The sequence below is a fragment of the Gallinula chloropus genome (genome assembly GCF_964237585.1).
Source record: "Gallinula chloropus genome assembly, chromosome: 35".
In the NCBI taxonomy this organism is placed as follows: Eukaryota; Metazoa; Chordata; class Aves; order Gruiformes; family Rallidae; genus Gallinula; species Gallinula chloropus.
In genome coordinates, this window is record NC_140120.1 from 230,996 (window position 1) to 291,943 (window position 60,948).

The 60,948-nt window shown below is 51.0% G+C and overlaps 4 protein-coding genes across 4 annotated transcripts; 2 read left to right on the forward strand and 2 right to left on the reverse strand.

Moving 5' to 3' along the window:
• Positions 1-19,975: 19,975 nt before the first annotated feature.
• On the reverse strand, positions 19,976-20,902 carry LOC311203073 (olfactory receptor 14A16-like; the record flags this gene model as incomplete). The annotated part of the gene is made up of 1 exon (XM_084277708.1): positions 19,976-20,902. One exon carries the CDS (start codon positions 20,900-20,902, stop codon positions 19,976-19,978), a length of 927 nt encoding a protein of 308 aa, XP_084133834.1.
• A 15,062-nt stretch (positions 20,903-35,964) lies between these two features.
• Positions 35,965-36,888, forward strand: LOC311203028 (olfactory receptor 14A16-like; the record flags this gene model as incomplete). Its single annotated transcript, XM_084277666.1, has 1 exon — positions 35,965-36,888. The coding sequence occupies one exon, from the start codon at positions 35,965-35,967 to the stop codon at positions 36,886-36,888; it is 924 nt and encodes a 307-aa protein (XP_084133792.1).
• A 7,245-nt stretch (positions 36,889-44,133) lies between these two features.
• Positions 44,134-45,051, reverse strand: LOC311203039 (olfactory receptor 14A16-like; the record flags this gene model as incomplete). The annotated part of the gene is made up of 1 exon (XM_084277676.1): positions 44,134-45,051. The coding sequence occupies one exon, from the start codon at positions 45,049-45,051 to the stop codon at positions 44,134-44,136; it is 918 nt and encodes a 305-aa protein (XP_084133802.1).
• A 14,732-nt stretch (positions 45,052-59,783) lies between these two features.
• LOC311203041 (olfactory receptor 14C36-like) lies at positions 59,784-60,683 on the forward strand (the record flags this gene model as incomplete). Its single annotated transcript, XM_084277678.1, has 1 exon — positions 59,784-60,683. One exon carries the CDS (start codon positions 59,784-59,786, stop codon positions 60,681-60,683), a length of 900 nt encoding a protein of 299 aa, XP_084133804.1.
• Positions 60,684-60,948: the final 265 nt, after the last annotated feature.

The window sequence follows — 60,948 nt, forward strand, 5'->3', positions numbered from 1 at the left end:
CTAAATTCCTTCCTATGTCTGTCTCATCTCCACTGTCTCCAATGGGAGGGTTGCTTCCTTTTTTCTTAACTTGGAGGCCTGGGGGCATTTTACCCCCATGTGCACAGTTGCTTATGTAAGACTGTGTTTGTATAGACACAAACACACTTTAACTTTTTTTTTCCCCTTTTTTTTTCTTTGCTGTTTCCTTTAATTAGCACCAGTAATTCAGTGGTGCTCCAGCTTCCATTCACAGCAGGTCATAACCATCCTGAGGCAATACAAACCCTGAGGAGAGGCATGTGTTCTTAGAGAAAACATGAATATTTTAATTGCATTTTATACATATCAGCAGGTCACAGATTTCATCAGAGTCTCAGTGTTACTCAGCACTTTGTAAAATGCTTTGTGGGCAGGTGCTGTTAGGCTGTGGTGGCACAGTTCAGTCTCAGAACAAATATTTTTGGAATGTGATTAAAAAAGGCAGCTTTGAAGATAAGGTACCAGAAAGTGACAGTAGAAGGACACAGTTTATCACCAACCCATAGATTTGTTATTTTACCAGAAGAAACTGACACTGGGAATCGAGGTGCCCTGAAGTGCCTCAGTGGGTGCAAGAAGCACTGACACAAGGTAAGAGGTGATCATGCATAATGTGTGAGGACATCTCAGACGTGCACCCTTGTGTGCCCAGCAAATTGAAGCAGTTAGGAGCCCCCCAAATTTCTCCTTTGCACCTCCAAGTTGAGTTGATCTCACGCTCAGCAGCGCCCAGAATTTTGTCCAAGCAGAACAAGTTTTTTGACCCTGTGGATGTGGTAGAAGGAAACAACAGCTGCTGGCTCCCTTCTGGGCTAAGCTGCTTTGCTCAGGATGGAGTTCCTGGACTCTGATTCCTCCATCTGCTGGTGCTTTCTGAAATTAGAGTGGGACAGCTAATGGTGACTCCATGGAAGAGGCCTCATGGGAGTGCAGGCAGCAGCTGTCAAGGCCAGAGCTGGAGCTTTGGTGCTAAGTGCAGCAATCTCTTAGGGCATTTCCCCTCATCCTCTCCCACTGCTGCTCCATGGGGCAGACAAGGCCTCACCTGTGTTTCCATGCCCAAAGCGCTATGACAGCAGCCACGGCCACAGCTGCCAGTAGCCCAGCCCCAACCCCTGTGATCAGCACCACCTCTGAGTTCCCTGAAAAATATGAGCAGAGGCTCCCATGAGTTTTCCCATCTTTGCTCCATCTCACAAGGCAGGGCTGCTTATAAGCACTGAGGTTTTGGGGAGGGCCCTGAGGTTCCTGCTTCGCATGGGCTGGTCTGGGGCACCCTGAGTATGGCTGTGAGTGCTGGGGGAATTAGGGTGGGAGATGCCATGGGCTGCATCCACTGTCCATTGGTGGGAATATACCTTGCTGCCATTTGTGCTGGGCATCACTTGGCCCTGTGTAGCACAGACATTTCCATCTCCTCCGTGCTGCCTACTTAAACCAGGTGGGTTCACCCTGACACTGCTGTCTTTTTCATAGGGAAGATAAACCCCATTCCCACAGCCTGGCCACATGCCTGGGCTCCCCATGCGCCCAGGCTGTGTATTGGCCCCATGCCTCTTTGTCACCTTCCAATGGTCCCTTAGCCAGTCCATGCTGATGGGTCACAGGTAGAAGCTGGTGATGTGACAAACCATTGGAAGCAGAGCTGGGCCAGGCATGCAGGGGAAGACTGTGGCCATGGATGACTCTGAGGGGTAGGAGTGAGGAGAGCTGGTGATATCTTCTGATCCTTTGGCACCACCAGCCTGATCCTGGGTAAGAGGTTCCCCAGGGAGGATGGGACAAGCAGTTCCTACGTGGCCCATCACTGCATGGCTGGGGATGGGTGCAGGCAGGGCTGGAGGAAGTGAATCTCTCAGGAGCTTCTCTCAGAGCAAGGGAAGTAGATGGGCTGGAGCAGCTGTACTGTGATGGTCATCAAAGGGACAGATGGGCTGCACGGCCTGAAGGAATTCTTTCTGAGTGAGAGTCATCAGAGCCTTGGAGAAAAGGCTCTTGGCCAGGCAGGATCACCAAGTTGGCATGGGGTATGGTGGTATGACCCTGGCTGGAGGCCAGATGCCCATCAAAGCCTCTCCATCACTCCCCTTTTCAGCTGGACAAGGAAGAAAATATACATTGAAAGGCTTAGGAGTTGAGATAAGGACAGGGATAGATCATTCTGCAAGTAGTGTCATGGGCAGAACAGACTCAACACAGAATAAAGGAAAGAAAACTCTCTAATTTATTACACTGCACAGCCAGTGACACCAGAGTCGGGTAATGAGAAGCACAACCAGATCTTAAAGCGTCTCCCCCCACCCCTCCTTTCTTAGCAGACTGCACTTTAGTCAGGATTTTTCTCCCCTCTTCCTCCACATTGTGGCACAGGGAGGGGCAGGGACTGGGGGAATGGGGATTTCAGTCAGTTCCCCACGAGATGTTCTCCTTCTTATCCAGGGGGGCATTCCTCACACCCTTGCCCTGCTGCACCATGGGGTCTCACCCACGGGAGACAGTCCTTTCAAACCTTCTCCAACATGACTCTTTTCCCACGGGGTTTCAGCTCTTCCCCAGGTGCCCTGGCGTGCGTCACTGCTATGGGTGCAGTCACAAATCACAATGTCTCTCAGTCTCTCAAGCTCAGACTGCTCCAGCCTGGTCCCCGACAGAGTCACAAGCCCCCCCTCCCCCCACCCCGCCCCAGCAAACCTGCTCTGGCATGGAGATCTCTCTCTTTCTCATCTCTGTGTCTCTGTCTCTCTCCATGGGCTGCAAGTGCTGGCAGGGGCTTGTTCCAACGCAGGTCACAGTAGCTCCTGTCTGTCGCCCCCACTGGCTGGGACCAGGCTCTCCTGGACCTGCACTCATACTGTCTCCTGCCCAGGGCTACAGGAACATGGCTCAGCTCAGCCTGGGGCCTTCTGTCCCTGCCTGAGCCCTGGTGCAGCTGTGCCCATCTCTGCCACTGTCTCCTGGCTGGGTGTGGGACCTGCACTGCAGAGAGCTGCTCTCCTGCATGGAGCCCTCAGACCCAGGTCAGAGCTCATCAGGAGCATATTCTCCTCTTCCATCCCATCCCATCCAGTCCCGTCGCATCCCATCCCATCCCATCCCATCCCATCCCATCCCATCCCATCCCATCCCATCCCATCCCATCCCATCCCATCCCATCCCATGCACTCACCATGCCTAACAATCTTACCAGCCTGGAGTGCCAGTGGGATTTCAGCTGCAAAACCACTTCCAAGGACACAGAACACAAAGGACACACATGGAAACTGGATTTGCTTTTAATTTTTTAGATCACTTGAGAGCCACTGCTCACCGTCATGAAGACAGGAGCAGGCTGATGTAACACAACTGATTTCAGTTGTGTAAAAACACCCCTTGCAGCCTGGCAAAGGCAAGTCCCAGCGCTGCAGAGAGCAGCAGCCGGAACAGAGGCTGAGACATCCCGGTTTCCTCAAGAGCAAGAACATGAGGGATGAAGATCTGGACAGACCACACACAAAAGAGGTGGTGGGTGGTACTATGGGCTATTTGCCAAAGTATGGCACCCAGTGATGACAAAAGCTTCCTTTTGCCATCCCCAAACTTGCTCCACTGTGCTTTTTGTCCAGGGACACATGAAAAACGCTCCCTTGAAAGTGCTGCCCTGGGCCTGTATTGCCCACAGGCAGAGGGGAAAAGCAGCAGCTCCTTCCTCATGGTGCAGCAAGTCCAGAGCCCTTCCAAGCACTTCCAGGCTGTTTCACACAAGCAAGAACTCCTGGGGAAGTGGAGCCAAGGGGAGAGCAGAGCTCGTTCCCACTATGAACCTGCCATGGGCAAGAGAGCCTGAGAGAGGCAGGGCCTGAGTGGCACCTGGGAGGTGCCAGAACAGCAGGCAAGAACCAAGCCAACAGGGCCCAGAGGAGCCCTGACTGAGGGCTGTGCTCAGTGCTACAAAGGACAAGAAGACAGCCTCCCTTGGAGCTGGATCTGGCAGTCCAGAGAGCTTCCTCACCCCAGATGCAGGGCACAAGGGCCACCTTCGTGGAGCATGAGCAGCAGGCCCTGAGCCACAAGGGCCCGAAGGTGCCCTGGCAAGGGGCTGTGCTCAAAGCTGCAGAGGAGGCAAAAAACCCTCCAGGGACATGTGCTAGCCCCCCTAGGGGGGAAAAAGCCTTCCTCCCCCCAGCTGCAGGGCACAAGGTGCCACCTTCGTGGTGCACGAGTAGCAGCAGGCAGTGAGCCAGCCCAGGCAGCCCAGAAGAGCCCTGACAAGGGGTCCTGCTCAGTGCTGCAGAGGAAGGCAAAAAACCCCCGGGGACCAGTGCCAATCTGCCCCGGGGGAAAATCCCTTCCTGAGCCCAGCAGCAGAGCTGGCGATCGGCTGTTCCCTGAGCACGGGAGCAAGACCAGCTCCCTCCTCCCACCGGCTGCTCACGCCTCCCAGGAGATGCCCCAGCCCTGTTCTCCCTCAGCCTGGAGCCATCTCTGGGGCTGCCCAAGGTGCCTCCGGCCTGATGGACCCTGGGGGCCAGTGTCCTTCCCTTGCGCCTGCTGGGGACACCAGTGGGTGCTGCAGAGCAGTGGGACCCTGTCCACTTCTCTCCATCCCATTGCTTACAGCTGCACTGCTGCCCATGGCTCCATGGCAGGGGAGGATGCTGAGCTCTGCAGGGCTTCTCCAGAGGAATTCCCTTGCCCTGGCCATGGCTCTCCAGAGGAAAAGGCCTGAGAGCCTCTGGCACCTGCAGGGATGGGTGGTGGCTGTAATCTCCCGAAGCAGGTTTTCCATCCAGCAGATGGGCTCTAAAGGTGGCTTTGCCAGCAGCAAAGTAGATCCATTAGCCTCTTCCTGCCTTTGTTCTGCCTCCCTCAAGCTGTGGCAGGGAATTCCAGCTGCTCCTGAAGGGCTCCCTCTGAGGAGGTCATCTAGCTGTCCCTGTGGCAGCTCTGTCTGTGGGACCGGGCAGGCTGCTGCCTTTTATACTGCCTGGGGACACGGTGACTACTGTGTTGCCAGGTGACAGCACTGTGAGGTAGCAATGATGTCGGATGTGAAGCTCCACCCTCCGCAGCTCCACCCAGAGAAGCCCCTCCCACTTTAGCACTGCCCACCAATGCTCCACCCCACATCCATCCAAGCCTCACTGACCAAGGCACTGCCCACTGCAGCCCCAGGTGCCACCCCTTAGCCCAGCACCCTTTGGAGGAAGGCCTTTGGGGTGCTGGTCCCCAGGCATCCCTGTGCCCAGCAGGCCTCAGGCCCTCTCCCTGCCTGTGGTGGCCATGCACAGGGCACAGCTGCCTGGCATCCTTGACATCTCCTTGGCCACCCAGCTCCGAAGGACAAACCTGGTGCTGGACACCTGGTGCTTTTCCTGGGGTGTAAGTGTGTGTAAGTGGTGTAAGCATCCATCTTCAAAACTGCTAAAAGTCCTGCAATAACTCCCTTAAGAAATGTGCAAGAGCTGAAAGATGACTCTGGTCAGAAACATCCCCAGGTAGCCCTCTAGCAGCCCTAGTAACCTTGGAATCAGGACACTCCTTGCCATAGGAATGGTCCTAACAGTGCCTGGTATCATTTTCACGTTATACCAGCATCCAGCTTTGAAAATGATAAATGTCCAGCAATAGTTCCAAACAAACTATAAAGGGCTGAAAGATGTTACTGGGCTGAAACCTCCCAGGGTAGCCTACTAGCAGACCAGGTTACCTTGGGTTTCTGGTCATTCCTAGCTGTGGGAATCGTCCTAAAATTGAGTGACATCTAACTCCAGCTCTACTAGTGTCTACCTTCTAAACTGCTAAATGTCCAGCAATAATTCCCAAACAAAAGGGACAAGGGCCTAGAGAGGTTCCTGGCCTGACACCTCCCTAGGTAACCCACTAGCAGCATGACTAACCTTAAGGATCAGCACATTCCTAGTGAATGGAACAACCCTAAAGGTGCCGGACATCTATGAAGGGCCCTACAGTCCTCCACCTTAAAAACTGCTAAAAAGCACTAATAGCTCCAAAACAAATACAGCGAGGGATGACAGAAAATACTGGCCTGAAACCTCCCCATGTAGACTACAAACCGGAAAACTAATTTTGGAGCTCAGGGATTTCCTTGCCAATGGATCAGTCCTACCAGTGCCTGACTTCATTTTCAGGTTCTACCAGCATCTGCCTTCAAATATGCTATACGTCCTCCAGCAGCACAACAGAAAATGAGTGTGGGCTGAAAGATGCTCTTGGCATGAAACCTCCTCAGGAACTTGACGAGAAGCACCAGTAACCATGGGGCTCAATGTGTTCCTTGTTCAGGGAACTGTCCTAAGACTCCCTGATATCATTATTAGGCACGACGAGTGTCCATCTGGGAAACTACTAAATGTCCAGCAAAAGCTCCCAACAAAAGGTGGGAGGGCCAAAAGATGTTCCTGGCCTTAATCTCCCCAGGTAGCACACAAAACACCCCAAAACACAACAGGTACTAAATACAAGAAGTCAAATCTCCCTGCAGTAGGCATCAGAGCATGTGAGGCTGAGGATCTGGGGGATTTCAGAGAAGAACTGGGCAACAGCAGCTCCCGTATGTCTGCAAAGGCCAGGAGGAGGAAGTGGGGAATGAAGCTGCCCTTGGACATTTTCTGTCTCTTTGCAAGAAGACCTCTGCAAGGAGAACAAGGCAGTGAGAACTTAGGGCACTCCTCACTGAGCTAAACATTCTCATTGGAGACCCAAGGACTGCCTCTCCCTGTTCTACTAGAGATTATAAATGTCCTTTTTGGGAAGTCTATTTCCTGCATGTTGAGGGTGCCACTGTCTGTATGGGACTCTTATGTGAGCTCTCCAGGTGTCAGTTTGTCCACGGAACAGAGGGTCTATCTTTTTTGATACATATATTTTATACATTGTGGTTTCCACTTCCCCCAACTGCAGAGCAGAGCTTTTCCTAGTTTTGGTCTTGTGAAACATCGAAAAATGCCCAACTGCTCACCTAAATCCCTTCCTTTCACAGTGGGCAAGAGTACTCTCCCTGTCCCTGCCTGGGAGTTCTGCTTCATGGGGAGACAAGGAAAGGTGATTGTCCTGCCCAGCTCTGGTTTGATCAGGAGAAAGGACTCTGCTGGACACAGGGATTTCTCCCCAGACAAGGGAGGGAACGTCAGAGATGAGATCATAGAGTGATCCCCATGAGGCCTGAGACACCAGGAGGGAGCCTAGAAATACTGGTCTTGTGCTGAGCTGGGCTTCACTCCTGCAATGGAGGGAGCTCATGGCAACCCAGCAGCACTGATGTGAGACAGCTCTGGCCAGGAGCAGCTCCTCTGCCAAGCACACAGGGCTGGGGACACTGCCTGTAGGCACCAAGGGGAGACCTGTGAGGCTGAGAGAGCTGATGGATGCTGAGAGCTCACTGGAGGAGAAATCTCCACAGCACTCTCCCTGGTATGTCTGTGGGTGAGAGGTAAAGAGACTTTGCTTTGAATTTTCTGCTCTTCTGGACTGGGTGGGGTGTGGGAATTGAGTTTTTCTTGATAACTTAGAAGGCAGCAGTGCAAACACATTTGGTCACAGGAACTTGTCAGACACTCTGTTGAGCTCTGCACACACAGAGGTTGCCCAGGGCAGTGCCCTGCTGCCATAAGTGGTCTGCAGAGCAGAGTTGAGCACAGGGCAGGTTGGATGAGGTCTGTGAGCACAGAGCAGGAGGTGACATGGGCAGAGAGAAGCAGCTCCAGGGACAGCTCCAGGCAGCAGAGACATGGCAAGGAAGGAGAAGGAGCTGCTCCCAGCAATGCCCGGGCAGTGAGGATTTGGTACCTCTCTGACATCCCCCACAGTGCAGAAACTTTCCCTCACTGACCCCCAATTTTCTGCCACTCAGCACAAACGCTGCACCCAGAGTACCAGGGTTTGAGGATGAGTCCCCTCCTTGGCAGCCCAGCCCCCAGTGAGGAGAAACCCCTGCGTGCCTGTCTGTCTGTCTGTCTGTCCCTGTCCTTCCTGCCTTGGCTGGAGCCTTTCTCGCTGTTTCCCCTCCTGTCCTTGCTGCCTTTGTCCCAACATTACTTGGGGGTCTTGGCATGTCCATTGGTGGACCTGGGACTGAGCTGACCCTCACTTCAGGATCCCCAGCTCTAAGACTGAGGACTTCCTGAGGGTTGCTCTGGGCTGCAGGCTGCCTGCAAAAATCGCATCACTCTCCTAGGGACTCTTGTGCCCCAGAGAGGAGCCCCATGCAGAAGACATCTCAGCACTGAGACCCTGGCAATGCCGCTCATCGCCTGTGTCTGTGGGCGGCTGCAATGAGCCCTGTGTGTCCCTGGCTGGGAGAAGGGAGCTGAGATACTCTTTGGGTAGGATGAAACATTAGGAGGGCTTTGGAGCTCTGCCCTGGGAGACTGGATTCTTCAGCTCTCTGTGGGGTCCAGTTCATTCTACAGGGAAAACCAGGGTGTGATCACAGAGCACCCAGCAGAAGGTAGCTGAGACCAGGGCTGATGGACAGAGCAGCTCTCCCCACTCTGCACTCAGGGGAAGGTTTCACTTGCACTGCAGCAGCAATGTCAGGGAGTTCTGACAGAAGCAGCACTCCTCAGTTGCAGTGAGGAGAAAAACCAAAGCTCCAAAGCTCTGCTCTGCCCTCAGCTGAAACTGGAGTGACAGTGCTGAAAAGCTCATTCCTATCCACAGGGGATTTAGTCTGAGATCACACCATCCTTCTATTTACTGACTGCTGCCAGGCAGGACTGAGCTCTCGAGAGCCACAGCTGACCCTCCTCCCAGCAGTGGCACGCTCAAGCCAGCACAAAGCAGACCTGCCAAAAGGGACCTGCCAATACTCCTCCTGAATACAGAGTCAAAATGAGGGTATTCAATAAGAATTTGAAGAGGTTTTCTTTAAAGAAGAGTTCCCTGATTTCTCACCATGCCTTTTCCTCCTTGGACAGGTCTCCACACTTGACAGCAGCAGATGTCCAACAGCAGCAGCTCCATCAGCCAGTTCCTCCTCCTGCCCTTTGCAGGCACACGGGAGCTGCAGCTCCTGCACTTCTGCCTATTCCTGGGCATCTACCTGGCTGCTCTCCTGGGCAATGGCCTCATCATCATCACCATAGCCTGTGACCACCACCTCCACACCCCCATGTACTTCTTCCTCCTCAACCTCTCTGTTACTGACCTTGGCTGCATCTCCACCACTGTTCCCAAAGCCATGGCCAATTCCCTGTGGGACACCAGGGCCATTTCCTACACAGGATGTGTGGCTCAACTCTTTTTCTTTTCATTTTTGCTCTCAACAGAGTACTTTCTTCTCACTGTCATGGCCTATGACCGCTACGTTGCCATCTGCCACCCCCTGCGCTACGGGACCCTGCTGGGCAGCAGAGCTTGTGTCCACATGGCAGCAGCTGCCTGGGGTGGTGGGTTTCTCTTTGCTGTGCTGCACACAGCCAATACATTTTCACTGCCCCTGTGCCATGGCAATGCCCTTGACCAGTTCTTCTGTGAAATCCCCCAGATCCTCAAGCTCTCCTGCTCAGATGCCTACCTCAGGGAAATTGGAGTTCTTGTGTTCAATGTCTGTTTATCTTTTGGGTGTTTTGTGTTCATCGTGGTGTCCTATGTGCAGATCTTCAGGGCTGTGCTGAGGATCCCTTCAGAACAGGGACGGCACAAAGCCTTTTCCACCTGCATCCCTCACCTGGCTGTAATTTCCCTATTTCTTATTACTGCTGTCTTTGCCAACCTTAAGCCCTCCTCCTTCTCCTCCCTAGTTCTGGAGCTGGTAGTGTCATTCCTTTACTCAGTGTTTCCACCAGCAGTGAACCCTCTCATCTACAGCATGAGGAACCAGGAGCTCAAGGATGCCATGTGGAAACTGATGACTGGGTGGTTTTTTTCCTTCTAGTTTTTCTATAGCTATAAAAACATGGTCCGTGTTCATCCCGTTCCTAGTGCAGGATCTCCTGGTCTTGTGGACCCAGACATTGTGTAATGATGATCTGTGCTCTCTTTGCATCATGTCTGCCTGCAAAAGGACAGAATTTGTTCTTTTTTTTTTTTTCTTACATTTATAAATAATTTACAAGCACAGTTTCCTCAGCAGAATCACTGAACTACTTGTCTGGAATGGCAATGCTTTCCTACCATTGCAGAAAAGGTATTTCCTGGACTGTTACTCATGTCAGCAGAAGAAATACTCACCTTCCTTTCTATGTGAATTACCGCCAGTCTGTCTCTGTCATCTCCCTCATCATTCAGGAGTTTTCCACCTCTCCTGATGATACAGCCATGACTAAGGACATCTTTTCCACAGATGGGCTGGACGTATGCATTTCAGTTTGCTCACAGGTTTCCACCTCCTCTTGTTCTTTTCTCCTTCAGATGCCGTTCAGCTCTCTGGTGTCTGTTTTGAGCTTCAGAGAGATGGAAAACATCCCATCCTTCAGAAGTCTAATGAACTGTTCTATCAGAAGGTCAGTGTGTTGATAAGTGACCTTTCTATGTATCTGATCAAAACTGTTCTGGGAGAGAATCTCCTCTGAAAGCTGACCCCCTGCACACGCTGCTTGGCCGTAGCAGCAGCTGAGGAGAGAGATTTCATGGGTATTAAACTGTGTCATGTGTAACTGCTGTTTGTTGCCAGAGAAATCTATCCGTGCCTGTGAGGAAAATGTTGGGAGTCTCAGGAGGCCAGAAAAGGAACTGCTGGGGTAGGGGAAGAGCAAGGGTCTCCATACAGGTTTGGATCTCAAGAGACTGCTTTTCACACCTGTATAGATCTGGACCTCTGGACCAGCCCCCATTGCAGCATGCTGCTGAACTTTCTTCCATGATCTGAGATGTGACAGAAACATCTTTTCCTATGAAAAAACCCTCCATTGTGAAACTCCTTTGAAATTTTCATCACTCAAATAAAACCTCTCCAATTAGTTACACAAGTCTTATTTTTTTTAAAGGAAATGACTTGAAGAGCCATGCTTGTAAGGGTTTTACTGTCTTATTAATAAGCCCCATGGTGTGTTTTCTTCTGAGTCCACAGACTTCAGATACCAAAAGGAGAGTGAAGAAACCTCTCCAGAAGTTTAGTCAGGAGTAATGCCCAAAGCACCTTGAAGCATTAACAGGTCCCACTAGGAGCCATTCCTGACAAAGCCTCCCCATGGGCTCGTTAGAGCAGACAACTGGAGGCCATGAGGACAAACACAGGCACAGCGCAGGCAGCTCTGATGCTGAGGACACCCTGGCTTGGTCTGATGAAGCAGCAATGCCAAGTGCTGACCCCCAGCCCCTGGGCAGGGAGATCCTGACCCTCACCTGTGTCTCAGGGCACTTCCTTGGGATGTGGGGAGTGTGAGGCCAAGGGAAGGACAGGGGTTGTACACATGTTTCTTTTCTGAGGCCTTTGGGGCAGGGACATCAGCTATACACAAGGGGGGCATATACCTCATTTCTATCAGGCCCTTTTTAGCCTGGTCCACACCCTTGGCCATCTGCACCACAGCCCATCCCACACTGGACATCAGCTCTGTCTGTTTCCCTGTAGGCTGCAGGCACCCAACAACCTTCTCCATCTTGATCTCACCCCATGATGTCCCTGCCTGTACTGCTGTCTCTCCCTCCCAACCAGCTCTTCCCACAAACACAAACCCACCAGCTCATCCACACTTCCTCAGAGTGTCTTTTCACACCACAGCACTATCTATCCTCAGTGACATTTCTTTATCCTCACATCCACTCTGACTTCCTTTCCTATGTTCTTTCCATGCAGTACAAACAGGGCTTCCCTCAGCCTCACCTTCCCCAAGCTAAAGAAGTCTGGGTCTCTCCCCCTCTCTGCACAACCCATCTACTATCACAGAACTTCTAACCCCATCTTGAAAGAGTTTCTCTGACCACATGAGAGTTCCTTTCCATTCCACCAGACCAGGGAGCCCCTCCCTGGGACTGACTGCTCCAGAGGTGGCCTCGGTAGTGCAGATAGACCGTAAGTATTATTGTCTGTGTAGCCACACTCCTCCCAGTGCAGCCCAATGTGCTCACGGCCACATTGCTGTTCAGCACCTCTGACTGCTACAGTATCCCCTGGAATGCCCAAATTCTTCTCCACTTGCCATGCCTGAGCTGCCTTGATGTGCAGGTGTTGTGGTGGAATGTTGTGTTATGGTTTCACCCGAGCCAAGAGCCGAGCACCACACAGCCGCTCTCTCTCTCTCTAAGAGGGTGTTTGTGGTGAGGGCAGGTTGGGCTAATCTAACCACAAAATATAGGGGAATTACTTCCACCCCAGCCAAAATATGATCAGGAGGAGAAATCTTGATGTTCCAGTTCATCGAATCCCAGAGTTTCTCAGGGTGTGTTTGAAGTGAAGCTGCATTTTCCTATCGGTTCACATGTGCCTTCAGATGGCTCTTCAAACTCGTGGTGCCTTTAACAAAATTACAGCAAGAGGTGTAGGTTAGGGTAGAGCCTGAAAATTACTTCAGGCATTGTTAGGACCGTTCTTGTGGCTGAGAATACCCAGAGCTCCAAGCTCAATGGTCCTCTTAGTGAGGTAGCTGTGGAGGTTTCTGGCCAGGAACATCTTAGATCCCTCACACCTTCTGGGTGTGGGCCATTACTCTACGTTTTTCATGCTCAAAGGTGGACACTGGTAGAATCTGAAAATGACGTCAGGTGCTTTTAGGACCGACCCTTGGCAAGGAAAGCCCTGGGGCCCAAAGTTACTGGGGTGCCAGTGTGCTACCTGGGGAGGTTTCAGGCCAGGAACATCTTTCATCCCTCACACCTTTTGCTTGGGACGTACTGCTGGGTGTTTAACAGGTTGAGAGGTGGGCGCCAGTGTAGCTGGAAAGTACAGCACCATGCTACTGCCCTAAACCTCCCCTTTTCCCTCACACAGATTCCCCCATATCCACCCCTAGCACCCTCCACCACCAATTAAACACTACCCCAGCCCACCCTTAACCCCTCCCAGCACACCTTGTGGCCCCTCAGCACTCCCATTGCCTCCCGACCGGCCCTTTTCACCACCAAATTTCCCAAATTCCCTCAGCACCCACCTAAGAACACCACCCTCACACTCCATTCCAGCACCCATGAGTGCCTCCCCCTCCTCACCCCCCCCCCTTAACCCTCCCATCCTACCTTTTATACCTCCCCAGCACCATATTACCCCCATTAAAATCCCCCTTTTCCCCCCCATATACCTCCAAGAACTACCCCTACAACATCCCCACACCTCCTCCAGCATCCATGGAAGCCCTGGTATGCACTTTAAAACCCCTCCAGCCTCCTCTTAACTCCACCTAGCACATCTGGCGGACCTCCAACACCCCTGTACTCTCCAACCCCACATTTTATCTTTGGAAATACCCACATATCTTTCCCCAGCACCACCATATGCCCCCCTCAACCCCCCCTAGCCACCTATGGGTTCCTTCCCATACCATTAAACCGGTCAGCCAGCCCACTCTGACCCCCCCAAGTACTCCTGGCTTCCCCCCAGCCCACACCCCCCACCGCATAATGCCCAGAATTCCACCCCCCCAAAACTCCTCCCATATACCCCCCCAGCACCAATAGATTCCCTCACCACCACATAAACCCTCCCAAGCAAACCTTAATCCCCCAGAAACCTCTATACAACCAGCCTGCTACTACTCCCCCAAACCCCTGCCTTTTAGCCTCCAAATCCCAACATAGCTGCCCCCAGCACCCCACTAAACCCCCTATGCCCACCCTAGCAACCAAAAGAGCTCCCCTCTCTCCCCAGCACCTTCTTACCCCCCCCCCCCCCAAAATGTTTTATACTCCAGCACTGTATTAGCTACACAACCCTCTATCCCACTCTACCCAGCACTTGTCAGGCCATGCCTGGAATACTGGGTGCAGTTATGGCCAGTTCAGAGAAGGTCCAGAGAAGGGCCACAAAGATGACAAGGGGCCTGGGCAGCCTGCCATCTGAGGAAAGGCTGAGGGAGCTGGGTTTGTTCAGCCTTCAGAACAAAAAGGCTGAGGGGAGACCTCATCAATGGGCCCCAGTAACAACAGGTTGTCTACAAAGAAGGGGGAGACTCCTGTGTTTGAAGGAGTCATATGAAATAGCTGGGGAATAATGGGTGCAAGTTCCTCCTGGAGAGATTCCCACAGGACACACTGCTGTCCCAATAAACTGTCCTTATCCCAACACACATGGTTTGGGGTGTTTTGGTTTCCTTTATTCTCCCTTCCATTCACCCATAAACTCCTCCCCCCTCCCCCCCGACTAAATACCCAAGACAGGGAGCAGCAGCCCATTGCTCACTCTCAGCTGGGGTGAAACCAGGAGAAAAGGTTCCAGCAAACCCTGCACATCAGTGCAGACTCAGACATGATGGGTGGAGAAACCGCCACAGGGAGAAGAATTTGGTCATTTCAGGGGATGAAGTAGAAGTCAGAGGTGCTGAACAGGAATCTGGCCATGAGCACATTGGGCTGCACTGAGAGGAGTCTGGCTGCACAGACAAGGGACCCTTACAGGCCACCTGAATGCAGCACTGGTGGGGCCACTTCTGGAGCAGTCAGTCCCAGTGTGGGGCTGCCCAGTCTGGAGAAATGGGGAGGAACACTCGTGTGGGCAGTAAAAGTCTGCCTAGTTACAATTAGGGGTCTTGTGTGCAGGGGCTGAGTAACCATTGCTTCTTTAGGTTGGGGAAGGGGAGGCTAAGGGAAGCCCTGTCTGTGGTATGTGGAAAGAACATAGGGTGTCAAATCCACTGAAACTGCAGCTTTGAAGGTCAGAGTGGACGTGAGGATAAAGAAATGTCATTCTGAGGGCAGTGCTGTGGTGTAAAATGTCACTCAGAGAAACTGTGGATGAGCTGGTGGCTTTGTGCTTAGGGAAACGGCTGGTGAAGGAGAAACAGCAGCACAGGCAGGGACATCATAGGGTGAGAATGAGGATGGGAAGGACAATGCTTGCCTGCAGCATGCAAGGAAACAGGTATAGCCTAAGGGCAGTGTGGGATGAGCCGTGCTGCAGATTGCCAAGGGCGCTGGCCAGGCTAAAAAGGGCCTGATAGAAATGAGGTCTCTGCCCCCTTCTCTATGGCTGATGACCCTGCCACAGAGGCCTCAGAGGAGACACATTGTCCTCATGGCCACGGAGCATCGTTACATCCTTGAACCCACCACACGAGAAGACACCATGTGTCATACCCCTGTCCTTTCCTTGGCATCGCACTCCCCACATCAAATGGATGAGCTCTGAGACACAGGTGAGGGTCAGGATCTCCCTGCCCAGGGGCTGGGGGTCAGCACTTGGCATTTCTGCTTCATCAGAACAAGCCAGGGTCTCCTCAGCATCAGAGCTGCCTGTGCTTTGCCTGGGTTTGTCCTCACGGCCTCCAGTTGTCTGCTCTAACGAGCCCATGGGGAGGCTTTGTCAGGAATGGCTCCCAGTGGGGCCTGTTAATGCTTCAAGGTACTTTGGGCATTACTCCTGACTTGGACTTCTTCTGAGGTTTCATCATTCTCCACTTGGTATCTGAGTTCTCTGGACTCAGAAGAAAAGACACCATTGGGCTCATTAACATTCAGAAAGCCCTTACAAACATGGCTCTTCAATTCACTTTCATTTAAAAAACTCAAAACTTCTATAACTGATTGGATTTCAGTTAGGTCCTGAATGATGAAGATATCAAAGTTATTTCCCATGGAGGACCTTTTTCCAGTCTCAGGTATTTTCTGTCAGTTGATAGAAGAAGTGACAGCAGCATTATGGGATGGACATGGGTCTGCTAAGGAGATCTGGACAGGCAGGAAAAGCCATCTCCTTTGACCCAACCCTGCATTGCTCTTCTCCAAGCCCAGCAGTTCCCTCACTGGCCTCCTGGGACTCCCAACACTTTTCCTGGCATCATCTGTGCTCACAGGCACAGACAGATTTCTCTGACAACAAACAGCAGTTCAACATGACACAGTTTAATACCCATGAAATCTCTCTCCTCAGCTGCTGCTACGGCCAAGCAGCGTGTGCAGGGGGTCAGCTTTACTGGTGCTCCCAGTGCACAACCTGGGGAGGTTTCAGGCCAGGGAGATCCTTCATCTCTTGCAACTTGTGCTTGGGTGCTCTTGCTGGATATTTAGCATGTTTGAAACTTTTTCTGGTAGAGCTGGAAAACTACCTCAGGCACAGTTAGTGGGAGAGCTGGGGATGTTTCAGGCCAGGAATATCTTCAAGCCCCCACTCCTTTTCTTTGGCACCTCTTGCTGGAGGTTTAGCAGTTTCCAAGGTTGTTGCTGGTAGGTTGAAAAATGACGTCAGGCACTCTTAGGACCATTGCCTTGGCTAGGAATGCCCTGGCCCTCAAGGTTTCTTGTACTGCTAGTTTACCAGCTGGGGAGGTTTCAGGCCATAAACATTTGCCAGACCTCACATCAATTTGTTTGGGAGCTGTTACTGGACATTTATCAGTTATACAGGTGGATGCTTGTAGAGCCTGACAATGAAGTCAGGCAATCTTAGGACTGTCCCTTCACCTATGAAGGGGGGCCTGAGCCCCAAAATTACTGGTGCTGTCTGCTGGCTCCCTGGGGAGATTTCCTGCCAGAAAATTCTTTCCTCCCTCACACCTTTTGTTTGGGGCTCTTACTGGACATTTGGCTTTTTTCAAAGTTGGAAAAGTTGGTAGAGCCCAGGAAGGACATCACACACTCTTAGGACCGTTCTCTCAGCTATGAAGGCTCTGAATTCCAAATTTACTGTGGCTGCTTTTGCTCTACCTACCAGGGGAGGTTTCAAGCTCACAAGATATTTCAGCTCTCAAACCTTTTGTTTGGAAGTTATTGCTGGATGTTTTGCACTTCTTGAATGTGGACACTGGTAGAGCCAGAACATGATGTCTGGTGTTATAGGACCATTCCCTTGGCTAGGAATTCTCTTCCCCCCAAGGTTACCAGGGCTGCTTGTGGGCTACCTGGAGTGGTTTCAGCCCAGGAACATCGTTCAGCCTTCATAGATTTACTTGGGAGCTATTGCTGTATGTTTAGAAATATCAAAGGGGGAACCTAGTAGAACCCAAAAATGATGTGAGGCACTCTTAGGACCATTATCTTGACTAGGAAAGCCCTGACCCCCAAGGTTACTGGGGCTGCTAGTGGGCTACCGGGGGGGATTTCAGTTCAGGATGCTTTCACAGCCCTTGTAACTTCTGTTTGTTACCTACAGTAAAGGTGGGAGATTCTCTCTGTCCCTCCTTTTGTTATTGTACTTAAGGAATTAAAAAATATAATCTATTTAAAAACTATAAAGTATTAACAATAGAATCTCCCACACATTGGATCTCGGGGGAACCACTGTGATGGAGGATAAAGAAAGAGCTGATGTACTTAATGCCTTTTTTGCCTCACTTGTCTCCTGATACCCAGATCCCTGAGTGGAAAGATGGGGACGGGAGGTAGATGGAAGCCCCCATAATCCTAGGGGAATTGCTTACTGACCTGCTCAGCTGCTTAGATGTGCAGAAGTTGATGGGCTTGGATGGGATACACCCAAAAGCACTGCGGGGGGTGGTGGATTTGCTCATCAAGCTACTTTGCCTTATTTACCAGCAGTCCTGGCTGACCAGGGTGGTTCCACCTGACTGGAAACTGGCACATGTGACACCCATCTACAAGAAGGGACAGAAGGAGGTCCTGTAGAACTACAGGCCTGTCAGCCTGACCTCAGTGCTGGGGAAGGGAATGGAACTAATCATCTTGAGTACCATCATGCAGCACATGCAGCACACTCTGGCCATCAGGCCCTGTCAGCATGGGTTTAGGAAAGTCAGACTGTGCTTGACCAAACTTATCTCCTTCTATGACAAGGTGACCTGCTGCGTATTGGATGAGGGGAAAGCTCTGAATGTGTTCTACCTGGACTTCAGTGAAGCCTTCAACACTGTCTCCCACAGGATCCTGCTGGAGAAACTCACTGCTCATTGGTTAGATGGGTACAATCTTTGCTGGGTTAGAAACTGGCTGGACACATGGGCCCAAACAGTTGTGGTTAAATCCAGCTAGTGGCAGGTCACAAGTGCTGCTTCCCATGGCTCTGTGCTGGGGCCCATCCTCTTTAACATCTTTATTAATGATCTGGACGAGGACATCGAGTGCACCCTCAGTAAATTTGCATGGGACATCAAATTGTGTGGGAGTGTTGATCTGCTGGAAGGCAGGAAAGCTCTGCAGAGTGACGTGGACAGGCTGGATTGATGGGCAAAAGCCAACTCTATGGGGTTCAACAAGGCCAAGAGCCAGGTCTTACACGTTGGTCACAATAACCCCAGGCATGCTACAGGCCTGGGGCAGAGTGGCCGGAGAGCTTCCTGGAAGTATAGGATCTGGGTGTGTCAGTCGTCAGGCAGCTGAACAGGAGCCAGCACTGTTCCCAGGTGGACAAGAAGGCCAATGGCCTCCTGGCCTGGGTCAGGAACAGAGTGACTGGCAGGAGTTAGGGCAGTGATAGTTCTGTTGTACTCAGCTGTGGTGAAGCCCACCTCGAGTACCGTGTCCAGTTATGGGCCCCTCACTACAAGAAGGATGTCGAGATGCTGGAGCGTGTCCAGAGAAGAGCAACAAACCTGGAGAAGTGTCGGGGAAGACAGCAGGCCTGCTAGCGGCCTAGAGTTCTTCTCCCAAGACAGCAGGCCTGCTAGCGGCCTGGAGTTCTTCTCCCAAGACAGCAGGCCTGCTAGCGGCCTAGAGTTCTTCTCCAAAGACTTAGGCTCTGATAATACCCTCCTGTTCCCATGAGACAGGAAAAGTTGCTCATGCTGAGAGGAACTTAATAATCACAGTCTCAACACACAGCGGCCTTGATGACAGGGGTACAGGCTGCCCTAAACCAAGAGGTTGTTATGGGAAGAACTTGGGAGTAACGGAACATGTTCAGAACCAGCCGTAACAAGATGGTCAAAACAGCCGCTGTGTAGATGTTTTTAGGCACCAAAGGTAAACTAATGATATTCAGCTATGAGATATGTTCATCAGAACTCGTTATAATCACTAACCAATCAGTGGGGTGTAAACAGGGTATGTAACCAATCAGCAGTTTTTTAGGTTGCCACGTTTGCAGCAGCAAAAGTCTCCTATCTGTGGGATTTCACCCAATAAACGGCTTCACCAAAAATTCATCTCGAATTGCATGTTGCTCACTGCCGGTCTCCACAGAGAAGAGTTTGGAGCACAAGTCCTTTAAGGATCAGCTGATGGAACTGGGGCTTTTTAGTCTTGAGAAAGGGAGGTTGAGTGGAGACCTTACTGCTCTCTACAACTACCTGCAAGGAGGGTGTATGTTGGTGGGGGTTGGTGTTTTCTCTCAGGTATCAAGTGATGAGAGGAAATGTTTCCAAACTGAACCAGGGGAGAGTTATTTTTGATATCAGGAAGAACTTCTTTACTGAAAGGGTAGCGAAGCGTTGGAACAGGCTGCCCAGGGAAGTGGTGGACTCACCATCCCTGGAGGTATTGAAATGTGTGTAGATGTTGTGGTTGAGGACATGGTCTAGAAGTGGACTAGGCAGGGTTAGGCTGTGGTTGGGCTCAATGACCCTAAAGGTCTTTTCCAACCCAGGTGATTGGATGATTCTGTGGTACAGAGGACACAGGAAATTCCTGTTCTGTCATGGTGGGAAAGCATTGCCATTTCAGACAATTAATGGAGTGAGTCAGCTGATGACAATGTGCTTGTAAAATTTTATAAATGGCAGGAGAAACATAGATAAAGAAAAAAATGTGCACCTTTCAAGTGAAACATGATGAAAAGGAAGCACAGCTTGTCATTACACAGTGTCTGGGTTACAAGACACACCTAGATACTGGATTAGGAATGGGATGAGCATGCACCGTGTTATTACAGTTTAAACAACATAGAAGGAAAAAACCCACTACTAAATACAGACTGATCCTAACGTCAGTTACATGGCCAGTGATATGCAGAAGAAAATGAGCAGTTCTTTGCTGCTCAGATACATCCAGTGCTCAGTTTCAACACAGAATCCTTGAGCTCCTGGTTCCTCATGCTGTAGATGAGGGGGTTCACTGCTGGTGGAACCACTGAGTAAAGAAATGCCAATACCAGGTCCAGAAATAAGGAGGAGATGGAGGGGGGCTTCAGGTTGGCAAACACGGCAGTGCTGACAAACAGGGAGACCACGGCCAGGTGAGGGAGGCAGGTGGAAAAGGCTTTGTGCCGTCCCTGTTGCGAGGGGATCCTCAGCACAGCCCTGAAGATCTGCACATAGGACACCACAATGAACACAAAACACCCGAAAGCTAAACAGACACTGACCACAATGACTGTAATCTCCCTGAGGTAGGTGTCTGAGCAGGAGAGCTTGAGGATCTGGGGGATTTCACAGAAGAACTGGTCAACAGCATTGCCATGGCAGAGGGGGAGTGAAAATGTATTGGCTGTGTGCAGCACAGCATGGAGAAACCCACTGGCCCAGGCAGCTGCTGCCATGTGGACACAAGCTCTGCTGCCCAGGAGGGTCCCGTAGTGCAGGGGGTGGCAGATGGCAACGTAGCGGTCATAGGCCATGACAGTCAGAAGACAGTATTCTGTTGTGATCAAAAATAAAAAGAAAAAGAGTTGAGCCACACATCCTATGTAGGAAATGGCCCTGGAGTCCCACAAGGAATTGGCCATGGTTTTTGGAACAGTGCTGGAGATGCAGCCAATGTCAGTAATGGAGAGGTTGAGGAGGAAGAAGTACATGGGGGTGTGGAGGTGGTGGTCACAGGCTATGGTGATGATGATGAGGCCATTGCCCAGGAGAGCAGCCAGGTAGATGCCCAGGAAGAGGCAGAAGTGCAGGAGCTGCAGCTCCCGTGTGTCTGCAAAGGGCAGGAGGAGGAACTGGCTGATAGAGCTGCTGCTGTTGGACATCTGTTGCTGTCAGGTATGGAGACCTGTGAAAGGAGGAAAAGACACAGTGAGAAGTGATGGAAATCTTCTTTTAGGAAAACATCTTCTAATTCTTAGGGAATGCCCTCAGATTAACTCTCTGTATTCAGGAGACTTTTGGCAGGTCCCTTTTGGGAAGTCTGCTTTGTGCTGGCTTGAGCGTGCCACTGCTGGGAGGAGGGTTGGCTGTGGCTCTCAAGAACTCAGTCCTGCCTGGCAGCAGTCAGTAAATAGAAGGATGTTGTGATCTCAGACTAAATGCCCTGCGGATAGGAATGAGCATTTCAGCACTGTCACTCCAGTTTCACCTGAGGGCAGAGCAGAGCTTTGGTAATGGTGGGACAAAGGCAGCAAGGACAGGAAGGGAAACCGTGAGAAACAGTCCAGCCAGGGCTGCAAGGACAGGGACAGACAGACAGGTACTCGCAGGTTTCTCAGACTGAAAACGTGGAAGTCTGGGTGCAGAGTCTGTGCTGGGTGGCAGAGACCAGGGGGTTGCTGTGGGAAAGTATCAGCATGGTGGGTGATGTCAGGGAGGTACCAAAACCCCACTGCCAGGGCATTGCTGGGAACAGCTCACTCTTCCTCCTTGCCAATGTCTCTGCTAACTGCAGCTGTCCCTGCAGCTGCTTCTCTTTGCCCATGTCACCTCCCGCTCTGTGTTCACAGAGCTCATCCAACCTGCCCTGCACTCAGCTCTGCTCTGCAGACCCCTCCTGGCATCAGGGCACTGCCCAGGGAACCTCTGTGTGTGCAGGGCTCAGGCAAAGCTCCAGAGTCTTAAGAAGATTTGAGTTTTCATTGCATATTCTTTGGGGAGAAATAAGTTCTCATCTACCACAGCACAGCCCACAGGAGAGGAACAGTCAAAGCAGACACTGCCTTGCAGGAAAATGCTTCCTTGATTTTTTTTTTCAAAGTCCCTTTACAATGTCTCAAGAATCAGCTGGAGCTGGAAGTAAAGCTGACCCAGGCAGCATTTTCTTACAGAAGAGGGAACCTGTGCTGCCCTTCCCTGGGTCACTCCTTCAACCCACAGCTGCTGTCTCTATTGCTGTGGAAAGCCCAGCAGGCAGGCTGAGTGCTGACCCTGGCAGCAGCAGAGTCCCTGCCCCAGCACACAACCCCCGGGGTGAAGGGACCCTGCTCACAAGGACAGCCCTGGGCACCCCTTAACCATGCCCAGGAGAAGACAGCTGTCCTGCCCTGTCCCTCTGATGGGGCACAAGGGCATCCCTTCCAGGCAGCACTTTCTGGTCCTAGAGAGAACCTGTCCTCCTGACAGACCCCACACACTGCCCCATGTCCCAGCTTTAGGAGATCCCTCCAGGAACAGAACCTGCATTGCCCTGCACCCACAGACATACCAGGCAGAGTGCTGAGGATATTTCTCCTCCAGTGAGCTCTCAGCATCCACCAGCTCTCTCAGCCTGACAGGTCTCCCCTCGGTGCCTCCAGGCAGTGTCCCCAGCCCTGTGTGCTTGGCAGAGGAGCTGCTCCTGGCCAGAGCTGTCTCTCTGCAGCACTGCAATATTTCTGAGCTCCCACTGTCCATCCCAGGAGCCCAGCCCAGCTCACAGCAGAGGAGCAGGTGAAGACATCATATTCTCCATCCCCTCTGGACTCCTCCCTAGAGCTCTAGGGAACCTTCTTGGAAAGAAACTGAAGTTCTCACTGACTTTCCCTCCCTTGTCTGGGGAGAAATCCTTGTGTCCAGCAGAGTCGTTTCTACTGATCAAACAAAAGCTGGGCAGGACAATCACCTTTCCTTGTCTCCCCATGAGAGAGGAGCCCCAGGCAGGGACAGGCAGGAGTCTCTGACCCCCTGCAAAGGTTAAGGAGCATGGCTGCCTGGGAGCTGCTGGTCCCAGTGCCCATGGGAATTACTGAGGGTGGAGGCCAGGAGACAGTTGCTCAGACACCAACCCCTGTTGTCACCTGAAGGGCCAGAGGTTGTCCAAGAGACATGAGTGGGATCAAGGTCCAATAGAGCAATGCTGCCTGGGATGAGGAGCATTTTTGAGCCAGGTGGGGAATTCCTTTGGCCAAATGAAAAGACACCAGATGGTCACAGTTAGGACCATCCATACCCAGAGGCACCACATGTCCAGCAGCAGCTCCATCAGCCAGTTCCTCCTCCTTCCCTTTACAGAACCCATGGGAGCTGCAGCTCCTGCACTTCTGCCTCTTCCTGGGCATCTTCCTGGCTGCTCCTCTGGGCAACAGTTTAATGATCATTGTTATAGACTCGCCAACCATTTCCCCCTCCCTCAGCAGCCAGTCCCTGGCTGGCAGAGTTTGTGGAAGGATTTGGGCAGGTCATAGGGCAGTTATCACCTCCTACAGCCTGTGACTTTACAGCTGCACAGGCAAACAACCCTGGCAAACTGACATGCCAACTGATTGATGGGTGCCTTGACTACATCATCCCAATCCCATTCCCATCCCAATCCCATCCCATCAGTCCTGGATATTGCCAGGGCAGAGCTAATCTCCCCAGGCAGGCAGCACAGGAGAACTGAGTTAGCCCAGGCTGTTTTCCACACCACTTGACATCACTCCCCCAGAAAAGGTGCTTGTTTGGGAGGGGCACTCCTGGTGCCTCCAGGGCAGTCAAAGTGCAGCCGAGTCATCGTGTTGGTCATCATGTTGTGCAGTGACTGGGTCGTAACTGGGTATAAGTGAAATTCACTGTGGGCTGTTCTCCTTTCATGGCGATTTGGTCAGTAAAATGTCCTTAGGCCAGCCCATGGAGGCTCTGTCTGTTTCTCCTGTGGGAGTAAGTGAGTGGCATGTGCTGCTCAGCCACTGGTTGGAGCTGAACCACCACAGCGCTTTTTGGAGCCCAAGGTGGAGCCTGAAGTTTTGTGATAACGGTGGAGGATGAGGTGAGGGGTGCTTTCTCCTGCCCTTTTCCCTTTAGGATTTTTACAGCATCTGTTGAGAATGTTGACTGTCCCTGGGATGTTCAGACCAGCATATGTGTCTTGCTCTCTCTCCTGAATGTCTGTCTGGACCTATGTGTTACCAACAACTGTGCCAAGAATATTGCCAAGAGGTCTTCCCTGGGCTGAAGGGTCAGGGGTGGCATGGGGAGTGGGAGGGCTTTGAAAAATACCAAGACAAGAAAACCAGATCCAGAGGCACTGTGGCTGCCCAGGCCTCAGAAACCAACACCGCAGCTGAGCCAGAAAGAACCCTTACAACAGGCACTGGAGCTACCCGTGCCTCAGAGAGTGCAGCTCCTCCAGTCTCCCCAACAAGCACCATGGGTGCTCAAACCTCAGAGGCCAACCCCAGAGCTGATCCAGACAGCCAACCAGTACGCCTGTCAGTCACCTCTATCCAGAAGAAGAAATACATGGAGAAATCAGTCCTCATCGGGAGAGATGCTGATGAACTGGGAACATTTCCAGGCCCTGAAGAGGCAACACCAGAGGTTATAACCCGATCCTTGTCCTTGAGCTGAGAGACATGAGAAAAGACTTCAGCCGCCTTCCAGGGGAGCACATCATCACCTGGCTACTGCCATGCTGGGACAATGGGACAGGCAGCAGGGAGAAGGCCGGGAGGCCAAGCAGCTGGGATCCCTGTCCAGAGAAGGAGGCAGTAACAAGGCAATTGGAAGGAAGTCTCAAGCCCTCAGCCTCTGGAGGTGACTTCTATCAAGTGTAAGGGCAGGGTACCAGTTCATTGAAGATGTTGTGTATTGGCCAGACCAGTGGATGACCATGGAGAGAGATATCCATTATCTGAGGGGATTAGCCATGTGAGAGATGATTTAGTGTGATCCTGATGATCTGCAGCTCTGTGCATCCTGGGCATAGACTTCCTGCAGAGAGGGCACCTCAAAGACCCAAAAGGGTACCAGTGGGCTTTTGGAATAGCTGCCTCAGAGACAGAAGACATTGAACAAGTGTCTCTTCTGCCTGGACTGTCAGAAGACCCTGCTGTTGTGGGGCTGCTAAAGGCTGAAGAACAGCAGGTACCAGTTGCTACCATGATGGTGCACAGGCAACAATACCACACCCAACAGAGACTCCCTGATTCCCATTCAGAAACTGATCATCAACTGGAGAGTCAGGGAGTGATTGGTAGAACCCGCTCACCCTTCAACAGTGCAATCTGGCCAGTGCAGAAGCCCAGTGCAGAGTGGAGGCTGAGGCTGGACTATCGTGCCCTGAATGAGGTCACGCTGCCTCTGAGTGCTGCAGTGCCAGACCTGCTGGAACTCCAGTATGAACTGGAGTCAAAAGCAGCCAAGTGCTACACTACAACTGACATTGCAAATGTGGTTTTCTCAACCCTTTGGCAGCAGAACACAGGCCACACTTTGCTTTCAGTTGGAAGAGAATCCAGGACACCCGGGATTGACTGCCCCAGGGCTGGAAACACAGCCCCACCATCTGCCATGGACTGATCCAGTCTGCATTAGAGCAGGGTGAAGCCCCAGAGCACCTCCAGTATATTGATGATGTCATGGCATGGGACAGCACAGCAGAGGAATTTTTTGAGAAAGGGAAGAAAATGATCTGAATTCTGCTAAAGCTGGTTTTGTCATCAAACAGAGTAAGGGCAAGGGACCTGCTCCAGAAATCCACTTTTAAGGACTAAAATAGCAGGATGGGTGTCATCAGATCACAGGTGATGTTATCAATAAAACAGCAGTTATATCTCCACCAACACAAAGGAGACACAAGCTTTCCTAGGCACTGTGGGGTTCTGGAGAATGCATATCCCAAACCACAGCCAAATTGTCAGCCCTTTCTGCTGTGTATCCTGGTAAGAAACCGATTTCCAATGGGGCCCTGAGCAGTGAGAAGCCTTTGAAGAGATCAAACAGGAGATGGTCCATGCAGTAGCCCTTGGGCCTCTCCAGACTGGGCTATATGTAAAAAATGTGTTCTACAGGTCAGCCTGGGAGAATGGCCCTACCTGGAGACTCTGGCAGAAAGCACCAGGGGAGGCTCAAGGTCAGTCTCTGGGGTTTTGGAGTCGGGGCTACAGAGGATCCAGACACTCTAACAGAAAAGGAAATACTGGCTACCTGTGAAGGGGTTTGAGCCACTTAAGAAGTGATTGGGACTGAAGCCCAGCTCCTGCTGGCACCCCGACTGCCGGTGCTGGGCTGGATGTTCAACGGGAAGGCCCCTTCTACACACCATGCCACTGATAATACGTGGAGCAAGTGGGTCACACTTATCACACAGCAGGCTGGAATAGGAAACCCCAATCACCCAGGAACCCTGGAAGTGATCACAGACTGGCCAGAAGGCAAAGACTGTGGAATATCACCACAGGAACAGGTGACACGTGCTGAAGAGGCCTCACTGTACAGTGAACTGCCAGAAAATGAGAAAAAATATGCCCTGTGCACTGATGGGTCCTGTGGCATTACTGGTAAACATCAGAGGTGGAAGGCTGCTGTGTGGAGTCCCACACGCCAAGTTGCAGAAACGGCCTATGGAGAAGGCAAATCCAGCCAGTTTGCAGAGGTGAAAGCCATCCAGCTGGCTTTAGACATTGCCAAAGGAGAAAAAAGGCCAAATATTACATATTTCTCTATACTATTTCCTGGATGGTGGTCCATGGCAGATGGTCTAAATAACAAATGATGTTATGAACCTTCCCAGTACTCTGAAAATGTAAGATCTGGGCAAGATGTAAATGGTGTGGAAACAGGGGTGGATAATGCCCTGGTTCTATCTAGGCCAGAGCTCACCTCCCCAAGAAGCCAGCACAGCTGAGCTGAGTTCACCTGGGCTGTTTTCCACACCCCCTGACATCACTTCCCCATCCAAGGGGCTGGCTGGGGAGGGGTGGTCATGGCATGGAGCAGCACTCTGTTATTGTTGGGATTGTAAGGTACTCTCTGTGCTATCACTGGGTGTGAGTGCAATTGGGGCTGTTATTGTTCCTCTTTTATGGTGCTTTTGTCAGTAAACTGTCCTTACCCCAACCCACAGAGGCTCTGTCTGTTTCTCCTCCGGGAGTGAGCGAGCAGCATGTGGTGCTCAGCCATTGTTCAGGGATGAACCACCACAGTTTCCAAGCCACAAGCAGTGAGCTTCACTAGGAGAAAGTTCTGGAAAACTGTGTCCAAGGCCTTGCTGAAGTCAAGGTAGACAACATGCAGAGCCCTTCCCTTGTCCAAGAAGCAGGTCACCCTGTCATAGAGGGAGATCCAGTGGGTCAAACAGGACCTGCCCTTATGAACCCAAGCTGACTGGGCCTGATCACTTGGGGGTTCTTCATGAAATGGATAATGCTGCTCAGGATGATCTGCTCCATCAGCTTCTCTGGGACTGAAGTCCAACTATCAGGCCTGTAATTTCCCTGATCATCCTTCTGTCCCTTCTTATATAGGGGTTACATTGACTGATCCAGTCAGCCAGGACTGATGGAAAGTGGCTTGGTGAACCCCCCTTGCCAGCTCTTTCAGCACCCTTGGCTGCATCCCATTCAGCCCCACAGATCTCTGCACATCTCTGTGGTGCAGCAGGACCATCTCCTCCTGGATTGAGGTGGGCTCATTCTGCTCCCTGTCCCTGTCTCCCAGCTCAGGGAATTGGATTCTCTCTGTACAACTGCTCCTATTGCTAAAGACAGTGGCAAAGATTTCATTAAGCACCTCAGCCTTGGCCTCATCTTTCCACAGATTCCTCCTGAATCTGATAGGGGATGGAGGGTCTCCCTGGTCTTTCTCTTTTTCTAAATGGAGGACAGATGGATTTCTAGCTGGGCTTTGGACCAACAATGAGGAGAAACTCTCATCCTGTTGTTCTTCCCTCAGCATTACACACCCCACACTGCCCCAGGAAGAGCCTGAGTAATGCCTGAGGGGCAGGACCTGTCTTTCCTGGGGCTGGGGGTCAGGGCTTGGCCATTCTGCTTCATCAAACCAACCCAGGGCTTGCTCAGCATCTCAGTTGCTTGTACATTGCCTTTGCCTACCAGCCAACATGGCCTCCAATTACCTGTGCTAACGAGTCCCTGGGGAGGCTCAGCCAGCAATGGCTCTCAGTGGGACTCATTAATACTTCAGGTACTTTGGCTTCTGCTTTTGACATGGAGTTTTTTGTGTCATCTCCTCTCAGTACCTGAGCTTCAAGGACTCAGCACCAAATGCACCCCAGGGCTCATTAAAAAGAAAAAGCAAGCCCTAACTAGCTATGTCTCTTCATGTAATTATCTTCAAGTCTTCAAGAGATGTACAGACCATTGAAGCTGTTTCAAAGGGAGCTCAGAGTAAAATTGATTTCTTTTTAAGGGTGTAGGTTATTATTTTCACTGTAGAGGAGAGGTGACAACCTCTGACTGAGATTGATCCAGGGTGCCTCCTAAGGAGGTCTGGACTGCTCTGAAAAAGGGTCCCTTGAGGCAGTGGGGACAACCTTGCTGCACATCTCCACAAGCCCACCATGACTCTCACCAGCCAACTGGGACTTGCATCCCTTGTCCTTACATCAGGTCTCTCTCTGCACTCCACAGTGGGGCATTACAGCCCCTCTGTACCAGCTCCCCTGCTGTCCTTAGAGAACTGGCTGCACACAGGCAGCACACAGGGAGTTATTTTCCCAACAGGAGAAGAAACCTGACAAGATTCACCATTAAATCAAACACTCCTCACTCTGTGCCAAGTGCAATCTGCCACCAGTGAGGTTCACCTGCCACAAAGCTTAACCCTGTGAGAGATGTTCTAGTGAGGAAGGAGACTGTGAAATCACCACAACTCAAGAGCTGGCTAAAGACAGAATGAGTCAGACAACTGCCAGAAAGGCAAGGGTTTAACTCCCTGAAACTCAGAGCAGCAGCTGGATGGTTGGGAGGTGTCTGAATGGTCCAAGAGGAAGGGAAGGGAAATCTAGAGAGCAACGTGAAGCACTGGTGTGCAGATCCACTGTTGGAACGATGATTTCAGACACTGTGAATTGACTTTGGACAGGTAGAAATATGTGATAGACAGGGGAGATTAAATGCACAGCTGTCCTGTTTCTGGCCAAGCAGCCAGCAGAGGTGAGCTAAGTTAGCAGAGGTGACCTGAGTTAGCACAGCTGAGCTGAGTGTGTCCAGGCTGTTTTCCACACCACCTGACATCACTCCCCCATAAAAGGGGCTGGTTGGAGAGGGACACTCATGGTTTCCTTAAGGTTAGTCTGAGTGTTGCTGGGGTGTTTGGTTGGTCCTTGCATTGTGTAGCACCTTGTGATCCTTTGGTCAGTAAAGTACTCTCTGTTATCACTGGATGTCAGTGTAGTTTGTGATGTGCTGTTATCATTTTTTCACAGTGATTTTGTCAGTAAACTGTCCTCCTCTCAGCCCACAGATGGTCTGTCTGTTTCTCCTCCAGGAGTGAGCATTATAACCTGACCCTTGTACATGAGTGAGCTGGGAGAAATGGGCAAAGATTTCAGCTGCCTTCCAGGGGAGCACATCATCACCTGGCTACTCTGATGCTGGGACAATGAGGCACACAGCCTGGAATTAGAAGGCAGGGAGGCCAAACAGCTGGGATCCCTGTCCAGAGAAGGAGTCATTGACAAGGTGATTGGAAAGAAGTCTCAAGCCCTCAGCCTCTGGAGGCCACTTCTGTCAAATGTGGGGGAAAGGTACCCGTTCAGTGAAGATGTCATGTGTTGGCCAGGCAAGTGCATGACCACAGAGCAGAGTGTGCCGTGTTTGAGGGGATCAGCCACGTGAGAGATGAATTACTATGATCCTGATGATCTGCAGCTACCCACCAATCCTGATGAAGTCCAATGTTCTTCACCCATGTGGTGTAAGTCTGTGTGGAGTGCACCAGCATCATATGCCAACTGCCTGGCAGTAATAGACTGGGGAAAGGAAGAAGCACCTACAGTGGCTGAGGTGTCTGGCCAACTCCTGTGGGGGTGCCCTGTGGGGGTGGTTGCAGCAATGGAAACAAAGCAACTGGGAGTGCAGAAGCAAACCCATCTGGCCATGATGTAGATAGTGGGCAAAAAGGGGTGGATATTGTCCTGGTTCTGGTCAGGCCACAGTTATCTCACCTGTGCTGCCTGCTTGGGGAGGTTGAGTTAGCCCTGGCTGTTTTCCACACCACCTGACAGCACTTCTCCATAAAGGAGCTGGTTTGGGCACCACTCCTGGGTGCCTCCAGGGCAGTCTGAGTGCAGCTGGGGTGTTGGGTTGGTCCTCCTGTCCTGCAGCACTCTGTAATCCTCAGGTGGGTAAGGTACTCTGTGTTCTCACTGGGTATGAGTGTCATGGGCTGTTTATTGTTCTAGTTTCATGGTGCTTTTTTCAGTGAACTCTCCTTATCCCAACCAACAGAGGCTCTGTCTCTTTCTCCTCTGGGAGTGAGCCAGTGGTGTGTGGTGCTGAGACACTGTTTGGGGCTGAACCACCACAAGCATTTACAGCACTCTCTCCTCTTTTTATTGTTTTTCTATCATGTCCTTTAATGCCTCTTGCTGAGGCACCACAAGTCAGCTGAGGCTTCTACACTCACACATTAACCACTGACACATCGGAGCTTCACTTCCAGCAGATCCTGGCAAAACCCTCCGTGGTTTTACAAAGAGAAACCTCAAGAACTTTTCCAACCAGAGCTGATCTGCCCCTTCTGATCTTGTGATCTTCTGCATCAGGGGATAACCACAACAGGGGTAGAACCAACACATCGTCCTGTTGTGTGACCAATCCAGCACTGGTGACACATGATAATTTATCCATTGCTGCCCAGTGCTTGCCCAGCATCAAGGCCCTTCCTGATTCACATGCTGCTCCACCAGAAAGTAAGCTCAGGGAGCACTAGTTGTTGTGAGGGAGGACTGCCAGGGCAGCTGATGCCAACTGCCCAAAAGAATCTCCCATGCATGATGACATCATCAGTGAGCAGGGTTAAACCTCAACACCCGCACATCAAGGGAATTCAGACATGACTGGTGGAGCAGCAGTGTCAAGGAGGAGGCTTTGGGCGTTCTGAGGGATGCCACAGCAGCCAGGGCTGCTACACAGGAACCTGGCCATGAGCACATTGGGCAGCACTGGGAGCAGTACGGCCACCCAGGCAAAGGCACTCACTGTCAGTTTGACTCAGCACTGGTGTGGACACCAGCAGAGAGTCCAGCAGTGGGAGGTCCCCAGCTCAGGACGAGTGTGGAGGAACAGTCACAAGGTTGAAAGAAATTCTGCTAAGATAGGGTTAGGGGTCTTGTGTGGAGAGGCTGAGAGATCTGGGCTTCTTTAGCCTGGGGAAGGGGAGTCTGAGGAGAGTATAGGGGTAGCTCCAGAGAGATTGAAATTTCCTTTTCAAATGAATGGCAATTAAAACTAGAGGTGCAGATGGGTTATGAGCATGGAGAAATGCCATTCTGAGGGTAGTGCTGTGGTGTTTGGAGTTACTTGGAGGAAGTGTGGATGAGCTGGTTGCTTGGTTTATCTGGGAACAGCTGGTGAGGAGGGGGAGACAGCAGTACAGGCAGGGACATGGTGGGCTGAGAACAAGGTGGGGAAAGGGGTTGGGTGTCTGCAGCCTGCAGGGAAACAGGCACAGGTGTCGGGCAGTGTGAGATGGGCTGTGGTGCAGATGGCCAAGAGTGCTGGCCATGCTGAAAGGGCCTGATAGAAATGAGATCACAGCCCTTGGGTGTGGCTGATGTCCCTGCAGAGGCCTCAGAGGAGACACATTGTCCTCGTGGCCATGGAACATCATTGCCTCCTTGAACTCAACCTAGGGAGGCATCCATGTGTCACACCCCTGTCCTAGCCTTGGCATCACACTCCCCACATCCCATGGAAGAGCCCTGAGACACAGGTGAGGGTCAGGATCTCCCTGCTCAGGGGCTGGGGATAAGCACTTGGCATTTCTGCTTCATCAGACCAAGCCAGGGTGTCCTCAGCATCAGAGCTGCCTGCGCTTTGCCTGGGTTTGTCCTCATGGCCTCCAGTTGAGAGGTGTAAGATGTTCATGGGGAGGTTTTGTCAGTAATGGCTCCCAGTAGGGCCCATGAATGCTTCAAGGTTCTTTGGGCATTAAGTCTGACTGACATTTTGAGAGGTTTCTTCACTCTCCTCTTAGTATCTGGGGTCTGTGGACTCAGAAGCAAATATACCATGGGGCTCATGGAAATACAGAAAGCCTTAAAATCATATCTGTTCAAGACCTTTTCATTAAAAAAATCCAGACTTCTACAAATAATTGGATTTCAGTTAGGTATTTAATGATGAACAGTTCAAAGGAATATTACAATGGAGGATATTTTCTCTTCACGGGTATATCCTGTCATGGCTCAGTTGATAGAAGAAGTGACAGCAGCATTCTGGGATGGACATGGGTCTCCTAAGGAGATCTGGACAGGCACGAAAAGCAGTCTATTGAGACCCAAACCTGTCTGGAGAACCTTGCTCTTCCAAAGCCCAGCAGTTCCCTCACTGGCCTCCTGGGACTCCCAGCACTTTTCCTCCCATCATCTGTGCTCACAGGCACAGATTTCTCTGACAACAAACAGCAGTTCAACATGACACAGTTTAATACCCATGAAATCTCTCTCCTCAGCTGCTGCTACGGCCAAGCAGCGTGTGCAGGGGGTCAGCTCTCAGAGGAGATTCTCTCCCAGAACAGTTTCAATCAGATTCATAGAAAGGTCACTTTTCAACACACTGAACTCCTGACAGAACAGGTCATTAGACTGCTGAGAGATGGGACGTTTCCAACTCTCTGAAACTCAAAGGAAGTACCAGAGAGCTGAGCAGCATCTGAATGTCCAAAAGCAAGCAGAGCTGGAATCCTGTGATCAAAGTGAAGTGCACACATTCAGCCAGTCTGCTGAAAAGTTGCCCCTAGGCATGGCTGTGTCATCAGGAGAGGTGGAAACACATGACTGACCAGGGAGATGAAAGAGGCAGACTGCTGGTGAGGCAGGTACAGGGGAAGGGGAGTGTTTCTTCTGCTGCCATGTCTGAGTCAAACAAGACCAGAGACACTGCATGAGGAATGGGATGAAGGTGTTATTACATCAGAGACAAAACAGATGGAAAAAGCCCACAGAAACGAAAAGTCCCTACTAAATACAGACTGGTCCTAATGTGAGTTCCATGACCAGCGATATGCAGAAGAAGATGAGCAGTTTATTGCTGCTTAGAAACATCCAGTCATCATTTTCCACATGGCATCCTTGAGCTCCTGGTTCCTCATGCTGTAAGTGAGGGGTTGAGTGCTGCAGGAACCAATGAGGAAAGAAATGCCAACACCAGGTCCCAAAAATAGGGAGCAGATGGACGGAGGCATCAGGTAAGCAAACATGGCAGTGATGACCCCAACACACATTCCTTGTCCCCTGTGTGACTCAGTCAGAGGAAGGACAGCATTAGATGAGTTTTGTTGTTGTGTCGAGCCTGCTCTGCCCATGAGAGTGACCACTGCAGGATCTCTCCCTCTCCTTATCTTGAGCATTTGTTATATCTTCTCTTCACTATGCAGCTGAGGAGGAGGAATGGTTGAGCAGCTTTGGTGAACACCACACATTGAAAAAGATGTGGAAAGGGAAAAAATACATGGGCATGTGAAGTCAGTGGTCGTAGGCTGCAGTAATGATCATTAAAGTTTTGCCCAGGAGAGCAGCCAGGTAGATGCCCAGGAAGAGGCAGAAGTGCAGGAGCTGCAGCTCCCGTGTGTCTGCAAAGGGCAGAAGGAGGAACTGGCTGATGGAGCTGCTGTTGGACATCTGCTGCCTCTGGGTATGGAAAAGTGCTGCAGAAGTAAAAGAAGTTTGGAGAGATTTATAACAAGGTAAATGAAAATGCTGGATTTGTCTCTCAAATACCCAGGGAGAGCAGAAGCCTCTCCCATAGGCTCCAAAAGAGTAATTCCTGGTCTTCACTTTTGGGTATGAGCAAATGTGGGTGACACTCACTTTCCATCTGATGAGGCTCACTCTCATGGAGAAGAGTAAATTACAACTTGCCTCCATTCCTAAGGGAGCTGTGACCAGCAGCTCCCATACAGAAGGTGCCTATTTGTGCCACCAGAACTGGGGCAAGAGGAATTGAAACTCCAATGGGTTTGTGGCAGCCATAGGTCAGAGCAGCAAGTCCTTCCAGCCCCAGGGCTGCAAAGCAAGGATGAAGGGTCTGGAGTTACTCAACTGACTCCCTTCCATTCACAGGGGGAAAGAGACCCTTCCTTGCCCCTTCCTGTGGGTCGTGTCTCATAGGGAGACAAGGCAAGGTGATTCTGCTGCCCAACTCTAGTTTGATCAGGAGAAACGACTCTGATGGACACAAGGATTGCTCCCCAGACAAGGGAGGGAACATTACAAACTACTTCAGTATCTTTCCAAGTTAGTTCCTTTGAGCTCCAGAGACACCACGAAGGAGTCCAGAGGGGATGGAGTACGTGACAGCTTCACCTGCTCCTCTGGTGGGAGCTGGGCCGGGCTCCTGGGATGGAGGGAGCTCATGGCAATCCAGCAGCTCCTGAAAAGAGACAGCTCTGGCCAGGAGCAGCTCCTCTGCCAAGCACACAGGGCTGGGGACACTGCCTGGAGGCACCGAGGGGAGACCTGTGAGGCTGAGAGAGCTGATGGATGCTGAGAGCTCACTGGAGGAGAAATCTCCACAGCCTCTCCCTGGTATGTCTGTGGGTGCAGGGCAAGGCAGGTTCTGTTCCTGGAGGGATCTCCTAAAGCTGGGACATGGGGCAGTGTGTGGGCTCTGTCAGGAGGACAGGTTCTCTCTAGGACCAGAAAGTGCTGCCTGGAAGGGATGCTCTTCTGCCCCATCAGAGGGACAGGGCAGGACAGCTGTCTTCTCCTGGGCATGGCTGAGGGGTGTGAAACAGTGTGTGCACCCAGGGGTGCCCAGAGCTGTCCTTGTGAGCAGGGTCCCTGCGCCCCGGGGGCTGTGTGCTGGGGCAGGGACTCTGCTGCTGCCAGGGTCAGCAGTAGGGCTGTCTGGTGAGATTTGCACAGGGAAATGGAGAGTGGGAGGAGTGACCCAGGGAAGAGGAGCATAAGATTGTTCTGCAGTAATAATGTGCTGCATGGATCATGTCTTCTCCCAGCTCCATCTGATCCCTGAGAAATTCCAATGGGACATTGAAGAACAACATCAAGGAAACATTTTCCTGTAGGTTGAGTCTTTGCTTTGGCTTTTCCTCTCCTGTGGGCTGTGCTGACTGTTGTAGATGAGAACTTACTTCTCACCTCAGTCATAGCCAATGAAATCTCGATTCTCATTAAGTCTTGAGAGAACTTATTTCTCCCCAAAGAATATGCAATGAAAACTCAATTCTTATTAAGACTTTGGAGCTTCTCCTGAGCCCTGCACACACAGAGGTTCCCAGGGCAGAGCCCTGATGCCAGGAGGGGTCTGCAGAGCAGAGCTGAGCACAGGGCAGGTTGGATGAGGTCTGTGAGCACAGAGCAGGAGGTGACTTGGGCAAAGAAAAGCAGCTGCAGGGACAGATCCAGGCAGCAGAGACATTATCAGGGATGGGGATGGAGCTGCTCACAGAAATGTCCTGGCAGTGCGGATGTGGGACCTCCCTGACATCCCCTACATTGCTGACACTTTCCTACAGCAACCCCTTTGTTTCTACCACCCAGCACAGACTCTACACCCAGAGTTCCAGAGTTTCAGAGTCTTCTTCTTGGCAGCCCAAACCCAGTGAGGAGCAACCCCTGAGTGCCTGTCAGTCTGTCCCTGTCCTTATAGCCTTGGCTGCAGCATTTCTTGCTGTTTCCTCTCCTGTCCTTGCTGCCTTTGTCCCATCGTTACTTGGGGCACTGGGCACGTCCATAGGTGGGGCTGGCACTGAGCTGACCCTCATCTCAGGACCCCCAGTTCCTAACCCAGATGACCCTCCTCCCATCAGTGGCACACTCAAGCCAGCAAAAAACAGCACATCTCCCAAAAGCGACCTGACAAAAGTCTTCCTGAATCCAGAGAGTCAATTTGAGGGCATTCCATAGTAGTGAAAGGGATTTTCCTCAAAAAAGATTCCCTAATTTCTCACTGTGCCTTTTTCTCCTTGGACAGGTCTCCACACTTGACAGCAGCAAATGACCAACAGCAGCTCCATCAGCCAGTTCCTCCTCCTGCCCTTTGCACACACACGGGAGCTGCAGCTCCTGCACTTCTGGCTCTTCCTGGGCATCTACCTGGCTGCCCTCCTGGGCAATGGCCTCATCATCATCACCATAGCCTGTGACCACCACCTCCACACCCCCATGTACTTCTTCCTCCTCAACCTCTCTGCTACTGACCTTGGCTGCATCTCCACCACTGTTCCCAAAGCCATGGCCAATTCCTTGTGGGACACCAGGGCCATTTCCTACACAGGATGTGTGGCTCAACTCTTTTCCTTTGTATTTTTTATCTCCACAGAGTTCTGTCTTCTCACTGTCATGGCCTATGACCGCTACGTTGCCATCTGCCACCCCCTGCACTACGGGACCCTCCTGGGCAGCAGAGCTTGTGTCCACATGGCAGCAGCTGCCTGGGCCAGTGGGATTCTCTATTCTGTGCTGCACACAGCCAATACATTTTCCCTCCCCCTGTGCAAGGGCAATGCTGTTGACCAGTTCTTCTGTGAAATCCCCCAGATCCTCAAGCTCTCCTGCTCAGATGCCTACCTCAGGGAAACTGGAGTCCTTGCATTCAGTCTCTGTTTATCATTTGGGTGTTTTGTGTTCATTGTGGTGTCCTATGTGCAGATCTTCAGGGCTGTGCTGAGGATCCCCTCACAGCAGGGACGGCACAAAGCCTTTTCCACCTGCCTCCCTCACCTGGCTGTGGTCTCCTTGTTTATCAGCACTGGCATTTTTGCCTACCTGAAACCCCCCTCCATCTCCTCCCTATTTCTGGACCTGTTATTGGCGTTTCTTTACTCAGTGGTTCCACCAACAGTGAACCCCCTCATCTACAGCATGAGGAACCAGGAGCTCAAGGATGCTGTGTGGAAACTCATGACTCTATGTTTCTAAGCAGCAAAAGTCATCTCATCTTCTTCTGCTTATCACTGTCCACTTAACTCACATTAGGACTAGTCTTGTAGCTATTTTAGTTGTTTAATTTTTTCTTCTAGTATGTCTGAGCTATAATATCATGGTGCATGTTCATCCCATTCCTGCTGTATTTCCTGCTCTTGTGGTTCTCAGACAGCGTGTAATGACGAGCTGTGCTCTCTTTGCATCATGTCTGCCTGGACAACGCCACTTTCTTTCCTTTTTTCTTTTTTTTTTTTTTTTCTATTACATTTATAAAAAATTACAAGCACATATTCCTCAGCTGAATCACTTGACTACTTGAATGAAATGGCAGTTCTTTCCCACCATGACGGAGCAGGAATTTCCAGGATTGGTGCCCATGGCAGCAGAAGAAACACTCACCTTCCCCTGTACCTGCATTACTACTCATCTCTCTGTTTCATCTCCCTCATCATTCAGGTGTTTCCACCTCTCCTGATGATGTGGCCATGCCTAAGGACATCCTTTTCTACAGACTGACTGGATGTATGCTTACAGATTTCCACCTCAGCTTTCTCTTTAGTCATTCTGATGCTGCTCTGCTACCTGGTTTCTGCTTTGATATTCAGAGAGTTAGAAAACGTTCCATCTTTCAGAAGTCTAGTGAACTGTTCTGTCACAAGTTCATTGTGTTGATCAGTGACCATCCTATGTATCTGATTCAAACTGTTCTGGGAGAGAATCTCCTCTGAGAGCTGACCCCCTGCACACGCTGCTTGGCCGTAGCAGCAGCTGAGGAGAGAGATTTCATGGGTATTAAACTGTGTCATGTGTAACTGCTGTTTGTTGTCAGAGAAATCTGTCTGTGCCTGTGAGCACAGATGATGTGAGGAAAAGTGTTGGGAGTCCCAGGAGACCAGTGAGGGAACTGCTGGGCTTGGGGAAGAGCAAGGTTCTCCATGCAGTGTTGGATCTCCAGAGACTGCTTTTCCTGCCTGTCCAGATCTCCTTAGGAGAACTCTGCCCCAGCCCCCATTGCAGCATGCTGCTGAACTGTCTTCCATGATCTGAGATATGACAGAAACTTTTTTTCCTATGAAAAAACCCTTCATTGTGAAACTCCTTTGAAATTTTCATCACTCAAATAAAACCTCTCCAATTAGTCATACAAGACTTAATGTTTTTAATTAAAATGTGTTGAAGAGCCATGGTTGTAAGGGATTTCTGGATGTTAATGAGCCCCATGGTGTCTTTTCTTCTGAGTCCACAGACCTCAAGATACCAAAAGGAGACTCAAGAAACCTCCCAAGAAGTTCAAGTCAGGAGTAATGCCCAAAGTACCTTGAAGCACTGACAGACCACACTGGCAGCCATTCCTGACAAAGCCTCCCCAGGGGCTCGTTAGAGCAGACAACTGGAGGCCATGAGGACAAACCCAGGCAAAGCACAGGCAGCTCTGATGCTGAGGACACCCTGGCTTGGTCTGATGAAGCAGAAATGCCAAGTGCTGACCCCCAGCCCCTGGGCAGGGAGATCCTGACCCTCACCTGTGTCTCAGGGCTCTTCCTTGGGATGTGGGCAGTGTGAGGCCAAGGGAAGGACATTTCTTAGAGTTGGCACAAAGTGGCAACGATGCTTCTTGGTTTGAGGACAATGTGTCTCCTCTGAGACCTCTGTGGCAGCAACATCAGCCATAGCCAAGGAGGCAAAGACCTCGATTCTATCAGGGCCTGTCAGCCTAGCCAGCACCTTTGGCCATCTGCACCACAGCCCCTCCCACACTGTCCCACGCCTGGGCCTGTTTCCCTACAGGCTTCAGGCAAACATTGCCATTCCACACCTTGTTCCCACCCCATGATATCCCTGCCTGTGCTGCTGTCTCTCCCTCCTCGACAGCTGTTCCCAGAATGACAAAGGTACCAGCTCATCCACACTTCCTCTGAGTGACATTTTGTACCACAGCTCTACCCTCAGAACGACATTGGGGATATTTTAACATTATCTCTGACCTTCAAACTGGCAGTTTTGGTGGATTTAATTTCTTACGTTCTTTCCACATAGCACAAAGAGGGTTTCCCTCAGCCTCCCCTTTCCAAGGCTAAAGAACCCAAGTCTCTCAGCCTCCTCAAACAAGACCCCTAATTATATCTTGGCAGAACTTCTCTACCCAAAGGACAGTTCCTGTGCATTCCACCAGAGCAGGGAACCCCACACTGGGACTGACTGCTCCAGAAGTGTCCCCACCAGTGCTTTGTCAATATGGACAAGAAGGGCCCTTGTCTGCATGGCCACACTCCTCCCAGTACAGCCCAATGTGCCAGATTCCAGTTCAGAGTCTCTGACTGCTATGGCATCCCCTGGAATGCCCAAATTCCTCTCCTCACAGATGGTTCTCCTCCAGTCATGCCTGAGTTGCCTTGATGTGCATGTGCTGTGGTAGAACTTTTTGTCATTGTTTTGGCCCAGCCAAGAGAAGAGATCCACACAGCCACTCTGTCTCTAAGAGGGTGTTTGTGGTGAGGGCAGGTTGGGCTAACCTAACCACAAAATACAGGAGACGCCAAAATATGGTCAGGAGCAGAAGATCACTTCTGGTTGGAGATCTTCTTCATGTTCCTGTTCATCAAATCCCGGAGTTTCTCAAGGTTTGTTTGAAGTGAAGCTGCATTTTCTTAACAGTTCACATCTCCTTGCAGGTGGCTCTTCAAAGTTGTGGTGCATTTAACAATAGGTGTTGATTATGGTAGAGCTCAAACATGACATCAGACATTGTTAGGACCATTCTTGTTGCTGTGAATGCCCTGAGATCCAAGCTTGATGGTGCTCTTAGTGCATTACCTGGGGAGGTTCCAGGCCAGGAACATCTTTCAGCCCTCACACCTTCTCTTTTGATGCTCTTGCTGTACATTTGGAAGTTTCAAATGTGGATGCTGGTAGAGCCAGAAAATGACATTGGGCACTGTTAGAACCGTTCTTTTGGCTGGCAATGTCCTGAGCCTCAAGGTTTCTGGTGCTGCCAGTGGGCTACCTGGGGAGGTTTCAGGCCAGGAACATCTGCCATCCCTCGCAGCTTTTGCTTGGGACATATTGCTGTATGTTTAACAGCAGTAAACCCCCTCCCAAATTTCCCCCACCACCTCCTACAGTCCCTGCATTTTCTCATCCAAATCCCAACATACCTCCCCCCAAGCACCTCCTAAACCCCCCACATGCCCCCTAGAAACCATAACTGCACCCCCTCCTTCCACAGCTCCTTTTTAACCCCCCCCAAAACTTCTCTACCCCCCAAATAGTCTAATACCCCCATAAGCCTGCTCCAGTGCCAACCCCTGATAAGGAAATGTGAATAGTGCTTCTGAAGGTAATGGACACTTTGCAACAGATGAAGGAATTACTGTCACAGAATCACAGAATCACTGCCCCCTAGGATTGTGAGGGGACCTCAAAAGATCATCTAGTTCAACCCCACTGCTAGAGCAGGATCAGCTAGACTAAATCAGGAGACTCCCCAAATTCTCTGGGCAGTCTATCCCAGTGTTCTGTCACCCTCACAGAGGAAAATATTTCTCCTTACATTCACATGGAAATTCCTCTGCTCCAGCTGGCACTCATTGCTCTTGTCCTATCACTGGCCACCACTGATAAGAGCCTGGCTCAGTCCTCCCACCTCTCACCTTTGTCATATTTATAAACATGTATAAGGTCACTCTTCAGTCTCCTCCAAGATAAAATGGCCCAGCTCCCTCGGCCTCTCTGCATGAGGAAGGTGTTCCACTCCCTTAACCATCTTTGTGACCCTGCCCTGGACTCTCTCAAGGAATCTGATGTGCTTCTTAATCTGAGGGGCCCAGAACTGGACCAGATATTTCAGACGTGGTTTCATCGGGGCAGAGGAGAGCGGAAAGAGGACCTCTCTTGACCTACACACCACACCCCTTCTAATACACCCCAGGATGCCCTGAACCCTCTTAGCCATGAGGACACATTGGTGGCTCGTGGTCACCCTGCTGTCCACCTGGACCCCCAGGTCCCTCTCACCTACGTTACTCTCCAACAGGCCAGTCCCCAACCTATACTGGTATGTGGGGATGCTTTTCCCCAGATGTAACACTTGCCCTTTTTAAATCTCATTAAACTTCTCTCTGCAAGTAGTACAGCCAAGAACAACTCCAAATATACAAGAGAGTTGTGAGGCAATCACAATCCTGCCCTGCTCTCGTGCACTGGGGAGCAGGAAGAAGCTTCATGAAGTTTGACCCTGATGAAGTTTGTGGGTTACACCAAACTCAGTGGGGAAAGTAGACACTTGGGAAGGGATTGCCACCGAACGGGAAGACATGGACAGGCTGGAAGAGTGGGCAAGGTCAAGTGTAGGGTCTAGGAGGTGGGAAAGTATACTCCAGGAGTGCAGCAACAACTGGGATGCACCTTTCTGTAGCACAGCTCTGTGGAAAGGGACCTGGGGGTTCTTGTGAACAAGCAGCTCACTAGGAATAAACAGAGTGCTGCTGCAGCAAACAGCTCTGAGGTGCCTCAGCATGGGGATCACCAGCAGACGTAAAGAAGTCACTGTCCCACTTTACTCAGCTCTTGTCAGCCCACACCTGGAATACTGGGTGCAGTTTTGGTCACTGCTCAGTTAGGGCCAGGCTAGAGAAGGTCCAGAGAAGGGCCACAAAGATGACCCAAGGCTTGGGAAACCTGCCATATGAGGACAGTCTGAGACAGCTGGTGTTGTTCAGCCTTCAGAAAAAAAGGCTTAGGGGAGACCTCATCAACAGGTCCCAGTTCTTGAAGGCTGTTTACAAAGAAGGTTTTTTAAACTCCTGTTTTTAGAAGGATTCACATGAAAGAGCTGAGGAGTAATAGGTGCAAGTTCCTCCTGGAGAGATTCCCACAGGACACAGGGAAAATCTTTGACCCTGAGAACAAGCAGCCATTGGCATCATCTCCTGTGGGAAGTGATGGGTTCCCCAACATCAGAAGGTTATAAGATTCAGCAGGACAGGGTGTGGGGCCAGCTGGTCTGTGTGGTGCTTTTCTTTAGATTGAGCACTAGCCAGAAAAGGTTTGTCCAAATGATCCTTGAGTTCCCTTTCAGCTGGAAGTCTGTGATTGTATGATTCTATTAATATCATCAATATCCTCCAGAAGCCATCTGGATGGGTTGAACCCTCCTATATTGACCTTCAGGATACTACAACAGTTTTTTTGTTCTAAGGTGAGAGGAGCAGGCTGTGAGGACATGAGGCTTCTTCCAGTGGCTGACTGCAATGCCATTTAGAAAGGATCTCTTGGTTTTGTTTCTTATTTCTCACATCCTTTAATGCCTGTAGCTGTCATTTGGTTAGAGGCACCACAAGTTGGAGAGCCATCTGCACACATGAACTGTTAACACAATGGAGCTGCCCTTCAAACAGACCTTGAGAAACTCTGGGATTTGATGAACAGAAACATCAAGAAGACATCCAACCAGAAGAGATATTCTTCTCCTGATCTTGTTTTTGCTGGGGTGGAATTAATTCTGATGTTGGTGTCCTCTATAGTTCTGTCGTTTAGATTTATAAGCAAAAATGTCTAAATAAACCTGTTTGTTCCTTGCTGAGCAGGGCTTGCACAGCATCAAGGCCTTTTTTCTAATTCTAGCCCAGAAATGAGTCAACTGGGAGTGCACAAGTGCCTGGAAGGGGACAGAACAGGCCCAGCTGGCCATAACTGAACAACAGGGTTATCCACACTGTGTGACCACAGGAGTGAGCCCACCGTTGTGTTGCACTTGTTGTCTACAAAGGTGGGCTGGTTTCTTCCAGGATAGAGTGAATTTTATTTCTAGAAGTGGGTGGAATGCCGTGTTTGGGAGTTAGGATGAGAGTAGTGGTGATAACACAGGGATGGTTTAGTTGTGTCCAAGCAGTCAAGGAATTTTCAGTTGTTCGTACTCCCCTGCTAACGAGAACATGGGGGGCACCCAGGGAGCTGTGAGGGGACACAGCCACAAGAGGTGACCCAAAGTGGCCAAACAGTGTATTCCATTCCAATTGCTCCATGATCAGCATAAAGGGTGTCTGGTGGAGGCAGGAGAACTCAGCTCCAGGAATCATATGGGTTTGGGACAGTTCTGAGCTGTAAGAGCCTGAGCTGGGCAGTTTGGTGAGAGACTGCTTTGTGCATCACCAGTGTTGTGTATTTTGCTCCAAAGTCCTGTTGTTGTTTCTCTCTCTCTGCTGTCCCTGTAAACTGTCCTTATCCCAACCCACGGGAATTTGGGGTTTTTTGTTTCCTTTTCCCTCTTTTCCCCCCACCTCCATTCCACCCCCCACTTACACATCCTCTTAGAGAGAGAGAGTGGCTGTGGGGTGCTCAGCTCTGGGCTGGGCCGTTACCATGACAAAAGTTTCCAGCACAAAGCCCGGCACTTCCAGGCAGGCTCAGACATGTCAGGTAGACAACCTGTCAAGGAGAAGAATTTGGGCAAGCAGAAGAGATTGGGCATTCCAGGGGATGCCATAGCAGTCAGAGGAGATTCTCTCCCAGAACAGTTTTATTCAGAGACATGGAAATGTCACTTCTCAACACACTGACCTTCTGACAGAACAGTTCATTTCACTTCTCAAAAAACGTGACATTTTCAAACTCTCTGAAGCTCAAAGAAGAAACCAGACAGTTGAGCAGCATCTGAATGACCAAAGAGCAAGCAGAAGTGGAAACCTGTGAGCAAGTGAAGTGCCTACGTCCAGCCAGTCTGTGCAAAAGGTGTCCTTAGGGCGTGGCCATATCATTAGGAGAGCTGGAAACGCCTGAATGACGAGGGAGGTAAAAGAGGCAGACTGGCAGTAATGCAGATACAGGGGAAGGGGAGTATTTCCTCTGCTGCCATGAGAACACTTCACAGACACTCCCATTCTGTCATAGTGGGAAAGCACTGCGATTTCAGAGAACGAGTCAAATGATTCATTAATGAAAATCTGCTTGCAATTCCTTATAATTGCAAGGGGACCACAAAAAAGAAGGAAAAACTGTGTCCCTTTCCAGGCAGACATGATGCAAAGAGAGCACATCATTTCACAGTGTCTGGGTCACAAAAGACCTGGAGATTGTGCATTACAAATGGGATGAACATGGACGATGCTATTATATCTTAGACAAACTAGAAGGAAATAAACCTCAAAAGCAAAAAAGGTACTAAATACACATTGGTCTTAATGGGAGTTACAGTGTCAGTACACATGCAGAAGAAGATGAGCAGCTTATTGCTGCTTAGAATCATCCTGTCATCAGTTTCCACATGGCATCCTTAAGTGCCTGGTTCCTCAAGCTGTAGATGAGGGGGTTCACTGCTGGTGGAAACACCGAGTAAAGAAATGACAATATCATGTCCAAAGACCTGAAAGAGATGGAGGGGGGCTTCAGGTTGGAAAATATGGCAGTGCTGACAAAGAGGGAGACCACGGCCAGGTGAGGCAGGCAGGTGGAAAAGGCTTTGTGCCGTCCCTGCTGCGAGGGGATCCTCAGCACAGCCCTGAAGATCTGCACATAGGACACCACGATGAACACAAAACACCCAAAAACTAAACAGGCACTGACCACAATGAGTCCAATTTCCCTGAGGTAGGCATCTGAGCAGGAGAGCTTGAGGATCTGGGGGATTTCACAGAAGAACTGGTCAAGGGCATTGCCATGGCAGAGGGGCAGGGAAAATGTATTGGCTGTGTGCAGCACAGAAAAGACAAACCCACTGCCCCAGGCAGCTGCTGCCATGTGGACACAAGCTCTGCTGCCCAGGAAGGTCTCATAGTGCAGGGGGTGGCAGATGGCAACGTAGCGGTCATAGGCCATGACAGTCAGAAGACAGAACTCTGTTGTGATCAAAAATAAAAAGAAAAGTTCTTGAGCCACACATCCTGTGTAGGAAATGGCCCTGGTGTCCCACAAGGAATTGGCCATGGATTTGGGAACAGTGGAGGAGATGCAGCCAAGGTCAGTAAGAGAGAGGTTGAGGAGGAAGAAGTACATGGGGGTGTGGAGGTGGTGGTCACAGGCTATGGTGATGATGATGAGCCCATTGCCCAGGAGAGCAGCCAGGTAGATGCCCAGGAAGAGCCAGAAGTGCAGGAGCTGCAGCTCCCGTGTGTCTGCAAAGGGCAGGAGGAGGAACTGGCTGATGGAGCTGCTGTTGGACATCTGCTGCCATCAAGTGTGGAGACCTGTCCAAGGAGGAAAAGGCAGTGAGAAGTTAGGGAACTCTTTTTTCAGGAAAAGCTCTTTCAATTCACTTTGTCTTTCTATACACAAGAGTCCTTAGGAGAGGGGTCCTAGGGGCCATTTTGGATGGCAGCCTGCGGCCCAGCAGGAGAACCCGGGAAGTCCTCAGTCCTAAAGATGAGAGTCCTGAGATGAGGGTCAGCTGAGTGCCAGACCCACCAATGGACGTGCATAGAGCCCCAGGTAATGGTGGGACAAATGCAGCAAGGACAGAAGGGGAAACCACAAGAAATGCTCCAGCAAAGGCTGAAAGTACAGGGACAAACAGACAGGAACTCTGGGATTTTTCCTCACTGTGGGTTTGGCTGCCAAAGAGAAGACTCAGCCTGAAACCCTGGAACTCTGGGTGCAGAGCCTGTGCCTTGTGGCAGAAACCAGGGGGTCACTGAGGGAAAGGGTCAGCACTAAGGATGTCAGGGAGGTACCAAATCCCCACTTCCAGGGCATGTCTGATAGCAGTTCCTTCTCCCTCCCTGATAATGTCCCTGCTGCCTGGAGTTGTCCTTGGAGCTATTTCTCTCTGCCCATGTCACCTCCTGCTCTGTGCTCACAGACCTCATCCAACCTGCCCTGTGCTCAGCTCTGCTCTGCAGACCCCTCCTGGTATCAGGGCACTGCCCTGGGAACCTCTGTGTGTGCAGGGCTCAGCCCAGGCTACAACATCTTCATGAGAATCAAGTTTTCTCTGCATATTCTCAAGGGGAGTAATAAGTTCTCATCTCCCACACTCAGCACAGCCCACAGGAGAGGAAAAGCCAAAGCAAAGACTCTGCCTTTAGAGAAATATTCTCTTTGGCATTTCTCAAGAATCAGCCCTGGCTGGTTGCCAAGCTGACCCATGCAACACATTCTTACAGTACAAGTTCCTTATGTTGCCCTTCCCTGAGTCACTACTTTAACCCCGAGGTACTGTCTATATCCCTCCTTAAAGCCCACAAGCCAGACTGAGTCCTGACCCTGGCAGCAGCAGTCCCTGCCCCAGTACACAGACACCCAGGGCACAGGGACCCTGCTCGCAAGGACAGCCCTGGGTGCACACGCTGCTTCACACCTCTGCAGCCATGCCCAGGAGAAGACAGCTGTCCTGCCCTGTCCCTCTGATGGGGCACAAGGGCATCCCTTCCAGGCAGCACTTTCTGTTCCTAGAGAGAACCTGTCCTCCTGACAGACCCCACACACTGCCCCATGTCCCAGCTTTAGGAGATCCCTCCAGGAACAGAACCTGCATTGCCCTGCACCCACAGACATACCAGGCAGAGTGCTGTGGAGATTTCTCCTCCAGTGAGCTCTCAGCATCCATCAGCTCTCTCAGCCTCACAGGTCTCCCCTCGGTGCCTCCAGGCAGTGTCCCCAGCCCTGTGTGCTTGGCAGAGGAGCTGCTCCTGGCCAGAGCTGTCTCTCTGCAGTGCTGCAATATTTCTGAGCTCCCACTGCCCATCCCAGGAGCCCAGCCCAGCTCACAGCAGAGGAGCAGGTGAAGACATCATACTCTCCATCCCCTCTGGACTCCTCCCTAGAGCTCCAGGGAAGCTTCTTGGAAAGAATCTGAAGTTCTCACTGCCTTTCCCTCCCTTGTCTGGGGAGAAATCCTTGTGTCCAGCAGAGTCCTTTCTCCTGATCAAACCAGAGCTGGGCAGGACAATCACCTTTCCTTCTCTCCCTAGGAGATAGGACACCCAGGAAGGGACAGGTAGGGGTCTCTGTCCCCCTGCAAAGGTTAAGGACCATGGCTGCCTGGGAGCTGCTGGGAATTACTGAGGGTGGAGGCCAGGAGAGAGTTGCTAAGACACCAACCCTTGTTGTCACCTGAAGGGCCAGAGGTGGTCCAAGAGACATGAGTGGGTTCAAGGTCCAATAGAGCAATGCTGCCTGGGATGAGGAGCATTTTTGAGCCTGGTGGGGAATTCCTTTGGCCAAATGAAAAGACACCAGATGGTCACAGTTAGGACCATCATTACCCAAAGGCACCACATGTCCAGCAGCAGCTCCATCAGCCAGTTCCTCCTCCTGCCCTTTGCAGACACAGGGGAGCTGCAGCTCCTGCACTTCTGACTGGGCAACAGTTTAATGATCATTGTTAGTGTCTCTCCAACATTTCCTCCTCCCTCAGCAGCCAGTCCCTGGCTGGTAGGGATTGTGGAAGGATTTGGGCAGGTCGTAGGGCAGTTATCACCTCCTACAGCCTGTGACTTTACAGCTGCACAGGCAAACAACCCTGGTACACTGACACGCCACCTGATCGATGGGTGCCTTGACTACATCATCCCAATCCCAATCCCCATCCCAATCCTATCCCATCTGTCCTGGATCTTGCCAGGGCAGAGTTAACCTCCCCAGGCAGGCAGCACAGGAGAGCTGAGTTAGCCCAGGCTGTTTTCCACACCACTTGACATCACTCCCCCATAAAAGGGGCTTGTTGGGGAGGGGCACTCCTGGTGCCTCCAGGGAAGTGCTAGTGCAGCCGAGTCATTGGGTTGGTCATCATGTTGTGCAGGGACTGGGTCATAACTGGGTATAAGTGAAATTCACTCTGGGTTATTCGCCTTTCATGGTGATTTGGTCAGTAAACTGTCCTTAGGCCAGCCCACGGAGGCTCTGTCTGTTCCCCCTGTGGGAGGGAGTGAGCAGCATGTGCTGCTCAGCCACTGGTTGGAGCTGAACCACCACAGCCCTTTTCGGTGCCCAAGGTAGGGCCTGAAGGTTTGTGATAACGGTAGAGGATGAAGTGAGGGGTGCTTTCTCCTCCCCTTTTCCCTTTAGGCTTTTTACAGCATCTGTTGAGAACGTTGACTATCCCTGGGATGTTCAGACCAGCATGTGTGTCTTGCTCTCTGTCCTGAATGTCTGTCTGGACCTCTGTGTTACCAACAACTGCTCCAAGAATATTGCCAAGAGGTCTTCCCTGGGCTGAAGGGTCAGGGGTGGCATGGGGTGTGGGAGGGCATGAAAAAATACCTAGACAAGAAAAACAGATCCAGAGGCACTGTGGCTGCCCAGGCCTCAGAAACCAACACCACAGCTGAGCCAGAAAGAACCCTTCCAACAGGCACTGGAGCTACCCGTGCCTCAGAGAGTGCAGCTCCTCCAGTCTCCCCAACAAGCACCAGGGGTACTCAAACCTCAGAGGCCAACCCCAGAGCTGATCCAGACAGCCAGCCAGCACGCCTGTCAGTCACCTCTATCCAGAAGAAGAAATACATGGAGAAATCAGTCCTCATCGGGAGAGATGCTGATGAACTGAGACCATTGCAAGGCCCTGAAGAGGCAATACCAGAGGTTATAACCCGATCCTTGTCCTTGAGCTGAGAGACATGAGAAAGGACTTCAGCCGCCTTCCAGGGGAGCACATCATCACCTGGCTACTGCCATGCTGGGACAATGGGGCAGGCAGCAGGGAGAAGGCAGGGAGGCCAAGCTGCTGGGATCCCTGTCCAGGGAAGGAGGCAGTAACAAGGCAATTGGAAGGAAGACTCAAGCCCTCAGCCTCTGGAGGTGACTTCTACCAAGTGTAAGGGCAGGGTACCAGTTCATTGAAGATGTTGTGTATTGGCCAGACCAGTGGATGCCCATGGAGAGAGATATCCATTATCTGAGGGGATTAGCCATGTGAGAGATGATTTAGTGTGATCCTGATGATCTGCAGCTCTGTGCATCCTGGGCATAGACGTCCTGCAGAGAGGGCACCTCAAAGACCCAAAAGGGTACCAGTGGGCTTTTGGAATAGCTGCCTCAGAGCCAGAAGACATTGAACAAGTGTCTCTTCTGCCTGGACTGTCAGAAGACCCTGCTGTTGTGGGGCTGCTAAAGGTTGAAGAACAGCGAGTACCAGTTGCTACCATGATGGTGCACAGGCAACAATACCACACCCAACAGAGACTCCCTGATTCCCATTCAGAAACTGATCATCAACTGGAGAGTCAGGGAGTGATTGGTAGAACCCGCTCACCCTTCAACAGTGCAATCTGGCCAGTGCAGAAGCCCAGTGCAGAGTGGAGGCTGGTGCTGGACTATCGTGCCCTGAATGAGGTCACGCTGCCTCTGAGTGCTGCAGTGCCAGACCTGCTGGAACTCCAGTATGAACTGGAGTCAAAAGCAGCCAAGTGCTACACTACAAATGACATTGCAAATGTGGTTTTCTCGACTCCTTTGGCAGCAGAATGCAGGCCACAGTTTGCTTTCAGTTGGAAGAGAATCCAGGACACCTGGGATTGACTGCCCCAGGGCTGGAAACACAGCCCCACCATCTGCCATGGACTGATCCAGTCTGCATTAGAGCTGGATGAAGCCCCAGAGCACCTACAGTATATTGATGATGTCATGGCATGGGACAGCACAGCAGAGGAATTCTTTGAGAAAGAGAAGAAAATGATCTGAATTCTGCTAAAGCTGGTTTTGCCATCAGACAGAGTAAGGGCAAGGGACCTGCTTAAGGAATCCACTTTTTAGGAATAAATTATCAGGATGGGTGTCATCAGATCCCAATGGATCTTATCAATATAATAGCAGCCATGTCTCCATCCACCCACAAAAAGGAGACAGAAGCTTTCCTAGGCACTGTAGGGTTCTGGAGAATGCATATCCCAAACCACAGTCTCATTGTCAGCCCTCTCTAATGTGTAACCTGGTAAGAGACCGATTTCCAATTGGGCCCTGAGCTGCAAAAGGCTTTTGAACATATGAAACAGGAGACTGTGCAGTATCACTTGGACACGTCCAAACAGGGCCAGTTGTAAAGAATATGCTGTACACCGCAGCCTGGGAGAATGACCCTACCTGGAGACTCTGGCAGAAAGCACCAGGGGAGGCTCAGGGTCAGTCTCTCTGGTTTTGGAGTCGGGGCTACAGAGGATCCAGACACTCTAACAGAAAAGGAAATACTGGCAGCACAGGAAGGGGTTTGAGCCACTTAAGAAGTGATTGGGACTGAAGCCCAGCTCCTCCTGGCACCCCGACTGCCAGTGCTGGGCTGGATGTTCAAAGGGAAGGCCCCTTCTACACACCATGCCACTCATGCTACGTGGAGCAAGTGGGTCACATTTAACACACAGTGGGCTGGAATAGGAAACCCGAATCACCCAGGAACCCTGGGAGTGATCACAGACTGGCCAGAAGGCAAAGATTGTGGAATATCACCACAGGAACAGGTGCCACGTGCTGAAGAGGCCTCACTGTACAGTGAACTGCGAGAAAATGAGAATAAATATGCCCTTTTCACCGATGTGTCCTGTGGCATTGCTGGTAAACATCAGAGGTGGAAGGCTGCTGTATAGAGTCCTACACAACAAGTTGCAGAAGCTGCCTATGGAGAAGGCAAATCCAGCCAGTTTGCAGAGGTGAAAGCCACCCAGCTGCTTTAGCCATTGCCAAAGGAGAAAACAGGCCAAATATTACATATTTCTCTATACTATTTCCTGGATGGTGGTCCATGGCAGATGGTCTAAATAATAAATCATGTTATGAACCCTCCCAGTACTCTGAAAACATAAGACCTGGGCTTGATGTAGATGATGTAGAAACAGGGGTGGATAATGTCCTGGTTCTAGCTAGGCCAGAACTCACCTCCCTAAGCAGCCAGCACAGCTGAGCTGAGTTCACCTGGGCTGTTTTCCACACCCCCTGGCATCACTTCCCCATCCAAGGGGCTGGTTGGGGAGGGGTGGTCATGGCATGGTGCAGCACTCTGTTATTGTTGGGTTTGTAAGGTACTCTCTGTGCTATCACTGGGTGTGAGTGTAATTGGGGCTGTTAATCCTGTTTTATGGTGCTTTTGTCAGTAAACTGTCCTTATCCCAACCCACAGAGGCTCTGTCTGTTTCTCCTCCGGGAGTGAGCGAGCAGCATGTGGTGCTCAGCCATTGTTTGGGGCTGAAACACCACAGTTTCCAAACCACAAGCAGTGAGCTTCTGTAGGAGAATGTGGTGGGAATCTGTGTCCAAGGCCTTGCTAAAGTCAAGGTAGACAACATGCAGAGCCCTTCCCTTGTCCAAGAAGCAGGTCACCCTCTCATAGAGGGAGATCCAGTGGGTCAAACAGGACCTGCCCTTATGACCCCAAGCTGACTGGGCCTGATCACCTGGGGGTTCTTCATGAACTGGATAATGCTGCTCAGGATGATCTGCTCCATCAGCTTCTCTGGGACTGAAGTCAAACTATCAGGCCTGTAATGCCCCTGATCATCCTTCTGTCCCTTCTTATATAGGGGGTTACGTTGACTGATCCAGTCAGCCAGGACCGATGGAAAGTGGCTTGGTGAACCCCCCTTGCCAGCTCTTTCATCACCCTTGGCTGCATCCCATTCAGCCCCACAGATGTCTGCACATCTCTGTGGGGCAGCAGGACCATCTCCTCCTGGATTGAGGTGGGCTCATTCTGCTCCCTGTCCCTGTCTCCCAGCTCAGGGAATTGGATTCTCTCTGTACAACTGCTCCTGTTACTAAAGACAGTGGCAAAGATTTCATTAAGCACCTCAGCCTTGGCCTCATCTTTCCACAATGTTTCCTCCTGAATCTGAGAGGGGATGGAGGGTCTCCCTGCTCTTTCTTTTATTTAAATGGAGGACAGATGAATTTCTAGCTGGGCTTTGGACCAAGAATGAGGAGAAACTCTCATCCTGTTGTTCTTCCCTCAGCATTACATACCCCACACTGCCCCAGGAAGAGCCTGAGCAATGCCTGAGAGACAGGACCTGTCTTCCCTGGGGCTGGGGGTCAGGGCTTGGCCTTTCTGCTTCATCAAACCAACCCAGGGCTTGCTCAGCATCTCAGCTGCTAGTACATTGCCTTTGCCTATCAGCCAACATGGCCTCCAATTACCTGTGCTAACGAGTCCCTGGGGAGGCTCAGCCAGCAATGGCTCTCAGTGGGACTCATTAATACTTCAGGTACTTTGGCTTCTGCTTTTGACATGGAGTTTTTTGTGTAATCTCCTCTCAGTACCTGAGCTTCAAGGACTCAGCACCAAATGCACCCCAGGGCTCATTAAACATAAAAAGCAAGCCCTAACGAGCTGTGTCTCTTGATGTAATTATCTTCAAGTCTTCAAGAGATGTACAGATCATTGAAGCTGTTTCAAAGGGAGCTCAGAGTAAAATTGATTTCTTTTTCAGGGTGTAGGTTATTATTTTCACTGTAGAGGAGAGGTGACAACCTCTGACTGAGATTGATCCAGGGTGCCTCCTAAGGAAGTCTGGACTGGTCTGAAAAAGGGTCCCTTGAGGCAGTGGGGAAAACCTTGCTGCAAATCTCCACAAGCCCACCATGACTCTCACCAGCCAACTGGGACTTGCATCCCTTGTCCTTACATCAGGTCTCTCTCTGCACTCCACAGTGGGGCATTACAGCCCCTCTGTACCAGCTCCCCTGCTTTCCTTAGAGAACTGGCTGCACACAGGCAGCACACAGGGAGTTATTTTCCCACCAACACAAGAAACCTGACAAGATTCACCATTAAATTCAACACTCCTCACTCTGTGCCAAGTGCAATCTGCCACCAGTGAGGTTCACCTGCAAAAAAGCTTAACCCTGTGAGAGATGTTCTAGTGAGGAAGGAGACTGTGAAATCACCACAACTCAAGAGCTGGCTAAAGACAGAATGAGTCAGACAACTGCCAGAAAGGCAAGGGTTTAACTCCCTGAAACTCAGAGCAGCAGCTGGATGGTTGGGAGGTGTCTGAATGGTCCAAGGGGAAGGGGAAGGGAAATCTAGAGACCAACCAGAAGCACTGGTGTGCAGATCCACTGTGGGAACAATGATTTCAGACATGGTCAATTGACTTTGGACAGGTAGAAATATGTGACAGACAGGGGAGATTAAATGCACAGCTGTCCTGTTTCTGGCCAGGCAAGAGTTCACCTCCCCAAGCAGCCAGTGGATGTGAGCTAAGTTAGCAGAGGTGACCTGAGTTAGCACAGCTGAGCTGAGTGTGTCCAGGCTGTTTTCCACACCACCTGACATCTCTCCCCCATAAAAGGGGCTGGTTGGGGAGGGGGACTCCTGGGTTCCTTAAGGGCAGTCTGAGTGTGGCTGGGGTGTTTGGTTGGTTCTTGCATTGTACAGTACCTTGTGATCCTTTTGTCAGTAAAGTACTCTCTGTTATCACTGGATGTCAGTGTAGTTTGTGATGTGCTGTTATCATTTTTTCACAGTGATTTTGTCAGTAAACTGTCCTCCTCCCAGCCCAACCTGGGCACACAGCCTGGAATTAAAAGGCAGGGAGGCCAAGCAGCTGGGATCCCTGTTCAGAAAAGGACTCATTGACAAGGTGATTGGAAAGAAGTCTCAAGCCCTCAGCCTCTGGAGGCCACTTCTGTCCAGTGTGGGGGAAATGTACCCGTTCAGTGAAGATGTCATGTGTTGGCCAGGCAAGTGCATGACCACAGAGCAGAGTGTGCAGTGTTTGAGGGGATCAGCCATGTGAGAGAGGAATTACTATGATCCTGATGATCTGCAGCTACCCACCAATCCTGATGAAGTCCAATGTCCCTCACCCACGTGGTGTAAGTCTGTGTGGAGTGCACCAGCATCATATGCCAACTGCCTGGCAGTAATAGATTGGGGAAAGGAAGACGCACCGACAGTGGCTGAGGTGTCTGGCCAACTCCTGTGGGGGTGCCCTGTGGGGGTGGTTGCAGCAATGGAAACAAAGCAACTGGGAGTGCAGAGGCAAACCCATCTGGCCATGATGTAGATGGTGTGCAAAAAGGGGTGGATAATGTCCTGGTTCTGGTCAGGCCACAGTTATCTCACCTGTGCTGGCTGCTTGGGGAGGCTGAGTTAGCCCTGGCTGTTTTCCACACCACCTGACATCACTTCTCCATAAAGGAGCTGGTTTGGGCACCACTCCTGGGTGCCTCCAGGGCAGTCTGAGTGCAGCTGGGGTGTTGGGTTGGTCCTCCTGTCCTGCAGCACTCTGTAATCCTCAGGTGGGTAAGGTACTCTGTGTTCTCACCGGGTATGAGTGTCATGGGCTGTTTATTGTTCTAGTTTCATGGTGCTTTTTTCAGTGAACTCTCCTTATCCCAACCAACAGAGGCTCTGTCTCTTTCTCCTCTGGGAGTGAGCCAGTGGTGTGTGGTGCTGAGACACTGTTTGGGGCTGAATCACCACAAGCATTTACAGCACTCTCTCCTCTTTTTATTGATTTTCTATCATGTCCTTTAATGCCTCTTGCTGAGGCACCACAAGTCAGCTGAGGCTTCTACACTCACACATTCACCACTGACACATCGGAGCTTCACTTCCAGCACACTCTGGCAAAACCCGTCCAGTCCTGTTTTGTGACCAATCCAGCACTGGTGACACATGATAATTTATTCATTGGTGCCCAGTGCTTGCCCAGCATCAAGGCCCTTCCTGATTCACATGCTGCTCCACTAGAAAGTAAGCTCAGGGAGCACTGGTTGTTGTGAGGGAGGACTGCCAGGGCAGCTGATGCCAGCTGCCCAAAAGCATCTCCCATGCATGATGACATCATCAGTGAGCAGGGTTAAACCTCAACACCCGCACATCAAGGGAATTCAGACATGACTGGTGGAGCAGCAGTGTCAAGGAGGAGGCTTTGGGCGTTCTGAGGGATGCCACAGCAGCCAGGGCTGCTACACAGGAACCTGGCCATGAGCACATTGGGCAGCACTGGGAGCAGTACGGCCACCCAGGCAAAGGCACTCACTGTCAGTTTGACTCAGCACTGCTGTGGACACCAGCAGAGAGTCCAGCAGTGGGAGGTCCCCAGCTCAGGACGAGTGTGGAGGAACAGTCACAAGGTTGAGAGAAATTCTGCTAAGATAGGGTTAGGGGTCTTGTGTGGAGAGGCTGAGAGATCTGGGCTTCTTTAGCCTGGGGAAGGGGAGTCTGAGCAGAGTATAGGGGTAGCTCCAGAGAGATTGAAATTCCCTTTTCAAATGAATGGCAATTAAAACTAGAGGTGCAGATGGGTTATGAGCATGGAGAAATGCCATTCTGAGGGTAGTGCTGTGGTGCTTGGAGTTACTTGGTGGAAGTGTGGATGAGCTGGTGGCTTGGTTTATCTGGGAACAGCTGGCGAGGAGGGGGAGACAGCAGTACAGGCAGGGACATCCTGGGGTGAGAACAAGATAGGGAAAGGGGTTGGGTGCCTGCAGCCTGCAGAGAAACTGGCACAGGTGTCGGGCAGTGTGAGATGGGCTGTGGTGCAGAAGGTCAGGGGTGCTGGCCAGGCTGAAAGGGCCTGATAGAAATGAGATCACAGCCCTTGGGTGTGGCTGATGTCCCTGCAGAGGCCTCAGAGGAGACACATTGTCCTCGTGGCCATGGAACATCATTGCCTCCTTGAACTCAACCTAGGGAGGCATCCATGTGTCACATCCCTGTCCTACCCTTGGTATCACACTCCCCACATCCAATGTAAGAGCCCTGAGACACAGGTGAGGGTCAGGATCTCCCTGCTCAGGGGCTGGGGCTCAGCACTTGGCATTTCTGCTTCATCAGACCAAGCCAGGGTGTCCTCAGCATCAGAGCTGCCTGTGCTTTGCCTGGGTTTGTCCTCATGGGCTCCAGTTGTGAGGTGTAAGATGTTCATGGGGAGGTTTTGTCAGGAATGGCTCCCAGTAGGGCCCATGAACGCTTCAAGGTTCTTTGGGCATTAGGTCTGACTGACATTTTCAGAGGTTTCTTCACTCTCCTCTTAGTATCTGGGGTCTGTGGACTCAGAAGCAAATATACCATGGGGCTCATGGAAATACAGAAAGCCTTAAAAATCATATCTCTTCAAGACCTTTTCATTAAAAAAATCCAGACTTCTACAAATAATTGGATTTCAGTTAGGTATTTAATGATGAACAGTTCAAAGGAATATTACAATGGAGGATATTTTTCCTTCACGGGTATTTCCTGTCATGGCTCAGTTGATAGAAGAAATGACAGCAGCATTCTGGGATGGACATGGGTCTCCTAAGGAGATCTGGACAGGCAGGAAAAGCAGTCTATTGAGACCCAAACCTGTCTGGAGAACCTTGCTCTTCCAAAGCCCAGCAGTTCCCTCACTGGCCTCCTGGGACTCCCAGCACTTTTCCTCCCATCATCTGTGCTCACAGGCACAGACAGATTTCTCTGACAACAAACAGCAGTTCAACATGACACAGTTTAATACCCATGAAATCTCTCTCCTCAGCTGCTGCTACGGCCAAGCAGCGTGTGCAGGGGGTCAGCTCTCAGAGGAGATTCTCTCCCAGAACAGTTTCAATCAGATCCATAGAAAGGTCACTTTTCAACACACTGAACTCCTGACAGATCAGTTCATTAGACTGCTGAGAGATGGGACGTTTCCAACTCTCTGAAACTCAAAGGAAGTACCAGAGAGCTGAGCAGCATCTGAATGTCCAAAAGCAAGCAGAGCTGGAATCCTGTGATCAAAGTGAAGTGCACACATTCAGCCAGTCTGATGAAAAGTTGCCCCTAGGCATGGCTGTGTCATCAGGAGAGGTGGAAACACATGACTGACCAGGGAGATGAAAGAGGCAGACTGATGGTGAGGCAGGTACAGGGGAAGGGGAGTGTTTCTTCTGCTGCCATGTCTGAGTCAAACAAGACCAGAGACACTGCATGAGGAATGGGATGAAGGTGTTATTACATTAGAGACAAAACAGATGGAAAAAGCCCACAGAAACGAAAAGTCCCTACTAAATACAGACTGGTCCTAATGTGAGTTCCATGACCAGCGATATGCAGAAGAAGATGAGCAGTTTATTGCTGCTTAGAAACATCCAGTCATCATTTTCCACATGGCATCCTTGAGCTCCTGGTTCCTCATGCTGTAAGTGAGGGGTTGAGTGCTGCAGGAACCAATGAGGAAAGAAATGCCAACACCAGGTCCCAAAAATAGGGAGCAGATGGACGGAGGCATCAGGTAAGCAAACATGGCAGTGATGACCCCAACACACATTCCTTGTCCCCTGTGTGACTCAGTCAGAGGAAGGACAGCATTAGATGAGTTTTGTTGTTGTGTCGAGCCTGCTCTGCCCATGAGAGTGACCACTGCAGGATCTCTCCCTCTCCTTATCTTGAGCATTTGTTATATCTTCTCTTCACTATGCAGCTGAGGAGGAGGAATGGTTGAGCAGCTTTGGTGAACACCACACATTGAAAAAGATGTGGAAAGGGAAAAAATACATGGGCATGTGAAGTCAGTGGTCATAGGCTGCAGTAATGATCATTAAAGTTTTGCCCAGGAGAGCAGCCAGGTAGATGCCCAGGAAGAGGCAGAAGTGCAGGAGCTGCAGCTCCCGTGTGTCTGCAAAGGGCAGAAGGAGGAACTGGCTGATGGAGCTGCTGTTGGACATCTGCTGCCTCTGGGTATGGAAAAGTGCTGCAGAAGTAAAAGAAGTTTGGAGAGATTTATAACAAGGTAAATGAAAATGCTGGATTTGTCTCTCAAATACCCAGGGAGAGCAGAAGCCTCTCCCATAGGCTCCAAAAGAGTCATTCCTGGTCTTCAGTTTTGGGTATGAGCAAATGTGGGTGACACTCACTTTCCATCTGATGAGGCTCACTCTCATGGAGAAGAGTAAATTACAACTTGCCTCCATTCCTAAGGGAGCTGTGACCAGCAGCTCCCATACAGAAGGTGCCTATTTGTGCCACCAGAACTGGGGCAAGAGGAATTGAAACTCCAATGGGTTTGTGGCAGCCATAGGTCAGAGCAGCAAGTCCTTCCAGCCCCAGGGCTGCAAAGCAAGGATGAAGGGTCTGGAGTTACTCGACTGACTCCCTTCCATTCACAGGGGAAAGAGACCCTTCCTTGTCCCTTCCTGTGGGTCGTGTCTCATAGGGAGACAAGGAAAGGTGATTGTCCTGCCCAACTCTGGTTTGATCAGGAGAAACGACTCTGATGGACACAAGGATTGCTCCCCAGACAAGGGAGGGAACATTACAAACTACTTCAGTATCTTTCCAAGTTAGTTCCTTTGAGCTCCAGAGACACCACGAAGGAGTCCAGAGGGGATGGAGTACGTGACAGCTTCACCTGCTCCTCTGGTGGGAGCTGGGCCGGGCTCCTGGGATGGAGGGAGCTCATGGCAATCCAGCAGCTCCTGAAAAGAGACAGCTCTGGCCAGGAGCAGCTCCTCTGCCAAGCACACAGGGCTGGGGACACTGCCTGGAGGCACCGAGGGGAGACCTGTGAGGCTGAGAGAGCTGATGGATGCTGAGATCTCACTGGAGGAGAAATCTCCACAGCCTCTCCCTGGTATGTCTGTGGGTGCAGGGCAATGCAGGTTCTGTTCCTGGAGGGATCTCGTAAAGCTGGGACATGGGGCAGTGTGTGGGGTCTGTCAGGAGGACAGGTTCTCTATAGGACCAGGAAGTGCTGCCTGGAAGGGATACCCTTCTGCCCCATCAGAGGGACAGGGCAGGACAGCTGTCTTCTCCTGGGCATGGCTGAGGGGTGTGAAGCAGCGTGTGCACCCAGGGGTGCCCAGAGCTGTCCTTGTGAGCAGGGTCCCTGCGCCCCGGGGGCTGTGTGCTGGGGCAGGGACTCTGCTGCTGCCAGGGTCAGCACTAGGGCTGTCTGGTGAGATTTGCACAGGGAAATGGAGAGTGGGAGGAGTGACCCAGGGAAGAGGAGCATAAGATTGTTCTGCAGTAATAATGTGCTGCATGGATCATGTCTTCTCCCAGCTCCATCTGATCCCTGAGAAATTCCAATGGGACATTGAAGAACAACATCAAGGAAACATTTTCCTGTAGGTTGAGTCTTTGCTTTGGCTTTTCCTCTCCTGTGGGCTGTGCTGACTGTTGTAGATGAGAACTTACTTCTCACCTCAGTCATAGCCAATGAAATCTCGATTCTCATTAAGTCTTGAGAGAACTTATTTCTCCCCAAAGAATATGCAATGAAAACTCAATTCTTATTAAGACTTTGGAGCTTCTCCTGAGCCCTGCACACACAGAGGTTCCCAGGGCAGAGCCCTGATGCCAGGAGGGGTCTGCAGAGCAGAGCTGAGCACAGGGCAGGTTGGATGAGGTCTGTGAGCACAGAGCAGGAGGTGACTTGGGCAAAGAAAAGCAGCTGCAGGGACAGATCCAGGCAGCAGAGACATTATCAGGGATGGGGATGGAGCTGCTCACAGAAATATCCTGGCAGTGCGGATGTGGGACCTCCCTGACATCCCCTACATTGCTGACACTTTCCTACAGCAACCCCTTTGTTTCTACCACCCAGCACAGACTCTACACCCAGAGTTCCAGAGTTTCAGAGTCTTCTTCTTGGCAGCCCAAACCCAGTGAGGAGCAACCCCTGAGTGCCTGTCAGTCTGTCCCTGTCCTTATAGCCTTGGCTGCAGCATTTCTTGCTGTTTCCTCTCCTGTCCTTGCTGCCTTTGTCCCATCGTTACTTGGGGCACTGGGCACGTCCATAGGTGGGGCTGGCACTGAGCTGACCCTCATCTCAGGACCCCCAGTTCCTAACCCAGATGACCCTCCTCCCATCAGTGGCACACTCAAGCCAGCAAAAAACAGCACATCTCCCAAAAGCGACCTGACAAAAGTCTTCCTGAATCCAGAGAGTCAATTTGAGGGCATTCCATAGTAGTGAAAGGGATTTTCCTCAAAAAAGATTCCCTAATTTCTCACTGTGCCTTTTTCTCCTTGGACAGGTCTCCACACTTGACAGCAGCAAATGACCAACAGCAGCTCCATCAGCCAGTTCCTCCTCCTGCCCTTTGCAGACACACGGGAGCTGCAGCTCCTGCACTTCTGGCTCTTCCTGGGCATCTACCTGGCTGCTCTCCTGGGCAATGGCCTCATCATCATCACCATAGCCTGTGACCACCACCTCCACACCCCCATGTACTTCTTCCTCCTCAACCTCTCTCTTACTGACCTTGGCTGCATCTCCACCACTGTTCCCAAGTCCATGGCCAATTCCTTGTGGGACACCAGGGCCATTTCCTACACAGGATGTGTGGCTCAACTCTTTTTCTTTGTATTTTTTATTGCAACAGAGTACTGTCTCCTCACTGTCATGGCCTATGACCGCTACGTTGCCATCTGCCACCCCCTGCACTACGGGACCCTCCTGGGCAGCAGAGCTTGTGTCCACATGGCAGCAGCTGCCTGGGCCAGTGGGTTTCTCTATTCTGTGCTGCACACAGCCAATACATTTTCCCTCCCCCTGTGCAAGGGCAATGCTGTTGACCAGTTCTTCTGTGAAATCCCCCAGATCCTCAAGCTCTCCTGCTCAGATGCCTACCTCAGGGAAACTGGAGTCCTTGCATTCAGTCTCTGTTTATCATTTGGGTGTTTTGTGTTCATTGTGGTGTCCTATGTGCAGATCTTCAGGGCTGTGCTGAGGATCCCCTCACAGCAGGGACGGCACAAAGCCTTTTCCACCTGCCTCCCTCACCTGGCTGTTGTCTCCTTGTTTATCAGCACTGGCATTTTTGCCTACCTGAAACCCCCCTCCATCTCCTCCCTATTTCTGGACCTGTTATTGGCGTTTCTTTACTCAGTGGTTCCACCAGCAGTGAACCCCCTCATCTACAGCATGAGGAACCAGGAGCTCAAGGATGCTGTGTGAAAACTCATGACTCTATGTTTCTAAGCAGCAAAAGTCATCTCATCTTCTTCTGCTTATCACTGTCCATTTAACTCACATTAGGACTAGTCTTGTAGCTATTTTAGTTGTTTAATTTTTTCTTCTAGTATGTCTGAGCTATAATATCATGGTGCATGTTCATCCCATTCCTGCTGTATTTCCTGCTCTTGTGGTTCTCAGACAGCGTGTAATGACGAGCTGTGCTCTCTTTGCATCATGTCTGCCTGGACAACGCCACTTTCTTTCC